General features: G+C 33.2%; 4 protein-coding genes across 5 annotated transcripts in view; 2 read left to right on the top strand and 2 right to left on the bottom strand.

Moving 5' to 3' along the window:
- The window catches only part of LOC130798092 (uncharacterized), a 9,747-nt gene extending 985 nt beyond the window's left edge, over positions 1-8,762 (top strand). The window contains exons 3-11 of the mRNA XM_057660957.1: positions 1-153; positions 566-609; positions 1,343-1,502; positions 1,581-1,642; positions 4,414-4,636; positions 5,932-6,021; positions 6,859-6,998; positions 7,095-7,215; positions 7,617-8,762. The exon at positions 1-153 is cut by the window's left edge and continues 3 nt beyond it. Coding sequence (XP_057516940.1) covers positions 1-153; positions 566-609; positions 1,343-1,502; positions 1,581-1,642; positions 4,414-4,636; positions 5,932-6,021; positions 6,859-6,998; positions 7,095-7,215; positions 7,617-8,609 — 1,986 coding nt within the window. The 3' untranslated portion in view covers positions 8,610-8,762. The remainder of the gene's footprint in view (positions 154-565; positions 610-1,342; positions 1,503-1,580; positions 1,643-4,413; positions 4,637-5,931; positions 6,022-6,858; positions 6,999-7,094; positions 7,216-7,616) is intronic.
- A 6,255-nt stretch (positions 8,763-15,017) lies between these two features.
- On the bottom strand, positions 15,018-23,907 carry LOC130798090 (protein DETOXIFICATION 48-like). Of its 2 annotated transcripts, none has more exons than XM_057660956.1 (2): positions 23,711-23,907; positions 15,018-16,637 (listed from the first exon to the last, which is right to left on the bottom strand). In XM_057660956.1, the coding sequence occupies exon 2, from the start codon at positions 16,623-16,625 to the stop codon at positions 15,066-15,068; it is 1,560 nt and encodes a 519-aa protein (XP_057516939.1). In that variant the 5' UTR covers positions 16,626-16,637; positions 23,711-23,907; the 3' UTR covers positions 15,018-15,065. The 2 variants fall into 2 exon arrangements, with proteins under 2 accessions (XP_057516939.1, XP_057516938.1); XM_057660955.1 differs by lacking the exon at positions 23,711-23,907 and adding an exon at positions 17,396-17,604.
- Positions 23,908-31,682: 7,775 nt separating this feature from the next.
- Positions 31,683-50,732, bottom strand: LOC130798089 (sucrose transport protein SUC4). The gene is made up of 5 exons (XM_057660954.1): positions 49,958-50,732; positions 39,566-40,308; positions 39,056-39,119; positions 38,939-38,982; positions 31,683-31,980 (listed from the first exon to the last, which is right to left on the bottom strand). The coding sequence occupies exons 1-5, from the start codon at positions 50,541-50,543 to the stop codon at positions 31,813-31,815; spliced, it is 1,605 nt and encodes a 534-aa protein (XP_057516937.1). The 5' UTR covers positions 50,544-50,732; the 3' UTR covers positions 31,683-31,812.
- Positions 50,733-51,932: 1,200 nt separating this feature from the next.
- On the top strand, positions 51,933-52,637 carry LOC130798832 (uncharacterized). The gene has a single exon (XM_057661927.1). The coding sequence runs from the start codon at positions 51,933-51,935 to the stop codon at positions 52,635-52,637; it is 705 nt and encodes a 234-aa protein (XP_057517910.1).
- The last annotated feature ends 709 nt before the right edge of the window (positions 52,638-53,346 follow it).

Genomic DNA, 53,346 nt, shown 5'->3' with positions numbered 1-53,346 from the left:
TTTGAGAAGGTGGAGGTAACTAAACCTGTTGCCAGTCGATCAACATCTGCCGAAATTTATGTCATTGGTTTTAGGTATAAGGCCCCAGCAAAGATCGACCCTCGCCTTCTGGATATCAAGCATCTGTTTCAGGGTGCTGTTGATCCTCCTAAGGTATCTTGATCAAGACATAATGTAAAAACCACTTCTAATTTTCTTTTTTCTACCATACATGGTTTTCTTGTAGTCAACGCTGTTGGAATCTGAGGCTCTACTTTGAATTTGATGGGAAATTTGAATACTAGAACAGTAAGATTTTACGACCATGCATAATCAAGATTTTAAAGCCATTTATGAGTTGAAGTGCTAATTATTTTGATAATTGGCAATACATTTATTGGAAGCTTAGCTCGCCTTATTAAATTTGATTTAACTTTTTAATTTTTTGCTAGTGTAGGATAAAGTCTAGAATTGCATATTAGAATCATAAAGTCATATAAATTTTTCTTCGAAGTATAATTTGACAACCATGCTCGTAGTTCACCTAAGTTTGTGTTTGATTCAGATTCTTTTCTTGCTAATGTAGGTGCATAATGTTATCGATGGCAAACAAAAGAAAAATCGTGAGGGGTGAGTTTGTTAGTGTTTTTTTAATAATTTAAAGATCTTTTTGATAATATTTAACTATCTTGAACACACACAACCCCTGCATTATCTCAAATTCAAGCATTTCTGGTTAGAGCTTGCCGCGCACCCAGGAGGTTTGCCAAAAGAGAAGCTAGTACCGACACAGCTAGACTTCAATGGCACTTAACAATATTCCAACCCTCTCTAACTTTGACTGTGCCTATGCTTTCTATGTTCTTTTCTTCTTCTGTATATTTCCGTGATTATGAAGAGTATTGCTCTGAATTTCTGTTTGATAGATAAAATACTTATGTTATGATTGTAATCTCTTGAAAAACCCAATCATGTGCCAATGTTCGGTTTTGACCATCTGGGTATGCTAGTGATTCCTTCCATGCTCAGCTTTCAACTTGTAAAAATCTGTGTTTCTGTCAACATTTTTTTGTCTTCTCTGCAATCCTCTCTGAATAAATTTGCTCCATCTATGATATCAACATTTCCTTTATAATCCCCTTGAATCACTCGCCTATTAGTGTAGCTTACCTTAGTTCAAGAATACAATGTAAATTTTTGTCCCTTTTCTTTGATTATTAACTCAATAATTCTTATAGACAAGTATGTGACTTGTAGGGATGATATTTGGTGCACATTTTCTGCAAGAAAATGCCAATTTACTCATGCTTATTTAAGGTAGTTATTTGATAGGTTGTTTGTGATTGATAACTTGTACTCTCAGGTATGATGAAGGACAAACCTTAGTGAGAGAAATCTGTCCTGCTGCCAAATTTGTGTGGTCGTCTGAGCCACCTGACGAGTTTCTTTGCAAAGTAACCTCCCTTAGCTTTGATGATTCAGACAGTTTGCCTTTGAAGGATCATCCTTTGACTACTAATGAGGTATGTTGTGCTTGAGATTTTATTTCACATTCGTTCTGCTGCAGTTCACCAATTTCCATGAGTTATATGCTTTTTCAGATTATAATTCTATGTGAAGACTTGCGTGTACTGGGAAAGCAAGACTTCAAGCAGCTTTTGAAGTAAGCAGACTCTTTTTAAGCCATTTTCTGCACCTTCATTTTTTTGTTTCCACTTGGCAGGGTTTTTCTTGTGGAAATGTGTGATTTATCAAGGCTTGTTCGTGCATTGAAGTTCATTAGTTTTCATTTTTGTAAGTTATAGAACTTGTTTTATGAGGCACACATTAGTTTGAATTGTGTGATTGTGCCCCTTCTAAAAACATGCTCTCAACTCTAAAGATATAAGTTGTACCATACTACCAGATGTGCCTTGTCTTAAATGGGCTAGGGTAATCAAGCCCGGCCTGACCAGCCCATTTTCATCAACACACCATGTGTTTAGTACCAAAAAAAGCAAAGGAAACCCATAACAGTAGCATCAAGTCTAACAAACAAGATGTCTAACTAATGTAGGTTTTTGTTATAAAATTCAGCACCTCTTCAAAATTATTGTATTACAATAATAATAGAAAATTCTAGTTACTGATTTAAAAAACATCAACAAAACTCATTCACCACTTCTCGTTCAAGTTTGTTTTCTTTTTTGACCCATGCTTTGTTGTACAGTTAATTTATTACTTATAGTAACATTAGTCTTCAAATTTGTTATGCGCCTTCAAATAGAGCCTAACACAAATTAAAGATTCTTGCAGTTAAGAACCTAAAATTTCAACTATTTCATTTATATAAACATTAAAAATCGAGTGACCAAGAAGTGAAAATAATGAGAATGAGAGTAACTTAGGGATTTTACTTCTTTTCTTTTTTCTTTTTTTTTTTTTTTTTTTTTTTTTTTTTTTTCAATTTTAAGGATCTTACCTTGAAAGAATTGAAAGTTGTTCAAGAAAACCCTTAAAGAAGATTCTTTGCTTGGTAAACATTTCTAGTAGCAATGTATAAACAATGTTCGATGCTTTGAAAAATTTTTCTCAAGGTTCTTAGAATATTAGAGCTAGAGTATAGAGAGTGTATTGAGCAAATTTAGAATCATATGTTTCAATAAAAAGGAGAGAACAAAATGCTCTAGATATTCCATAGAGTAATTGAGCCCTTATACAACCCTTTATAAACGCTTATCCAACCCATTTATTTTTAGTTTTGGAGAGCCCTTTTACAACCTGGATCATTTATAGCCTAACCATTTTAACCCTTAAAATAGGCCCCATCCCATTGCAAAGGTTAGAGAGGTAGAAAGGAGATTTATTTGCTAATTTCTTATGTGTATTATTTTTTTTGCCTTGTACATTTTTCCCACTCCTTACAATTATATCCTTTTAAGTTGAAGTTGCAACCACTTTAAAAGCACGAGTATTGTCTGAACATTTTCTCTCATAGTTCATTAATTTGCATGCCACAACCATATGTTGCACTTCAAAAATAAAACAATATTTGTTTCACTTTTCTTGTAGTTCATTTTTATTTGCGTTAGTTTATAGAAATTGTTCTATGAAGTACACATTTATGGTGAGGGGCACAATTTTGAATTGTGGGCTTTATTTACCTTTTGTGCCCTATGTCTACACATATGCTCAAGAGATGTAAGATGTACAACATGTTTCTTGTGCCCAGGCTGAGCGTAAGAAACAAGATAATATTTCTACTTTTTTTGCGTTATCTCTATGCCACTATAAGTGGCTTCCATCAAGGCAGGGTAGGGTGGTCGGTATGCAACTTTACCTGGCCTATGTTAGAGATGTTTCTTAATATCCCTTGATTGCGAACACATGTGCATCGTTATAGTTATTAGAGGATACACCCATGCATTACCTCGTGTAAGGAGATACTTTTTCTATACTTGTACACATGGAATAATAATTCCACTTGTTTGAGAGTTGCCGCAACATTGAATCTCATTATATAACAATGGATGATTTTTTACGATTAAAACACCGCGTTGACCATTATGTAATGGTTATTTCACCGTTTCAACGATATGTTACCGTTACAACCAATGTTGTTAAAATCGTGATCTGAATTGCAGAATCATATGCTTCTACGGTTCTAATTGCACCTATCAAGTTGAATCGAGGTTAAAATCGTTCCTGGGTAAAATCTCTAGTAAAATTGTTAGAATCGGTTAAAATTGGTAAAATCGTAGAATCGTATAATCTTACCTATTTTACAAAAATGGGCATTTCAAGCGACAATTCTTAAATATTATAGGCCATGCGACAACTCTTGACGTATTTGATATTATTTAATTTGAAGAAACATCTTTTCACATCTTCTTTTCACCTTTCTTTGTCATTTTCTACAATTATTCTCATCAATTTTTTCTTCTTCAGCTCTACTAGAGCTTTAGAGTCATTCATCCCCAACCTTACTTGTAAGTGATTTTTGTAATTAGAAACTTGATCTGATTAGGAGGGAGTATATTCTATGGCACTAGATATTTATGTACTTTGCCTTGATGTTTAGAGTTTGTAATTTTCTCTTTATACTTATTTAAGTGCAATATAATCCATTTTTTGCAATATTTTTACAAGTACATAATTATATCTTATGATTGATGCCTTTTTGTTGCCTTTTACAATTTTTACCACTACTTACCAACTATCTCTTGATAATTGCAACATTTATATTCTATATTGATGTTGGAAAAATTCACTCTCTCATAGTCTATTATTTTGTGTGGCACAATCAATTTTTATTAAAAATAGAATGAAGTCTTTATTTCACTAGTCTCCACTGTTTTATTTAATATCTTTATTTTGGCCCAACAAAATTGGTTTTATGTGGTGGTATTTTCTCCATTTATACTCTTAACCGCTTGTGTACCATGTGTAACACAGGTGGAGGATAAATATAAAGAAGGCTCTTTCTCAAGTTGAGAAAACTACATCTGATTGCTTAAACAATAATCAGGAGAATGAAAAGGAAGACAAAGAAGATGGGGATGGGGATGACGATGAGGATGATGGTGAGAAACTCCTTGATGAAATGGAGGACCTGAAGCGTGATGTGGAGAGAAAGAAGAAACGTGAAAAGAAAGTTCTTGCAAAGAGATTGGCTAAGGTATAATTTTTTTGAATTTTCTTCCAAATACAAATGTTATTACTTCTTGGCTTCCACTTAGTAGCATTATTAGTTTTGGACCTCACGATTGATGAAAATTACGTTTATGTGACCGTGGTTCAAATAGAGACCACTATTGGTAAAGACCTTTAGTGAAGGATTTTTGGTTTGCATGTTCAATAGGTTGTGGGACAGGGTTTTTGTATTTTTTGTAGTGTGGTGTTTGTGTGCAATTGATATTTCAATTAAACAAAGTTCTAGTATGTCACACTACGGGATCATCTAAGGGACACACTCTCTGTAGACCTAGGTCCAAGGCCTTTAGTAACTTAAGAGAAGAGGTAAACAGCCACTGTAATGGGAAAGGAACAACCCAGCTTTAACACAGCAGCCTAATGTGTTTGATGTTTTTTTAGCTCACATGCTGTATTAAGGGTATTTTTGTAAATAGCTCATCTAGGAAAATTGTCTTTATATATTCATGTACAGTACTGTTGGGGCATTAAATGAAATAGAAGAGAGGAGCAGGCAGTAGCGCGAAACTGCATTCCCATTTTCCTCCTAAATCTTGTATCTTTATTACAGACAAACTAATAGGTTCATAACATAGTATTAAGCGCTCTTCGGTGAAACAATGATTTTGAGTAGTTTGCGTTGTAGACTGTTTTATTAATTCTATTGTTCTATAGTAAGTAACAAATCTTATTTCTTCAAATAGAATTATTTGTAGCTTAAGTTCCCAAGATTCAATCACTTGAATTGAAATATGGTCATAAGTGCAGTGAAGGTTTATGTTTCCAAGGGTTTCATAGTTATGCTAGTACTCCTTCCATATTCCTAATCGTAGTTTTTATTTTCTTTGTAACAATTTTATAATTGGTATGTTCCCCACTAGTTCACCTTGATCCACCTTCTGCCTTTACCCATGACAAAATTGCTTCCCACATCAATTAAAGTCATCACGAGAATATCCATTTACAACCAAGTTTGCAGCCATCACATTGTTGAACTGAAGGTTTATGAAAGATCCATTTGACATTTAAATCTTATTATGTACCGATTAGAACTATTAAATCCTAATGAGTACCAACTCATAATGGATCTTGCAAAGCGCAAGTTGAATGCCGCGTTATTAACAGCCATTACTTAATATAATGGCGTAATGACATCATTCTAATTCCGTTTGCTCTGTATAACCTTGTCATATAGAAACCTCCACTATAGGTTTTTTTTTGTAATGATCTTTTATTACATGGTATGATCTTGTCTAATGGTCTGGTTGTTGCTTTGTCCAGGATAAAGCACGGAAGGCTACAGGAATGCAAATAGATGCTATGCAGGATGGTTATGTTGACAATGAATTGTTTTCTCTTGCTTCTATTAAGGTTTGTTATCATAAGTTGCTATTCTGGGAAGTTAAAGTGTCATTGTGACATTTTTTTTGTGAATTCTTTGCTAATTTTCTATCAAGGGTTTTCTCACTTACTTTGCACCCTTTCCTCTATTAGTAATGGTCTCTACAATTCTATCTTAATCACATCCACAAATTCAAGTTTCTTAATCTCTTCCACTCATTTCCTTACCCTACTTGTTATGTCTTATTTACCATATAGTAATTAATTCTTACACCTCTATAAAAGAGGTGCAAATCAAATGGGATGGAAGAAGTTTAGTTTTGTACCTGCGTGATTTCTTGAATCTTTAGTCTTCTTTGTGCTCTTGACTCTCTCTCTCTCCGTGTTTTTTTCTTATGCCTGGCGTGTTGAGGTCATTATTGGATTGGTTTAAGGGGTAAGCAGTAAGATGTTATGACAGGCAGTTGACTATGGAATTTTGGGCATTTCATTGGGTTATTGGAGAAACCTATCGATTAATTTCGTTTATTAAAATCTTGTGCATTTCATTATTCCATTCTTTATTATCCTTCTTTTCCTTTAGAGCTTTTGAAGTTTTTGCCGACCTAATTGTGGGGTTAATGGGAAGCCTAAACTTTATTTTTAAGACAGCAGCAATGAACAATGAGTTGTATGCTCATCTACAACAATAAAAGATGTCATTACATCCAATGCCATGAAGTGGCTCCCATCTAGGATGAGGTTTGAGAGGGTTGGATGTATTTGATCTTATCCTTGTTAGTGATGACCTATCAAATAGATTGTTTCCGATTGACCCTTGTATGCTCATCTATTACTATAAATTTGAATTGAGTTTAATATTTCCAGGGAAAGGGGGACCTAGCAACAGTTGATGCCACAGAAGATGTTGAGGGTGGCGAATTGATTGGTAGTGATGATGATGCAGACAATGAAGCGGACAATGACAGTGATGAAGATGATTTGGATTCTGATGAAGAGCGTACAAGGTTTTTTTCTCCTGTTAAACTTTTTCTGAATGAATCTATATATCATTAAATCTATTTATGTTTTCTGGATAGTATTCAAGCTTTATGTTTTTCCAGGTATGATGAACAGGTTGAGAAGACCATTGATGAAACTTATGAACGTTATGTTGCCAAGACAAGTGGAAGTACAAAGCAGAGGAAACGTGCTAAGGAAGTCTATTCTGACGTGCTCTTGGAAGTAAGAACCAAGAATGCTTGCTTGTTTGTGTCATTGCTTAACTTGTAATTTGTAAAGTTATGGATATGGGCACCTTGATAGGAAGCTGCAGTGGCATTGCAATTATAAAGTAGGATGTGCTAACTGAGCCTCTGTTGTGTTTTTTGTTCGTGCTTTGGTTATTTTCCTCATTTATGGATGAGGGGAGTATTTATCAAGTAAAGAGTGAATAGGCAAATGAGAAAACATTAGTTCGTAACTCCTGGGAGAGAAAAAGCCTCCCAAAGCTTGTTGCTATTTACAGTTCCCATCTTCCTGCTCTACAATCTTTTCTTCACCGTATAGTCACCAAAAAGATGGTGATCCTGGTTCATCACATTGACTATCCTGATGTAACAATTTGTATGCTCTTGTTTGTGCAGGGTAATGGCGAGGATGATATTGACATGAATGAACCGGAAGATGATTCTGACAGAGACCAGGGTGATGAGGAAGCTAATCCTCTTGTTGTTCCGATAGACAAGGATAGAGAACTTACCCAAGAAGAAATCAAGCAGATGTGGTTCAGCCATGATATTTTCAACGAAGATATAGACAAGGGAGACAAGGGACAAAATAGTGATGATGATGAAATGCAGATTGATGTACACCAGCAGAAACTCTCCCTCCCAAAGTCGATCAAAGCTAAAGAAGTCTCAAATTCACACGCTTTGGGCTCACAAACTACTCAAAACAGGTCGGATAAGATTAAAGATGATTTGGAGGTTGTGCCTGCTCCTGTTACAGATTCAAGTGAGAGCTCTTCTGATGACGATTCTGAGGGATATGATACTGACACCAAGTGTGAAGTATTGGCTCTTGCAAAGAAAATGCTCAAGAAGAGAAAAAGAGAAGAGTTGTTAGATGACGGTTACAACAAACGTACATTTGATGATCAGCACTTGTTACCTATGTGGTTTGTTGAAGACGAGAGAAGACATAACCACCCATTAAAACCCGTCACAAAAGAAGAGATAGCGGCAGAAAGAGCCCGATTCAAAGAGATCAATGCACGCCCTGCCAAGAAGGTTGCGGAAGCTAAAGCCAGAAAGAAGAGGGTCGCAATGAGGAACCTGGAGAAGATAAGAAAGAAGGCTAACACAATTGTCGAGCAGAATGATATCAATGATCGTTCTAAGAGACGTATGATTGATCAACTGTACAAGAAAGCAGCAACACCCAGGAAACCTAAGAAGGAATTAGTTGTTGCTAAAAAAGGAGTACACGTTAAGGCAGGGAAAGGTAAAGTACTTGTTGATAGGAGAATGAAGAAGGATGCAAGGCAGCAAGGGATGAAAAAAAAGCAAGGTAAGAAAGGCAGAGGAAAGGATTCTGCAAAACGGTCTGGTAAGAAGGGAAATAAGGTTAAAGTATGAGCTAAGAGGCTTTTTGCTTAAAAAATGTTTTTTAGCTTTTATCAGTTTTGAGTTACCTAAATTATTTAATGTAAAATTTAGATATTACTTCAAATTTTGCTTATTCGTTTCCGCAGTTCTAAGCTTGAATATTAAATATTCGTAAGAGCTGTATTTGGATGTTTTTACTTATTCGTTTCTCTTGTTCTATTTTGCTCCACTCAATTAAGCACAAATACGTCTATGGCATAAGGATTTAGTGTTGATGGAGATTACTAGTGCAGACTTGTAGTTACAATCTAACTTGCGTAAATTTGCGTTGACGGTTTCTCTAGAGATCACCTTCGGTGCCCAAGTGGTTGTGTAGATTATCGAACTTCAAGTCCACATTCCTAAGAGTGATCAATTTTGACATTAAAGTGATTAATTTTGACTTACAATTTTATAACTTAAATGAATCAATTATTTTAAAGTCTTCAGTTTTGGCGTTACTGTGATCAATTTAAACCTTAAAATGATCAATTGTATACATAGATAAGTTATAACTTAAAAGAATTCGATAAAAAAAATTTCAATTCTAACTTAAAAGTATTCAATTTTTACATTAATGTAATCAGTTTTTACTTACAAGTTTATAACTTTAATTGAATCAACTATTTTAAAGTCTTCAATTTTAACGAAACTGTTATTATCAATTCAAACATTAAAGTGATCAATTACATATATAATGATCAATAAAATGATCAATAATAACTTATAAAGAAATCAATTTTGGCCTTAATGGTATCTAATATTATTTATAACCTTAAATTGATTAACTATTGATTGTGTATTGAAAAAAAAAAAATTAGACCAATTATACCATTGATGTCAATATGAGACAATCGCTCCCAAAACCTTCTGTTTTACGTACCTCATAAATGGAAAATACGGGTTGTCTTTACAGTAAAAGGCTTGTTAATGGAATGAGAGCTTAGAATTGAAAAAAGTATCATTTGCCCTCTATGATAGCCGTTGGATTGATAGAAATTTTGAAATACTTAAGGCTAAAAAAAAAATAATTAAATAAACTGAAAATCAAACTATTTCTAAAACTAAACGTAAAAATCTCAAATCTATGGTTTGGAGCTGTTCGCAGTTACTAATTGCGAACAGCCATGAAAGACAAAATAGTTGTTCGCAGTTACTAACTACGAACAGTTAGTTTGTCTTAATTGCTGTTTGCAGTTAGCAATTGCAAACAGCTAGTTAATATTTTTTTTTCCTTTGTTTTTGAGTTGTTGTTTGTTGCACTAGAGATATTAGAATAGGTAATTACAAGTCGATGTATCTTTAAGGCGGCATGATTCATCGCCACTCTGATCATTCATAAGTCAAAGTTTGGAGGCTATGATAAAGTAATTAAACATATATATACAATAAAATATATACACATGTTTGAAATATACAACTCAAGTAAAATATATATATGTACATAGTCGATTCAAATACACAAAAGATAAACGTTAACGCTCATGAACCCTCATCTACTCTATCCAACTGAGTTGGTCTCCTTCGCCTCCTACGATAGTAAGAGGCGTTCGGGTGTCGCTTTGGCAGTGGAGGGGACTGGTACTGTGATGGTTGTGATGGCCCAGCCTGCGAGGTCCCCGCAACGTCAACGGGGTATGAGTGATCCATCTCCTCCAAATGGTAGTCATAAGCAGGAGATGAGACGTGCGTATGGGCTGTAGTCGTTGAGGACTCTATAGCGACTTCCGGTATGAAGTGCATGAACTGCGAGCCGACGAGCATGCCATGCGCAATCTCCCTCACGAGCTCCTCGTGGCTATACCACATCACGTCTGCCGCACCTTGTGCCTGGAATTAATATTTAGTTAATGTAACATTATATTATTTAATTGGCAACTTAATCATATAAATGCAAATGCAGACTTACAAATTGGTCATCGTAGGCGTAGCAGGTGCGTCATGTGCTGCTGCGAAGATGACACGTGGTATCATCCATCGGCGCGTGATGGAGAGGAACCACGGCATGTAGTCTGGTGTAGTAGGTGCGCCATGAACATCGATTAGCACACCTTGTGCCAGCAGCTCAAGTCTTCGATCCTAACGAGCGATGTGACGCCAGTTGATCTCCATCCAGTTCGCCCCAGCCTGATTTTTCCGCGAAATTAGGTGCAGCTGGGGTTCTGTGTCACAAGGTGGTGGAATGCTCTGTACCAACCCATATTAGCGCATTACGTGCTCTGGTAGATGTACTTCAACAATGTCGAAGCATATGAGTGGCACAGAAGCCCTCCACACCCCTGAATGAATCCCCGAGTGTTCGGATACAGCTGCGTAGGCTTCCGCAGGTTATCGGTCCCACAAAAACTAAAATACATGTTATGAAAATGTAAGTAATATGTTAATTAAATTGTACCAATCTTAATGAGTGCTGAAATGTTTACCTGGTTGGGTCGTAGTAGGTCTAATTGATCTCGGTAGAATCCTAGACCGCTGCCGGTGTGCTTGCGCGTCTGGCGTGCAAAATTCCACCTCGAACCGTATGCAACATCTAGTTTGGGTTGCGGTGGAGGAGCAGTATCACCACGACCAACGGTTCTGTACGGTTGGCCGATAAGAATATGCTTCCACGCCCATAGCTGAACATTTGAAATGTAATTAGTATATAATTCAACTACACTGGATTAGAGTTAAATGTTAATTTTTTTACCTGTAATATTACTATTGGCCCCGCAATCTCCTTGACGTTCTTTTGGGCAGCACCACATAGTCTCCTATATAGGTATCCAAGGGCTGCTGATCCCCAGCTATATTCGCCGATGCGCTCCAACGCTCTCTTATAATTCACATCCACACTAAAACGATCTTTAACCATCTGCCGTACAACAGACACCTTAATGGATGGGTTTTTAGCAACACAATTTCTAATAACATTGTTAATAACAGAAGATGTCAGGTGAATGTGTCCAGCCGAAACACTGTCACTACCCAATACACAAGAACCGTGCTTACCCTTATAGGTAACAATACGCCATGAAGATAAATAAGAGTCAAACGTAGCCCTAAGTTTCCACGAACAACCCCGCTTACACTTCAAGGAAAGGACAGTTTGGTTCGAGGTCTCCGTTCTGTACTCGACATTTCTCCTAATATGATACACTTTGATAGCTTCCAACAACGATTCCTTGCTATCAAACATCATACCCTTCTCAAACTCTCCCTGTTCGGTGTATGTGGTATCAATAGCCCAAGTCCTCTATTAGTTGTCCTTCGCATACCCGTCTAAAGGTGGACAGAGGGCATAAGGTGTAGGAGGAATGATTGTAGGAATGTTGCCTAGGGTCATGTCATTTGCTAGCGCATCCTCATCGACATCCACATCATCCTCAGAAGGATCGTCAACGAGCTCGTTACTCTCATTTCCATCATCCCAAGGTCCCATCTTAGCAATTTGTCCTAAGTTAACCATTGATTCAATTAGAACTTCATTCGTAGGGGGTTGAGAAAAAACAAAAGATGCGGAAGAAACAACGGGATTTACAGTTTCCTGGAGTAAATCTAGGCATAGGGGTAGGAGTAGGATTAGAAGCAACTACATTCCCTAATGGTACTTCTTCTACGTATAACTCCAAAGAGGGAATTTGGGTGGACTTTGAATGCTCCCACATCGCATCTATAGCCTCATCATCCTCAACAGGAAAGGCAATAAATTCTCCACTCATGGCATATTTAAAGCTTATATTTACGTTACTTCTAGTAGGGTCCAATCCAATCTTAGAACATATAAAACGTTTAAAGTGGTTCAAATCCATGTTCGAATTGCAAGCAAACAACTTACATCTTCCCCCAACATAATGAACTTTGCCACTATTTTCTTGAATACAACCATTCCAAAAATATACTATAGTCACGCGAAATGATGCCATTTTCTACATTAATACAAAGAAAATCAACATCAACATCAACATCAACTCATGCCCGTACAAGTACATTATATTCATTTGATTATAATCTTTTTTGGTCTAAAAATTATTCAAATTCATAATGTAGCTAAATTCATACATATATAATACACATAAAATCCAAATAATAAATCAATTCATAAGTTCACAAATAATATTTCTAATACCAACATCAACATCAACATTTCTAATAATATTCAACTAATTCAACAACATTACTTCAAAATCCAACATAAAGCTATAAAAACAATTAAAAATTACCTACAATGCTTATGGATGATTAAGAATAGTCTTGATTTAACAACTAGAAACCTACATTTGAAAGAATAAACAAATTTGGTTAAAACCCTAAAAACAAAAATATACACAAAAAACACAAAAAAATTTACCTTTGAACAAGCTAGAGAATCCCACACTAATTTTGAAGTGCCAAATTGAAAGAGGAATGCAAGATTTGAAGGAATGAATCAATGATTTTAGAGGGAGAATGTCGAATGAATATAGGGTTTGCGAAATGGGAAATTTGAGAAAAACAGAAACTGATTTCTATTTTTGTAGAGCAGGTCTGTTCGCAGTTAGTAACTATAAGTTGTTCGCAGTTACTAACTGCGAATAGCTAGTTAGTAACTGCGAACAACTAGTTTGTCTTACTTGCTGTTCGCAGTTACTAACTGCGTACAGACCCAAACCTATGGTTTGGGATTTTCACGCTTACTTTTGGAATTTTTTTAAAAGTTAGTTTATTTAATAAATTTTTTTTTTTGCTTAACAATTTCAAATCTCCGGATTGATAAGATTTACTACTTTTTCATTTCTATTTATTTGCTTGCATAAGTCAAACAACAACTCTTGTGAGAAATTATCTCTTTGAGAGACATCTCATATAAATCCAGCTCATTTAAACATAAAAAAAGAAAAAACAAAATGAATTCCTGCTGCACACTAAATAACAATTTCTCCATTTATTGTGAAATAACTTCCTCTAATATCTCTAAATTCAAAAACTACAAAAAAATGAAAGATTTGATTCTTGTATTTGCTAATTTTAAATTATCTCATTGTTAAAGATGCTAATAATACAATTGGCTTAATATCTTACTTTAGATAACCAAAAACCCTATTGGATAGACCCCTAGCTACTACGTACCATAAGACTCTACTGCACATACCAAAAACCTCCTACTATATATCCTGAAAACCTATTTCGAAATTTTCAAACACCCTTCTCATACCATAAACATCTACTTCAGATACTAAAACTCCTACTTCACATATTAAAAATATATACTTCACAAATTCTAAACACCTACTTCTCATATCAGAAACACCTACTTCTTATACCATAAACGCATACTTTAAATATTAAAAATTCCTACTTCACATATCAAAAGTTTCTACTTCACAAATCCTAAACAGCTACTTCATATAGCAAAAACATACATTTTATAATTACATACTAAAAACTCCTACTTCACATATTAAAGAGACCTACTACACATACGAAAAAACTGTACTTTATGTATCAAGTGCATATTAAGTATTTTATCAGTGAAAGTAGGTATTTTAATAAGTAATAGTAAAATATTTTTACCAGTAGAAGTGAACCATATGTTTTCTATGTTAAGTAAATTTTAACAAATACATAATTCATGTTATTTACAGTATTTGTGAAACCAAATCAATAATATATCTAATATAGTTTAATCTAAGCTAGAATCATCCAATTTATTATATTTTTAAAAATGAAAAATTAATAAATTCAATTCATAGTCCGTATACATTATAATAAGATCACATCACGTCATTAATAAATAAATAATTCTTACATTAATATTTAACCACTGCGTAATCATTATAATTAAACATACATTTACTTTTGCATTGATGATAAAATACTATCATTGTTATTCATAATAAATAATATTACAATATTTGTACGCTATATTTCAATCCTCTTTACTAGTCATTTAACTTTAATTCAAGATATTTTCTCTATTGCATAATAAAAAATATTCATTAGATCAAAATATATCAAAACAAATACAATATTATCTTATGCATGGTAAAGAGGTTAGGAAACAAATTTGATATATAGATAGAATAATGTTGAATATACATATGTGGGTTAAGGTTTAAATGTAACATACTACCTAAATAACTAAACATAATTATTATAAAAATATCAATCATATAATAATAACAAATATTATTAATACTATTTATTATATAGAAAAATTGTCAAAAATAAATCAATTTTTCCTTAATTTGTTGAAAATAAATTCATTTATTTTTCATTTTTATTAAACCCACCTATTGATATAATTACTAAAAATAAACTAACTTATTGTTCATTCCTTATTGCTGAACTTACATAAGAATCTATAAAGATGGTTATAAATTATATGTGAGTTTATTTTAGCAAATATACCTAATATGTGGATTTATTTAAAAATAATCATTTTCAATCGATAAAAAAGTATTGATTTATTATTGACAATTTCTTTTATTATACATGATTGTTTAATTTATAAGAGTTGATTATGAGAGCAACTGTTTCCGTTAAAACATCATCTTGATCTTCTGCTGCTGCTTCTGATGACAAGCCCAATTGTATCTCTTTATTAATGTAAACAGTTTGATTATTATTAATGGGTATTTTGATCTTGTTGAATTTATCAACTGAAGATGCTGAAACTGGTAACAATGGATGATTATTCTGTGCACAAAAAGATGGTGAGGATCTTGTCAAATTTACTGCTCTTTCTGCTTCACTAATCCAGTCTGTTGTACATAAAACATAAATCATTAGCACTGCACAACACCATTGAGCAGCCAGTAACCCCACCCACAGCCCAACAAAACCCATCTTCAATACGAACCCGAAAAAGATTGCAACCGGCATTCCAACCAAATAAAATGACCCCAAATTGATGTTTGCTCCGATTGTAGGCCGTGCGCTCCCTCGAAGAACGCCGCAACCTGTTGTTTGCGGACAGTTCCCAAGCTCGCATAGGCCTACAATCGGCAATGCTAGTGAAGTAAGATGAAGGATTTCCTTATCATTAGTGAAATATCTACCCCATTGATCTCTCATTAAAGTGGTTAAAATCGTAGCACTAACACCAAGCATAGCTGATATGCCTAATGATATGATCATTGCCACACGGGCCTTTCTAGGCCCGTGTGCACCAAGCTTGTTCCCTACACGGGTCGAGACTCCAAGGCTTAACGCCGAGGGGAATACATAAATTAATGAAGTTGCTTGGATGAGTATGCCCATTGACGCGATTGTGGCTTTCGGGTTGGGTAATAGCCCACAAAGCATGATCATAAACTCGTACCACCACCATTCGAGGCAGACAGAAACACAAGTTGGCACGGCTAGTGCAAGAAGTGAAGACCATCCTTTAAGACAATCCATACTTGGGATTACCCATGAATCTTTATACACTTGAGAAATGTATATAAAAGAAGAAAGTAAGATACAAAGATTTAGATTAGTCCAAATCATGGCTATTGCAATCCCTGAAATACCCATTTTAAGATGAACAACTAGAAGAAAATTTAAAGGAATATGAATAAGAACAGAGATTAATGTACAATATGTTAAGGGTAATGTGACATTTTGTGTCCTTAAATAGATTCTTAAAGGGTGAAGAAGAGAAAGAAAGAAAAGATCAGGAATTGAGAAAAGAATGAATGTATGAGCAATTGAAGAAATTTGTTGATCTTGACCACACCATAAGAGAATTTTTTTCATATTAACCCACATAAATGAGATGGGTATTGAAGTAGATATAAGGAGGAGGATTGTTTTTTGTAAAGTTAAACCAAGAAGTTTCATTTCTTTTGCTCCATAAGCTTGGCCACAAATGGGTTCCATTCCCATGGCTAGTCCTGATAGGATTGAGTAGCCGGTTATGTTGGCAAACCCAATAGAGAGCGAACCTCCGGCTAACTCGAGCTGGCCGAGGTAGCCGAGGAAGAGCATAGAGATCATGGCTCTTGAATAGAGAAATAGTCCTGTTAGTGTTGTTGGCCCTGATATCTTCCCTATAGCTATCATCTCTTGAATGGCCTAACAAAACATATTCAATTGAAATATGTTAGAAAATTAAAAATGTTTTGTTATAAGGCTAATTCAATCATCATTTAAAGGCCTCATAATTGAGTTAGTTCTTAATAGAGTATAAAATATAGCATGAGTGTTCAATTATCCAGCATCAGTTCAATCTTTTGGTTGAATTAGACTCTCATCTACCCCTGCTCATTCCAAAGTGGAATAGCGCACGATAATTAGTACTAATTGGTGAGAATATATATATAAATAATTTGTAGTTTAAATTTTTATAATATGTATTATGCTATTCCTATGGTAATGAAAATTTGGTCATAAAAAGATTTTTTTTATTCACAATTTTTCATTATCACCTAATATCACATTTTCAAATGCATTTTGTGAAGTAAATGGATTGTAATGGATTGGAATGAATTAGAATGAATTTTGTGAAGTAAATAGATTATTGAAAGAGAATAAACATGACCATTAAACTTGTCCGGCAATATTCCTACTAAAATTACACTGACTTCAAACCCAAAGACTCACATATAAGCAGACATGATTAGTACCGATAATCAAACGGCCATTAGCAGTATGTATAAAGAGATGATATATTATGTCTACACTTTAAATCCAAAGACTCTCATATAAGCAGACAAAATAGAATATATAACATATGTCGAGGCATCAACAATCAGTATAAATTTTTGGTTGAGACTCAATTATCTACATTACATACTCTATTATTTTAGTAATTTAGAAAGTATTTTGCCTACCTCGGAAAAAGTCGGCCATTTATAAAGTTCTCGATGATCATCAATAGAGTTTAGATGTGTTTTAGTGGGAGAAAAAAGAGTAATGGAAGGGGATGATGACTTAGGAGGATTGGGCATGTTATAATATTTAGGAAGAGAAGGTAGGAATAAGTTGTTACCAAACTTGGGAGAGTTTTTTGTCTTTCTGTTAGGAAGCAATTAAATTGGTTAAGGACATGGTAGTATGGTGTGTGTATATATATACGTGTGACATACATTATACTCTTGTTGTGAAGGCCTATAATTTTAATTCTCTTTCGTCTACGTATCACTTGCTGATAAATTGAAGGAAAGTCCTCCAATTGAAGGCCCAATTATTTCATATAAAAAAAGTCTAAAATAAACTTAATTTGCATAATTTACTGTGGATCTTTCGTGTGTTATTTTTCTTTTAAGCGTGTCGCGTGAATCTTGTCAAATATTCCAGATTCTCCTATTCATCATTCTTAAGATTTTACTTGTGTTTTCTTCATTTTTCTTCTCTATCTTCCTTCTTCTTCATCTTCAACCCTCCTTATTTCATCTTTCCCAACCATATATCAATTCTAAATCTCAATCGGTGATATGATAACTATAAATTATCAAGTTCTATTTGTCGATTTATAGTAATCATAATTCAAAATTTAGGACAACTATATCTTTCTTCTTATTACTATAAAACTATTTTCTTCATCATTATCATACTCAGTATATATCACTCATGAGATATAAAAAATATCTTCATTTTCAATAACATACTTCTCTACAAATAAAGATGTATAGTATATATATATATATATATATATATATATATATATATATATATATATATATATATATATATATATATATATATATATATATATATATATATATATATATATATGTTTTACACAAAAAAAAAGTAAAAAAATAAAAAATAAAAAAAACTCATTTAGTGAGATGAGGTATAGTGAAAAGGAAAAATGAAAAGTGGAATTGATAATATAAGAAAAATGAAGAGTGTGAAAATAAAAAAATATTAATTGTTTCCCAATCTAGCCAAAACTCCATATTTTTCTATCTTGTGGAAGATAAAAAAATTAAAATTTGCTGATGAGATAAAAAGAGACATTATACTTTGTTTAGAGACCTATCTTGAAGGAGATAGATTTGAATGGAGTATAATGAAGTTCAAGAGATCAAATGGGTGTTTAGTATGTGGAGTAAAAGTATAAAACGAAAAACGAGCTATTAAAAAGGGTATGATTAATATTAAGGGTTATTCTTATAAATTGCTTGGTATAATTAATTAGTCTAGAGGTTTGATTTCCCTTGATTTTGGGCTTGATTTCCACTTTGTGCAGAACAAGTGGCCTTTTGGCTACGAGCTTTTGAATGGATGTTAGTCATTTTGGTGAAAATTATTTAAGAGAAGTTTTGAAAGAATAAAAGACCTTCTTCTAGCGCTAAATTGTTGCTCTCAAAGACTGGAAACAATTAATTAGCACTAAGTCTGTTGTTAGTTTTAGAGTTTGTCTCAAGAAAGATTGCTAATTGAGAGACTTGTTTTTGCTATGTAACCCATCTTGCAATAAGACCATCTTGCAATAAGTAACAAAGGTTAGGAGGGTCCAAAGATATTCTTCAAAGGCCTTCTCGAACGCCAAAGTCAGTAATAACAAGAGATGAGTACTTAGCAATCTGTATTACAAATGCACAATGGCTCTTAGCTTAGAAGAACTCTACTAGGGTTAGTTTATGGTGTGAGGCTTAAGTAATTCCTCTTGTCTTAGAAGATTTAACAAAATGAATCAGTACAAAGATGATTCAATGCAATAAGTATTGTTTATTCTTAGTAAATGTAATTCAAAGAGAAGCTTATTTCAATAGTAGAACTAGTTAGAATTTCAATCCTTGTTAGTGGTGAATGAGTGGGTATCTATATCTCATCATTTAAGTTGAAGTCCAAAGGTATACCTCAAGATATATTGAGCTATTACCATTATCTATTCCAAGGCATGTTCCTTATATAGAGTCGGCTATAACCTTTTACATGGTTGTCTCTCGTTGGCTGTGCAGAGGAGCATGAAATATAAAGAATAAAATTTCTCGTTTTATGAGAGATGTTTCCGTACTTTTAGCAAAAAGTGTTTCTTAGTCCAATCATTGAGGTGGATGAGGTATTATATCTGCAATGTTTCCCTGTAGCTTACAAGTGAGAGATATAGATCCTGTTTTAAAAATTAGATCTAAACCCTTACACTTGTGTAAGCAATTTACTTAACCCTGATTTAAATCAAGTAATAAGTAATGTATTGGGTTAATCAAAATCGTTACTCAATCCCTAAAATCCATAAGAAACACCCCTTATATGTCCCATCAATTTCATAATGACAAATTGTAACTAAAAATCTCACTCCTAAATGGTCAACTTTTAAAAATCTCATTTCGAGTTTTTTTTTTTTTTTCTTTTTTTTAAATTCCAACATTTTAACTATATTTGCTTTTAAAGGTAAACCTTGACAATTTTGAACAATATATTTGTATTTTTGAAATTAAAATATGTAAATCAAATTAAAGTATTAATAAAATTTAAAGTAACTATAAAACTTAACCCAAGGTAAATTTGCGTATAACTAAAAATTATGAAATTGATATAATTAATTTTGCATTAAAAAGAGTCAAACAAAATTTCACCTGAATTATGTTTTAATTTATAAATTAAAAATAAAATACAAATTAAAAATAATAAGTGAATAATAATCAAATTTGAACTGCCAGACAAAATAAAAAGTAGTAATAAAAAGTAGTAATTTATGTACATGATTTATTTAGCCTACAAATTATTGAAGTCTATGCTTAAGGCATAATACTGGCTAGCATCACTATTCACCGCCAAAGAGCCAACATAAAAAAAGTGCTAAATATGAAATATATTCTATATACATTTGTTAATACTTAATACGGAAATTTTGTTGACGTATTGATTTTGCTTCAAGTTCAAATGAGAATCACTTTGTTTATTCGTTGATTCGTTATGTTCCGACTTGTAATGCACAGAAAAACAAGGAACGTAGGTTTCGTAGTGGCGAGTATATTCTCCAACACCACTAAACATGAAGTGTATCAAAATATTTACAACTTTTCAAAAACATCAAAAAGTGTGCCCATGGCCTTATTCTCATACTTCTCTCTAATTTATATTCTTAATCAATTCATAATTGATATCCTATTTTATTTAGGAAAAATTATTGTGAATAATTTTATTTTCAATTACCTATCAATAATTTTATATTTTGAAATTTTTTTAATAATTCAATCTTTGCTCTCGGTTCGTTACCAATAGACCCTTTAGAAATTGACCTGCTATATCAGGTTATCTCATATTCTCCTTCTTCATAATAATCCAACTTATTTCTCATTATGTGCCAATAATTTCACCTTTTAAATTTTTTTTTTAATAATAATTTAACCTTTGTTTTCATTTTGTTGCCAATGTACCCTTCAAAAAACTAAATACTCAATTTCTCTTTGCCACTAGTTTATAATAATTCAAAATATCTCATCCATACATATTAAATCTCTTTTCATTTTTAACACATTTTCTCTTCAATTATTATCAAAAAATCTACATTTTTTAAAATACTCAATTTTTCTTTGCCACTGATTAAAAAGGGTATTTTACTTTGAAGGGATGTGAAAAGCTTACGACTATTATTAATTTTTTATAATTATATTGATTATAATATTTTAACCTGTAAAATTTCAACTTCATAAAGATAATATATAACGGGTTGGCGGGTACTCGACTCAATGTATTTTATAGCTCATGACCCAACCCGGTTAAGGCGGGTCGGCTACCCGACCCAAATTATATTATTTTTGAAAACCCGGTTTAGGATTTGGGTCAGCGGGTCGGTAAGTCGGGTCAAGCGGGTCGGATTTTTGAACACCCTTAGTTGATGGGATATGTATGTAAAGACAATTACTATTTATGCAATGATCAACTTCATAAGCATGGGAAATAATAACAATTTCATTTAGCTTTTTGAAGGGTCTATTGTCAACAAACAAAAAGTAAAGGTTGGATTACTGAACAAAATTTTAAAGGTGGGATTATTGACAGGCAATGAAAAATAGATTGGATTATTATAAAGAAGAAAAAAGATGAGAGGTAACCTGATATAACATGTCATTTCTTTGAAGGGTCCATTGACAACAAATTGAAAGCAAATGTTGGATTATTAAAAAACTTCAAAAGGTGGGATTATTGACAGGTAATTGAAAATTGGTTGGATTATTAACAACATTTTTTTCCTTTTATTTATGTATAGTTGTAGAAATATTTAAGTAACAAATTTTTGTAATAGATTGTCTTTGAGAGACAATCTCTAATTGAGTCAGTTCATAAGTAGTCATTAAGTAGGCATTTAAGATATAGCAAGTTGTGCACGCTTACTCGGGGGCATTAAAGATATTGTAAGTAGGTATTAAGGATTCGATATGTAGGCATTTAGGATACTGTAAGTAGGCGTTAAAGATATTGTAAGTAGGCATTAAGGATACGAAGAGTAGGCATTAAGGATGATGAAAGTAGGCATTAAGGAAGACGTATGTAGGCATTAAGGATAGTAAGTACTCATTACGCTTTAAGTAATTAAAAGTACTTAATTCTGAATTAGTCTAACGGTTGAAGCCTTTTCTTTTCATCTTTATTACACTAGTTTGTTTCTCATCACCAACACTTGGGATTACAAATTCTTTTTCCCTTATTTATAGAGATTGTCTAGCATACTTCTGAATTGAAAAAATATTAAAAATAAATATTTTTCATTTCTAAAAGGTAAATAGAATTATAAGAATCAATTTTTATTTCAGTTGGAAAAAATATCATTTTTTCAAGTAAGCTTCTAAGTTCATTTTCACCTAGCTTTTTTCTTCTCCCACTGTAGCATGTGGTTTTATAATTTTTGTTTCAAAAATATTATACTTCAATGGCATGATGATTAAGTATGGACTATGATCATTACTCATGGTCCAGTAGCTAGCTGGACCGCGCCAAACTTGACATCTTAAATTCGACCTTTAATATAAAAGTTTAATTTTGTGAATCCAATGAATTAGGATCGGGTCTTGATCCAATAGAAAATAATTATATTTAGTGGTATTTGGTAATATATATGAAAACATAATGGAAACAGAATTTGTTAATAGGAGTAAAAGGGTATTATCAAGTGTTATTAAATATTGTTAGTTATAAAGAGGTAAGAGAATGGATATAAAAAAAAAAAGCAACTAATGCATCAGCCGTGTCCTTTTCCCAAAACCAGACTTTCTGCGACCACAAACATAAAGTTGTCGCACCACCACATAAACCATCCAAAATCCACCATCAAAGATTATACTTCAATCTTATTAAACCTAAATGTACCATTTACTTTATACACTTTATTCAATATATTTATTTAATTTTTAACATTTTTAATTGTGTATAATTAAAAATTATAGAAAATCAATATGAATAATCCTTGCATTAAGACGAATCAAACAAAATCCTATTTGACTATATTTTAACTTATAGATTAATGATAAAATAAAAATTAAGAGTAAGAGATGAATAATGTCCAAAAATAAATATAGGACACTTATGGTGGATATGAGGGAGTATCAAATACCTTTTTTTTTCTTTTTACAATTGTAAAACAACTTTTTCTTTTCTTTTTCCTCATTTTTTACTTTGATATATCAACAATAAATCAAAGAGGAACTTTGAACCATGTACAGAAAAATTCAAGTAAAAAAAAAAACCTAATTTGCTTTAAGGCGAAAAGAACTTAATTTTGTAAATGGGTAATTGAACAGTATGAAAGTTTAGGAATACTTTAATTTTTTTAAATCAAAGTAATTTTTAGGTGTTTTTTAATTGATTTGAGATGTTAATAGGGATTTGTGATTCAAAAACAAACACAAATTCTTAAATATTAAGACGATCGCACCTTGTTAAATAAGACAACTACATCTCTATAGGGCTCCATGTACATTTAATGTATTAAAGTTATTACTTATAATTTTAAATTGATTAATTTGAGAAATGGGCTTATTATATGGATCCGTCTGATAATTTCATACATGACATTTAGTATGTTAAAGTGATTACTTAAAATTTCAAATTGATTAATTTGAAAAATAAGCTAATTATATGAATCCGTGTGATAATCTCATATAAGATGAGCTGATTAACAAATTGACAACCATATGAGAAAAACAATGAAAAAAAACATAAATTTCATGAAAAGAGAGAGAAAAACATCATACTTTGCATTTTGCAACCACCTTAAATCTACCATTGAAGTGCTGGAGAGGAGAAGGAAGCTAATAATTTGAAGCTTTTGTTAACAAAGAAATTTGTTACTAGTCACAATCTACTGGAAACAATGTATACCCTTTAGTAATGTAATGGTTTACCCAGGGCCCTCTCTTAAATTTTGAGGACACTGTGTCAATTTTTATCTTAAAACCCTCATAATTTAAGAAAAGAAAAAGAATACTAATATATGATAAAATTTCTCAATTTTTGAAATATTAAAATTTGACTTTTTATTACTTGATTACTGTCGTGTAAAATATTATACATATATTTGTAGTAATTGAAATGATAAATAAATCAAATATGTATAAAAATAAATTTTTGGGACCCTTCTGATAACGGGGTCCTGTGCTGTAGACCACTTTGCACATGCTAATCGACGGCCATGAGTTTACCTATACTTTAAAAAGCTCGTATCAAACACCCCTTTAGCTCTAATTAATATTTTTACCCTAAACTTGACCAATAAAACTTGACTAAACTCATAATCAATTTATGGACTCAAACTGTTTATAGATCCAACTACACCCGACTCTTTAATCATTTTAGATTCTAAGTGTTTAGATCTTTTTTTTAATACTCAATAGCTCAGGATGATCTGTTCTTGGTCTATAAAAACTAATTGGTAAGGGTTATTATATTTAAATCATAACCGATCTTAAACCTGATCCATTCGAGATTTAATCCTTTTAACTCGTACGACCTATGACTAATTTTCAAGTTTTGGAGAAAAAAAAATGGAAACAAAATAAGTTTCGTGTTTTTAGAAAATGAAAAACTAGAAACAAGAATTTGTGAACTAAAAATAGAAATATACGAAACATATCCTTAGTTTTTCTCCATTAAATTAAAAGTGATAATGTGATCATGACAATAACAGATCCCCGGCATTATAATTGTTTGTAACCGCTCACGGCCCCGTTTAGTTAGTGGTACTAAATAGTGGTTGTGAATGATTTATAGTGTAAAATTTCATCAAAAGTGTCATATCATTCCCATGGTAATGAAACTTTGATCATAAAACAAATTTTTTGTTTATAAAGTTCCACTATCATCTAATGCCAACTTTCTCAATGGTAATGCATTGGAATGAATTTTATGAAGTATAGTAGTTTGTTTGTACATAAATTTTATAGGAATTTTAAATTTTAAAATTAGTGATCGAACACAAGTTATAGAAATTTAAAAGTTTCATGAATTTTATGGAGTGTTACGAGGTTTGGTGTTCGGCTTCAATGGAAGGAAGTTCTATCTTTTCGTGGGAAATTTAACTTATGATCATTCAATCTTGTTAGAAGATGATTTGTGTCGTTAGATGCGGGTTTGTGGATTAAGTTTTGTTCAGCTCGTTTTGCTGTAGGAACCTTTTATTTTTGAGGATTTTTGATGATTTTTCTCGATTCGAGTTGAGGGTTTTTTAACCGCATTATGATGATGTACCGGGTAAGATGATGATGATTATTATTATAAATAAACCTCATTAGCTTCAAATCAATTATCTAAAAAAGCTCTAAGCCTAAATACATTAGTATAGGGACCTTTTCCTTTTTTATTGTAATTTTCTCCAAAGATCTTTTAACTTTGTTTATTCATCACTTAATGAATAAACCTACAATTTAGGAGGTTGCAGCCCATATTAGGTACACCGGTTAGTTATATGTGTGATTTTATTCTAAATTTTATTAGAGATAATAATGAAAAACAATACAAATTATAGGTTTTATTTGTATTCGCGTTTATGGACGATAATGGACTCCTTGCTTTGTTGATCACCAAATGAACAAAACTTTAAAATTTGGTTTGCAACACTAAAATCGCTAGAAAACTTAATAACTAATTATAAGCCTATAAATATTTTCCTTTTGGGTTATTTCTCTCAGAACGGTACGTATATCAAGTGAAGTTCAAAATTAGATTCAAACAATCACATTACATACTCTGTACAAACTACAAAGTATGCAATAATAAATAATTATGTATATAAAAAGGTAATAAAATGAGAAACATAATAAAGAGTTTGCAAGACACTTTATTTGTTCATATGTAAAGAGAAAATATAAAACAAGAATTCAAAAAATCTAGAGAATAAATGTAGAAAATTCTATCTCACTTTTTTTCTTATAATCTTGATGTAATCTCCACTATTTATATAAGTTTGTATGCTTTCATCCCATTGATTTATTATCGTAACTGATATAACTATCAATATTTAATAAATAAACATAATGATACGTAACCAACATAACTGAAATAACTATTAGATTTCACGAATATACGACTATACAAAGGTATTCAAACGAGTACACACAAATTCTCAAAATAGCTTCATGTTTCTGAAATTAAATTATTTGTATCCAAAGAAGTTTAATAGATATATGACTTACTAGATTTGGTTTTGGTGATTACATATATGATAATAAAGGAGTGACGATAAGTTTTGTTGTTTTATATTTTTGTTATAAGTCGTACTTTTTTAATTTACTTTATTCTTCTTATTTCGATACATAATTGTTAGATTGAGATTAATAAATTGCAATTTGGTACAATTTTAATTTATGTGTAAGTTATTATTAGTTTTTCATATTATACCTTTTTCGGTGTAGGAATTGGAATGCAATCAAATACATCTAAAACAATTTAATTTTATGAAATTGCATTTTTAATAATGAAATTTTTTATAAAATTAAATTAAATAATATAAAACACATACTTATTGGTTTGTTTTAATATTCTATCATGATTCCATGATTTATTCTTGATTATTTGGTGCTATATCATGGTTCTTTTATTGTCAAAAAAGATAATTATATTGTTCCTAAGTTATTGCTAATATTTGCATGTCATTTGATTCTTAGTTTCAATTAGATCTTCATCGTAGAAGAGGTTTATAATCAAGAAAACTAAGTGATAAGATTCATGAATTATATATTGATTTTTTGAGTATAATAATTGAATAATAATTATTTTTATGTGTAATAATTAAATAATAAATTAAGTTTTTTGCATAAATGCGTTATTGTTTAATCATGTTGATTACTTAAACCTTTTTTTTTAATTTAACAACATTGGTTTAAAATAGTTTATAAATCGGTAATTACAAAATCTTTTGAATACCGTGCATAGCACGGGTAAGTACCTAGTTTATATAGTTCATGAAAAATATCCTATCTTTGCTTTAAATGTGTAATAAATTCTACTTTTTTGAACCACTAATTTGTCACCCCATATATATGGTACTTAAATATATAACACCTAATCTTCAAAAGATGGTGGCTCACGGACCACGGTGGATGGAATTTTGGCTAGCTGCGTGGGGCTGCTAGCAGCTTGCAGCTGGCAGATGGGCAACCGGTGGTTGTTGCGGTTGGGCTGGAAGGGTTGGCTGCAACTGACATACATATATATTCATCAAATTAACTTTGGAATTTAAAAGTCTTTTTCCTCCTTTATTTTAGATACATACACATATTTAATTGATTTGAACTAGAGTTTTATTTTAGTTTCTTTGAGATTAAGAGATTTCAAGCTCCATAATTGCTTATATTTAATAATTAATTAAACATAGTTAAAATCACGCATAATGATACAAACTTTATATAAATTAATAAGCGATTCAAACATATTAAACTTAAATTTTAATATGATTTATATACATAAACCTATATATCTAAATGACATGTGCATCTTACCCTTTAAATAAAGTAAATATAACTAGATTAACTTGAATAAATACATACTTTCGTCGTCCCATTAAATTTGCAGTATTTGTCATTTTAGTTCGTCCCACTAAATTTACATTATTTTTATTTTTGGACAATGGCGTATTATTTCCTTTTAATTCCATTTATACATTTTAACTCTCTTTTAATTTCAATTATTTCTCTTCATTTATTACCATTATCTATTTTTTTTTAATAAACATCACTTTTCTTTTTAATTCAAACCATATAGGATAGATGAGTAACACATTTGAGATTGATAATTTGAACCCCTACCGCTTTTGTGGATATCAAGAATTTAATTGGGTATGAACACCATGTCTCAAATGAAATGTTCTTACGGTGAGATCATCGTCTTTATTAATCTTGCCCAATGTATACAATGTCTTAAAATAATTATTTGTAATCTTAAAGTGATTATTTATAATATTAAAGTGACTAATTATAGTCTTAAGATGATAATATTTTATAATCCTATTAAAGTGATCATCGTAAACTTAAGATAATCACTTACAATCTTAAAGTGATCATGTATAATTTTAAAATGATCAATTATAACTTTTAAAGTGATCACCTACGTTTTTAAAGTGATTACTTTTTATAGTCTCACCCATACCCTACTTTCAGGCGGGATATTGAATATGATAATGATGATGACTTTTTATAGTTTTAAGTAATAGCTTACAAACTTAAAATGAGCCCTTATAATTTTAAAAGTGATCGATCAAAATAATGCATTGATTGTATGAATCTATCTCGAATGAAACGGTCTCATACAAGACTTACATGGGGCTTATAATATAAGATAAGGCAGATGGAACAAAAGGAAACACTGAAAAAGGCCAATAAAGAGCGTGTTTAGATAACAACCATGGAAATTGTATCCCTCTTCCTACAGCAATAGATTAGGGTGTCTCTTCAATGGGTGCATTGCTCCCAGTTTCTCAAACACTATCCAAAACTTCATAAAATTATAAAATATAAAATTATATAATTATAAAAAAATAAAAAAATAAAAAAATTCAGACCTCTTCTGCCCTCCTCTGCTTCTGCATGCTCACAGTTTTTTCTGTATACACAGACAAACACACACTCCATTAATTTTTCTCTTGTTTGGCAGTCTGTAAACTTTCCCTCTAAAGTTAAGTTTTCTTGTATTTTTGTCTGTCATTCACACTTATTTCCCTTGGAAACCAAACTCTCCCCACACAGAGCCCCCCACCATTCCAAAAATTTATAAAATTACCAGAAAAAACAGTCAGATGATTTTATATCTAGAACTCCATTAATATGTACAATACTACAATAGTCAGTAATTACAAACATCAAAATATGTTTTTGGGGTGGAAATCAACTATGAATAATCTTAGCTGAGAAAGTGGGGTTAGATATTACAATCCACAAGTCATACAAACTGACAAGCTCTTAGATCAACTTGGGGTGATTTCAACTCACATGTAGTGCAGTACAGAGATTGCATCGTACGAGGTGAATCGTAAAGGTTTTGATACTACTCGCGTCACAAAGGTGTAAAAACACTGCGTTGTGAAGGTATGACAACTACATCAACCCAGCTACCGCATCACTGTGCAGTCGCAACCGAAACTGCCACGAATACATGACTTTTGATTCTGCTAAGCTTACAGTACTGATAATCTGATCCTGACTAATTACAATTATGTTTGACTAATCACAGGTTAATAATAACAGATCACATGACATGATTCTGCAAGAAGAGACAGTGAGGCCATTACAAATAAGAACTTTAAAAGGAATTTATTCCATCATTCAGGAACAAAAAAGAAAAGGAAAGAAAAGAAGACAATAAAAACAACAGTTCTCATTAGAATATCAAATAGGTCTTTCAAAAGGCCAAAACCAGAACAAGAGCATGGAACAAGTGTCTCTGAAGGTTTCAGCTTTCAATATGTGTAGAATTTTAACATTTCAAGGGATCCTACTACTTGGGTATATATTCAACTTACATTCATGCATCAAATCAAATTTAGGCACATAACACTGCTAAAGATTCCAGCTCGAAGAGGGAATAATGCAAAGGATATCAAAAATGTAGTGTAAAATGGTAGTTTCTCAAAAAGAATAAATCCTAAACAAACAACAGCATAACTTAGTTGGCAAAGAGGTTGGCATGGAGAGAAAACCTTCCTTATATCTAGCAGCATATGCTGCTACTGCTTTTCTGACAGTGATTACACATCAGGAGACACAAACTAAAAGACACGACTCGTTCTTTTTGCCAAAGTGATTATTCTCTATTAGGTTCCGGGAAACTTCATCCTTACAACTTCATAGAACTTTCATACATAGAGAAGACGCATTATCTGTTTGGACCATAAGTGAGAACCTAAGATCGTGGAACGACTCACTCTTCGTAGCACCTCTCCTGGTGCTGCCATTACCTCTTTTTACTACAACCGTATCTCTATTATTTTGGTTTTATCCCATGCTAGGTTTACAGTGCCTGACATTTGCAAGTCATAGAATTAATCTTCAAAGCAAAAATTTTCAAAAAGATCCGACGGTTTTGCTATCTAATTCTTACAGTTTGAGCATGAATTCTTTCTCCAATGCTGTCAGTATCCTAAGCGCTATGGTTAGAGGTGTTCATTTGGGTCATCGGATAAGTTTCGAATTAGATGTTTCGGGTCGGTTTGAAATTGGATTTTGTATCTACATTGTTTTTAATATAATTGCAAATCATTTTTGAAGTTGGGTCAAATCGGATTCGGTTACAAGGTCAGGTAAACTTCGGGTCATCGGGTCTGTTTTGAACACCTCTAAGTCTATGGTTCAAAGCAAAGAGAGGTTGATGATTGTGGAATCTTTTATCCATAAACTACTGAAAAGATGTGTAGGGCTGATGGGCAGAAAAGTTATAGTGGATGCCTTAGTGATGTTTTTCTTGTCACTGCATACTTCTGTACTATGCCATCACTAGTAACTCTTTCTGGCGCATGCATTTATCCATTTTATCATACCAAAAAAGAAGGAAAGCTACAACTATATATAATAGCTTACCTCTATGAATGGCTCCCTCTAATACTGCTCATAGGTTCATCAGGATTGATTCCATTTTTCTAAATAACATTGAACTTTATAGGCTTTGTAAAAGGTTTTCTTTTTTGATGATTATACTCTTAGTAAATGAGGTTGTTCCATCATTCCTACTCGTCTCACTATCGTGTAGAGTATTTGACTGTACAAAAGCATGTTTCGACCTATATTTTATCCGATAACATCTTACAGTACAACTTCATGAAATTCAACTATAAAGCAAGGAGAAGACACTGATCTCTTCCTCAATGCATCTAATCTTAACAACACTTCAAATCACATGTACGGTATCAATTCCTTCAAAAATAATTCCGTTACACAAAAATTTAAGAAAACGCATTGGGATTTACGCCCCAAGGCCCAAACAAATATGCAACTTCTGTTAACTTATTTTTCGTATTAAAATATATAATCTTGGAAATTTTCTCACAAAATTCAGAAAATCAAATACATCCTCAAATAAAAACACAGAGAAGTTGTGAATAAGTGATACTGAAAAGTCAGTGGACTGTCCCAACTTCTACTGAAAAAGAAAAATGCAGATCAGTGTATTGATTATTGATTCTAACTCTTATGAGAGAAACAAAACATCACTCGTCCTAGCTTTACCATGCTTAATGAATTAGATCAATTCCTATACTAATTATATAGTAATGTAATACTAAAAAATGTTATTTATCAAAATGTACTTCTATAAATTCTGCATGCAAATATGTGTAACAGAAAGAGCTAGCCATTTATGTGTAAATGAAAGAACAAAACTGACAATTAAGTAGTCTAATACTAATATTAATGGCAGAATGTAATAGAACTACAAGCATTCAAGAGGCTTGCAACTGAAACAATTTTCTGATGCTTTCCTCATTTCCTTCTTATTTATAGAATTTTCTTCTTCTCTGAATTTATCTTCTTCTTGAATAAACTCCCTAACTAACTATTACTAAAATGCCCAAGGCAGCCCCATATTTCATATCTAATCATATGCATATTTTCAAAACATGATTGGATTGCATATTAAAATTTTTGTTTTGCGAGTTTCACCGAGCCATACAAGAAATTCTTATATTTGAATTACCAACATTGGATAAATGCAAAAATGCATGCTGCAAAAAGTATAGCTGAACAATTTGAAAGTGAAACATATTTATTTATAATAAATAGAATTATCTTTATGTACAAATTCTCTTGTTTGAAAAGATGCCATTCATGCTCTCATATTCATGAATAGTTATACAAAAATCGGACATTTAATTACCTCATACATGCATCACCTGAACTCTGGTTTTATCACTTCTAGATCGAGGCATAGCCAAAATGGCCATGAGTCCACTAGCAAATGAGGCAACTCCTGCCACAGCTATAGATGGTGAGTTCCCCCCTCCAAAGAGTTGATCCCAAGGCCCACTTCCCAAGGATACAATCACCTACACATTCACCAGAGCATTCATTGAGCCACAAAGTACGTGCATTCTTGATCAAGGAGCTTAATTAATCACAAAACACCTAAGATGTTTTCCTAATTATTATTATAAAGCTAGAAACATTTTTTGATGGTAGCGGAATTTCAGATGCAGCCGCAGTCACAGTAATGGTCACAAAACCTTAAAAAGCTTGAGGTTGCAGTAACCTCAAAAAGCTTTACAATGTGATCGAATTGCGGTAATATTTTGCACTTAGCAATGAAATACACAACTTGAATGTCAGCAGCAGCAATAAAATAGGCCATAGCATCAAAAAGACAAAATTCTAATCCAAATATAAGGAGTAATAACTACATAGCTCCAATACAACATCTCAGAGATCCTACATAGCATATTCACTAAAACAAATAGGAGGGAATTATCCAAGAGAAAATTGTGCAGGTAGACATCATACATTTGGAAAAAACGCAACCGGATCACTGTGGTTGTTCATAAGGTGCTAGAGGATGCGATGACAAGAGCAAATGACAGTAACTTCCAAGGTAATTTCAAAAAGGTTCAACTTGGAGTGAAACGAGATCATTTATATGATAGTCTAACACAGAAAGCTCATCAGACTTAAAACATATTTTTCACCTTAAATTTTCTTCATTGCAAATCAACAGCCAGAGGTTGATTCTGTGGTCCTAGAGGTGGCTCACAAGAGTAGTCCTCTTTTACCAATGTCAAACGCCTTTTAATATGGGTGGGTAAGTAACGTTGTTTGCTGGATGTTACTTCACCATTAATAGTGCTCTTGGCATGAGAAATAGAATAGGGAGATGGAAAGGAATCCAGATGTTTCAGTTGTGGACATTACGCATTTTATCAATCAATTGTATCGCAATCTTCATCATGGCATCTGCTCCTTTGTAGGCAGTTGGATGTAGTTGAACTACGCTGGATTTTTGTAGGCAGTTGGATGTAGTTGAGAGATCTCAAGTGCATCTTTAATTTTGATGAGATGAAATCTCAAGCAAGATAATAAAATTGTTGTATTAAATACTAGTAACATGACTGATGTCAAAGCTAGGTTATTGTTTCCAGTAAGTTTGGGATTGATAGTTCAACAAGTTAGGTTATTGTTAAACCCCACACCTCATTTGTTGCAAATATTAGGTACCCAGAGAAGAAACTCACATGCTCACCCGAGCATAAAAATTGCCTTACAGAATAACCACCTCATTGTTGCTCTCAAGTATAGTGGCAGAAACCCCCTCTTTCAGCCTCCTTTGTCTTGGGATTTGGCACTTTCTGCGAAAATATCTCAGTAACATTCGCAATAATGGTTGCAAACCAAATCTTGTCTTCTTATTTCAAGTGGTTCTTTCTAATTCTCCTCTTTTCTCTTGCAATTTTACTCTTGTTCAATATTCCTATCTTCTCTCTTCTAAATTAATATTCTTTTCTCTTTCTTTTAATTGTAGTTCTTAAATCACAGTAAAACAAACTACATTTACATATCAACATACACTGCCCTCTTCATACAATTTCTCTTTAATTAGCTAGTAATCTGCCTATGCTCTAATATCCTATTATAATGGAGTTTTCGGTCTATTACAACTAGTATAAGAGCAAATTAGTTCTTGATGACAGTTCTTTTCTAATTGATACCTTCGGTTTTGACAGAAATTAAAGGATGATGAAAGTTGCAACGTGTCAACAATGGCAGACACCATAAGAAACCAGAAATACAAATGATACAAGCGAAGAGTTCTATAAATTATTCAAGCAACACAACAACCACAACCATGCAATCAAGTTACACGCTCTAATGAAGAAGACATTCAGTCAAATCAAAGTTGAACTACAAGAATTTACAAAGGAGATTAAAAATGTTAATAGATTCAAGATTTTGTAAGAATTCTTTCAAGGAGAAGAAAGAGAACAATGAGACTAATTAAAATAAAAGGAAAGGATAGGACAATGGTGACTAACATTAAGGATGAAAAGGAGAGGCTGAGTAAGACGAGGAGTAGTAATATATAAAAGTTGTGGTGGTGATGAAGAAGAGCAAAGAATTCCAAAAAATCCAAATGATAAAAAAGTTTTCGCAAAAACAAATAACTCTAACAAAGAATGTCGCTAAAGATTTGTAAGAGGTAGCAAGTGATTTTGATGATGAGTCCAAGAAAAGAACGGATGGATATTGTTTGGCCGGAGAAGTTAAGGAAAATAAGTAAGAAAATATTTATAAGAAGCGGATGAACTCCGGTGAAAAGGTTGCAAAGGAGAGGAGATGGAGCTACGGTTAGTCGAGGATAAAGAAGAAGAAGATATCTTTCGTGATCGTAGGATGAACTGTCAGTAGTTGTGGAAGATATAAGTTGGGAAAACCGCTAAAAAAATAAAGTGAGAAAAGTCGGAAGTTTGGGGATTTTCCTAAATCTACGAAGAAACCAAGATGGATGCAAAGGAATTGAAGGTGACCATGGAAAATTTTCCAACAAGTTGGTTGATGAGAATGAGAATGAAGATGGCAACATCATCAAACAAAGGCGAGGAGGTGATGAAAGGAAAAGTTGATAATCTCCATTCATAAATTGAGTTATGTTGGGTTAATACAAAGAGAGATGAGTTATCTAAGTGGTTGATACTCCCTCAACTATAAGCTATGTTACTAGGAACGTGGAAGGTAGGGCCGCTATCCGATCGAGAAAGTTTGATCCAGATTGCGTGACGACATCGTATCAGATCGACATACAATACATCCCAAATTGTCAAACGCGTGACTCTTCACCACCATTGCTCAGATGTACGTGTGACAATAGGTGGTTTTGCAATGTTAAGTTTCTTAAGATAATGATAAAAGCCAAGGAGTTGCTATTGTAGGTTTTTTATGACTTTAAGTTGTTGTGAGACTACTTATTTGATTAGGGTCTTGGCCCATTAATTCCTTATTAGAAATTCGTATCATTATCTTGATTGTCAACTTTGCACGTGTTTTAGTTTTACCCTTTTGTTTTTTTTCTTTTCTTCCTTTTCTTACTTTTTCTTGCTTCCTCATTCCAAGTATTGTACAATAACAATTCTTGCTTTTTATATATTTCTATTTTTAATCTTTTTTTCATTTCTTTTAACACCATTTAATTTAAGTTATAAATTTAAAATATCAAAATCGTACCCATCGTTTCGAAGTCACCAAAGACGACGTCTTGTGTTCCTGTTTTCGTTCCGCGTTCCTGATCGTATTGCTTTCTAGGTAATAATGCCTATAAGAATTGCTAAATTTATATTTTTAGTCATGAACCACTAAGTGGATTATTCAAATACCTTGAGTCTATGTTTCAAAGTAGTGGAGACATGTAACAAAATGTAACCCATAAAATTAAGTTTAGGGGGAAAAATGAAGAGTGGAAACTGGAATTATATAATCGAGGTGTGCCCTTAAAGTTAAAAAGCAAGTTTTATCAAACGACCGTTAGGCTAGCGCAACTATACATAGATCAAAATGTTGTGCTTTTAGAAAGGATCACAGTAGAATAAGAATGATAAGAGTAGCGGAACTGCAAATGCTTCGGTGGATGTATGGACATACCTTGAATGATAGATATCGAAACGAATATGTAAGAAAGGGTTTAGAAGTTGCAAATATTGACGAAAAGATGAAATAGAATCATTTAATATGATTTGGGCATGTGTAATGACGAAGTATTAGCAAACCAGTAAGGAAGACAAAAAGTTGAAGCTGGAAAGATTTAAAAAGAGGGTAAGGAAGACCGAAGTTGACTTGGAAGACATGAATGGAAAAGGAACAAAGGGTCTAAACTTACAAATTGAAAATTGAAATGGTAGAAATCGAAATAAATGGAGAAGAAAAATCCTATTGAACAACCATTGGAACTAATACATTGTTCTAAGTAGTCGACCATAATCTTTTAGGGTTAAGGCTCTGACATTGTTGTTTTTGTATCTCATTCACACATTTATCGCACTTCCCCATAAATTACACCTTTTTACCAATTTTCTTGGAAAATATCAATTATGTAATTGTAGCTAACTACAAGGGATAAAGAGAGTCAATTAGGGCATAATATTGAGTTGTATAAAATTATCATGGGAAGGAATAGATGATGAGGGAAAAGATCCTCACGTGTGCTATACTTTTCCAAACTTTTTTATGAGGTGTCACTGTCACTTTAGAAGAAACAAAAATTGCATTTTATGAGGATAGCGCGCATTAGGACAGCTGCAAAAGGGCATCCTAACTAAAGGGACTTGGTTAACTTTAAATTACCAACCTAAATTTTTTCATTCCACCATTTAATTCATTTAGGGCCAACACAAATGCCACCATTTAGTTCTTTTTTTTTCCAAGACTAGTTTGGACTTGGATATATTTTCCCTTTCGCATCCAATTTGTTTAGCCTTTTTCATTCAAACCCAAAACTTTTTACAAACAATCATACGTACTCATGGTTACAACCCTAGCCATTTTCTATCCACCTTGAGGGCAAGGTAGAATTTCAATGGTCAGTATTGTCATATATGGAGGTATGACAATTGCATCACCCCTACATCCACGTAACCGCTACTATAATCGCAATCAAAAAGGCTTTTTATTGCACTATGGTGATTCCTCAAAACGAATCCATAGTTTATTCCTTTTCACATTATCCTCTTAGTTTGAAGCTCAATTTTTGCATGTTAAATGGTGGCAAACTGTGATATAGTGAACATAGGGGTATCTAGGGTATTTCAATATGAGTAAGTTAGATAGTAATTTTAGAATAAGTGAACTTAGAGAAAGGAAAAATTAATATGAACAAGGAAGGGGGATAGAGAAAGATATTAGAACTATAGTAAACATTGTACGTTAGTCTTTTGCTCAATTTGAGAGTAATACAAAACCCTCTAATGCTTGTATCTATCCACTATTGTAGTTCTTTAATTATAGTAATACAAACTACATTTACATATCAATATACACTACGCTTATCATACAATTTCTCCATAATTAGCTATCACTCTGCCTATTCTCTATTATCCTACGACAATTGGTTTCTAGTCTATTACATAGACCTACTTGTCAATATATTTAGAGAGCTTCTTTTTTTCAAAATAAAGGTCATTATTATGAATTTGCAAGGTTAAAGACCTTATTTATAGGTTGTCATGTATTACGTTGGAATTTTCTTATAGCATTAGGTAGTAAGGAGTCACTTAGCATTAGAGCATATAGTATAATTATAATAGCTAAGGGCATATTTACGTTATAATAGTAGTTCCAAAAATGCAATTATAAGCATATGCTCCCCTTATGTGATCTTTATTCAAAAATTCACCTAGTGTTGATTGCAATTAGTGTTGTTACTTATTGTTATAGTCGCTTTCCTACGACAATGCGATCGTTTCTCCGAATGCATTCGCAACAACCACTTTTTTATGCTAGTTACATGATGGCATTGTTGTATTAGGTGATGAGGAGCATAAAAATTGATTTAATTAAGAGCACACGTGAAAAGAAAAAAAACTAATTGAAATTTAAACTGTATAAATTAATAATTCGTTGAAACGGTTAAATTTGGCTTAGTTGGATGTTTTAAACTTAGAAGTATTTGGTACATCGAACGTTGATCATTTATTCAAGATTTAGTTCATTGTGACAATTTTTAATACTTCTTTGAGCTAATTTGGTTATATGGTTTTTATTTGCTATTCTGAAATGAAAATCGAATTTGTTTTGTTTGGCTTAGTAAAATTTGGTTTGCATTTAAATTAAAAATAAAAATCAAATTTAGTTTTAGTTTGATTTACTTTGGTATCAAAAAAAAACCCAAAATCGAATTTACACCCCTACTCTCGATGACATTGCCATATTGTTGTTTTGAATTGTTTTTAAGGGAAATTTGGAGAGTTCTTATGTTTTGTGTAATGAAGAGAATTCAAATTGTGTGCAGTGAGATTAAAAGAAAGTGGTAGGGTCTATTTCCGAATAAGGATGAAACACAAAGACAGCCCAATATAGGAAAAGAGACAAATTCATAAGGACGGAGGGAGTATATTTACATATTCATAAAAAGGATTAAAATTTCTCGGTATGTGATTGTTCATGTCCAACTGCACATTTTGGATTTGTGATGGGTATTAAGAAAAACGCAAGAAATATGAATAGATAACAATAAATATCACACACTGATTTAATGTGATTCACTAACAATGTGATAACTAGTTCCATAAGCAAAGATAGAATCATGGAACAAAATTTATTACTACTTGAGAGAGTTAAATACAAAATACAAATCATTAGGGTAAGAGGGGTCTATACTTTATATAGAAAACCTAATCAGGATAAGACTCTAGAAACCTAATTAGATTAGGACTAATTCTGGGCCCTTGAGAAAATACGTCAAACCTATATGGAAACCCAAAATGTACCAAAGTTTTGGGGCGAGACTCGGCCTTTGGACATCTATGAGAGAGTACATGAAGATATAACTCATATCGGCACAATGGGCTTTAGGCTTCTGACTCTATAAATTACATCAAACTTTGCTATCCTTACTCACCTAGTTACTTCCTAGCGAGTAGAAGGACGACAATGGCAAAAGATATAAGATCTACCCCTCTCAAATTTCGTTCGATGAATCCAGACATTTGCTTTGAAATATTAAGAATTTGGGTTCTTAACTCAAGGCATGAAAATCATTTTTTATTACAGTCCTTTAATTAATCAATTTCTCAGTATCCATGTTTATTAGACCCATAATTGAGTTACAATCAAATCAGATAGTAGGGTATTTCATGGCCATGGCGCTTCATATACTTATGTAGTCACATATCTAGATATGCACCACAAAAAGAGGTGTGAACAACTAACTCAGTTGGAGTTAGAATTTAGGGAGATAAGTCGATGATCTCTCCATGATTCATTTCAGAAAAAAACTATGACAATTAAAAGGAAGGGATTTTGAAACTTGACCTGAGGAACCACAATTGCAAGATTTAACACACCCATCGATAAACCTGCAATATGGAAGTTATTACTCAATACAACTACAATTCATACTTTGAAGTCTGAAAAAGATATTGATTTTACCTTGTCCAAGCCCCAAAGACTCGATCCTAGAGGAAATGAGTGCATAGGGGATGCTATAAGTGACCTGCAATCAAAAAGAACAAACTCATAGGAGTTACTACGTCATAGACATGAAATCTCATTGAGAATCCAATTTTATGGGAGTTCGACTCAAATGCTAATCTTTCATGAAAATCCCCCATGTTCTCACTTTACATGTCTTCTTTGATCCCAGACAATTCGTTGACAACCCTATTTAATACAACATATGTTCAACAAAATTCAAAGCTTCTCACATTATTTTAAGAGACTTATCAGCTAATGACTTCTACTCAGTTCTTAGATAGAGAGTTTACAAATCCAAAATAATTGATTTGTTTAGGTGTATAGAGCCTCTTTATGTAACCTTTTTTTTCTAACTCAAAGTACATAAAAATCACAGATTAGATTATTGTACTTATAAGCCAAAAATGCGTTAGTAGTTTCGTGTAAATTTTATTTGTTTTATTAAAACTAAATGAAGTTACTTACCGCTAGTGGCATACCCAGAATCGTAAAAATAATCATTGCAGCAATGATGGCACCACTTGGAGGCCTATCAGAACCAAAGGAATCCAGTTTGCTATTTACAAAAGCTATGGCAAGCATTGCTACAAAACACAATGACATTATAATGTTAGAGATGCCCCATAAAAGTCCAGAACCTAACTTCTTGCATAGCTTTTCCATCAATACTGAAGTTAAACCCAGAACAACTGACTGCAACATCAGGCCAAGAGCACCGGTGCTAACTCCTCTGTGGTAAAGTTGACCTTCATCTGGATTACCACCATAAACCTCCCGACCCATCCAGTCAGTGTCAAAAAGAAGAAAAGGAAACCACCCAACCCATGTTAGTGCAGTAACTGAAAGAATAATCCAAACTGATCCAGGGAGATATTTAAAAGTTCCAAACAGTTCCCAAAAGAAGGCCTCTTGATCATGGCTAGATTGTCGAGACCCATTCGATATACCAGTGGCTCCATCTATTACACTCAATGGAACTTCGTGGGCAGCCGTGATACTTATAATAGTCGTGATTACTATGAAGATAATGTCTATAAGGAAAGCTGACTTGAGATTGGCACAACTTTCACTACAAGCATGAGTGAGCGTGAATGGAAGAACAGTGTACCAGCTAGAGTATGAGCCTGTGGCAAACCCAAGAATATTTCCAATGGCCATAAACAAGGAGTAGTAAGCATTTGCTACTCGGTTTCTTCTATGATCCTTTCCTAAAAAAAATATTACAAGAAAATCAATAATCAGCTAAATATATTCATAATGAATTCATAACAACTAATCTTATTCTATTGTACAGCTCTCTCTCCCCCTCTCCAAAAAGTTAAACAATCTCATAATAGGCTGCCACATACAATATTAGGCAGTAACAAAAAGCTATGCATTAACCCACAACAATGCCAAAATCTTAATCCCAAAATAACAAACCTATGTTAGGACATGAGGAGAAGCAACGAAAGATTTCTCTATCGGACTCATCTACATCAAGATTTTGCTTTAAATATTAACCTCAAAAGGGAAACTTTCGAAGTGAACGTTGTAGTTTTCATTACCTTCGACAATAACCACTAATTTTAGCAACAAGTTTTGCTCGCAGTCAGCAAGATCATTTGTTTCCATGTTCCTTTCTATATCCTGATAGTTTTTCTCAACATGTGGAACAAACCAAGTCAAGAACATGGACTACTCATCTTCATAAAATGTGGGCTCAGAGTTCTAGTTACTACCAGTAAGTAGATGATATGCTGATTAGAACAAGTGCAAGTATATAGTTAATTGACATGTACACGTCGTTTTAAAAGACCTACCAATTGCTCTTTTTTTCAATTGTGGACAAATGTTAATCTGCAATTTTGGCCGAAAACAATTATTGGGAATTACCTAATTTTAAGCCAGCTCTCCCTTTTCCAAACAAAACACCAACTAGTAAAGACGCTAATGGAAGCAAAAGCATCCCAAAGGGAGGATCATCACGAAAAACAATAATACTCATATAGCTTCCATCATAAAACTAATTAATGTAGGTGGAGTAGCTCACTAAATTTGATGCGAGTGTCATCTCCTTAACAACATAACAACAAAAATTCGATAAACAATTTTCAAAATAAGATAATCAAACCTCTAGATAAATATTCTTCTATGAAATTTTTCATTCTTATAAACTAAGGTTCTATTAAATGCATGTCATACAGTAAAAATAGATTTAGTAATAATACATTCAATTAACTCAAAATAGATTCCTTTTTTGTTCACCTAATTTTGCCTCACCTTATTTGGTTATTTTGACTCAAAATGAACTTTATGTCTTTTATACTACTTAAAAATAAAACTAATTTTAGATGATCAAATTGGTTTTTAGAACAAAACGTTTTTTCGATATGTAGTACAAAACTTTAATAGTACAAAAAACTTATGTTTTACTAATTTAAATCGATTTTCATTGAATTAAACTTATTACCAACTAATATATTTTATCTTATGAATAAATATTTAAAGGTGAAACATGCATGAACAAAATATGGTAAAAATAACAAGCTTAAGTTGATTCAACAAAATTTATTTTGATTACATAAAAATCATTATTATTTATGAAAAAATACAACACAAAGCACAAAACATTGTTCTTTTATGTAAAAATAAGGTAAATTAAGCAAAAAAAAAAAAAAAAAAAAAAAAAAAAAAAAAAAGAGAGAGAGAGAAAAGAAGAGGGTATTGTTGTGTTGGAACTAATATGAACATATTATCCCAAATGTCGGACAATTGCTAATTGAAATAGTGTAGAAAGATAACCAGAAATAGACAGGCTGGAAAGGAAAGAAAAAAGAACTCATTTGCTTAATGACGATCATTTGAGTTCTTCATTGATATTTCGATCCAACATGCCTTCAATGAAGTTGGATATTGAAAAGTTTGATAGAATTCAAAATTTTGATTTGTGGCAAGTCAAAATGAAGGCTCTTGGTACTCAATATGGTGTGCAAAAAGGCTTCAGAAGGTCAAAGATGTCTGTTGGAATGACCGTTAAAAAGTGGTTCAAAAGCTCTAAAAGCCATACAATTGTGTCTCTCAACTGAGATGCTTAGAGAAGTTGCGAAGGAGACAATTACATGGGTATATGAGATAGACTTGAATCCCTATGCATGGTCAAAAATGTGACCAATAGGTTGCTTTTGAAGAGTAGATTGTATGATCTTAGATTGAAAGAAGGTAACTCTCTCAAGACTCATTTGGATGAATTTTTTTCTATTGTAATGGACTTATATAAAATTAATGTAAAACTTGATAATGAGGATTTAGCTATTTTGTTGCCATGTTCTTTACCAACCTCTTACAAGAATTCACGTGAAACTTTGTTGGGAGAATCTTTAATTTAATGATGTAAAGAATGCTTTGATTCAAAGAGACCTGATAGAGAAGCAATTGACTCAAAAGTCTAAAGGGTCATATGAAGGATTGTATGTAAAGGGTGGAATAATGATAGCAATTCTAGTGGTGGTTCCAAGAATAGGAGTAGGTCTAAGTCTAAATCTTTAATAAGGGGAAAACATGTCATTAGTGTAAGTTGAAAGGACATATTAAGAAAGATTGTAAGAAGTAGAAGAAGATGCATAAGAGAATGGGTTTAATGATTATACATTTGGTAAGGCAAGCTATGTCAATGATAGTGATGATGATGGTGCTTTAGTGGCAACACATGGGTACAAAGATGTTGATGATGAGTGAATTATTGATTTCGATCAATCCTTTCACATGACTTCTTATAAAGATTTCCTTTCAACTGTGGAAATATAACCTAAGGAAATGATGAATATTTGCAAAGTTATGGGCGTTAGTAATGTCCTTATCAAGAAGCATGATAGGATAGTTATGACTTTGTGTGATGTAAGGCATGTTCTGGGGTTTAAAAAGGACATCATATCCTTGGGTACATTAGATGCTATTGCGTGTGGATGTATTTGTGAAGGTGGTGTCATGAAGATCGCAAAAGGCTCATTGATTTTGATGAGAGGTATCATGAATGATAGATTATATGTGATAAGGTTCCATGGTTACTAGATCGACTAATGTTTCCACCTCTACAATGTCAGACTATGATACCAAACTTTAGCATTTGAGACTTAGTCATATAAGTGAGCATGGATGAACAAGTTGAGTAAACAAGGAACTCTCAGGTGGGAAGAGGCTTGGTACACTCTCATTTTGTGAACAATGTGTACACGAAAAGCATAGGAGAGTTAGTTTAAAATGTGTTGTGCATATCAGTAAGAGTATGCTCTAAGGACTGCTTGAGCCTGTTTTCAAAAGTTTGAAAACGTGTTCAAGAAATTTAGATTTTTCAATATGACTCAAACAAAGTAAATATCCATTTGGATATTAGGAGTCCAGCTAGATGACTTTTCTTGGAGTGACTTCATCAACACAAAGGATGAAGTAAGGGTGTCTTGAAGAATTGGAAAACCATAATAGAAAAGATGGAAAGGAGCATCAAGACATTGAGGACCGACATTGGACCTGAGTTTGTTGAGAAGAAGTTACTCATGTATGATCTAAGGAAGGGATTGCGAGACAACATACATGCGTAGCTAGGCCACAACAAAGTGAGGCGGTCGAGAGGATGAAAAAGACTTTGATGGAGAGAGCTAGATGCATGTATAATCAAGCAAAGCTTGAAAAGGAGTTTTGAGCCAAAGCAGTATCTAGGCATGTTACTTGATCAACCGCCCACCTTATACCGTCCTTGACTTCAAGTGTCCCCAAGAGGTATTCTATTCTTCACGGGTAGATTATTCAAATCGGAAATGTTTTTATTGTCCGACATATATACATGTAAATGAAGGTACACTTGAACCTTGAGCTAGAAAACTGATTTTCATGGGCAACGGTGTTGATGTCAAGGGGTATAGAGTGGTGCAGTAAAATTAGAAGGATAATTACTTCTAGAGATGTTGTCTTTAATGAGTTATCTACGTTTGTTCCTTCTAACAACGTAGGTTCAACATCATGTTTGAGCTTCAGAAGCTCTTAGGGTTGAGAATGAAAAGTACCAATCAATTAAATCATTATCTACTAATGTGCAGCGGCCTAAAAGGCAAACAAAGTCTACAAACACAAACATAGAGGAGTGTGATTATATGGCGTATGCTATCAAAGTTGCAAGTGAGGTAGAAGATGGTGATGGCTTTAATAGATGCGAGCAAGTAGCTTGTAGCCATGAGACAAGAGATGGAATTTCTTAATATGAATCATATTTGATGCTTCAAGAGAGAGATGCAATGTTGGAAAAATAATAACTAAATATTAATAAAGCGCAGCAACGAATGAAGTTATATGCTAGCAAACACAAAAAAAATGTCTTCTTTGAGAAAAGGGAAATTATCTACTTAAAATTACAACCATAGCGTTCTCTAGCTACCAAGATAAATGAAAAGCTGGCATTGAGATAATATGGGTCGTATAAAGTTCTACAACAAGTGGGAAAAGTAGCCTATAAACTTGAACTTCTTGACTCCACCTCCATTCATCTAGTGCTTCATGTGTCGCAGCTAACTCTTCGGTATTGGCCCCTCCAATATCAGCTGACATGGAACTAATGGTGTAAACCAGCGAAATATTACAAGTTCTTGTAGTAGATTCAGCTCATTTAGAAATTTGGTTCAATGGGAGGGAATGCTAAATTCTAAGGCTACTTGGAAGGACTTCGCCATAATGCTGGTTACCTTTCCAAATGTTCACCTTGAGAAGAGAGTACAAATAACTAATTTGGTTATACAATTCTATTTTCTAGGAGATTCTCTTAAAGTTTGTTTAAAGAGTAGTTAGTCTTGTTTGAATATAGATATATTGGATGTAATATTTGGGCTATGAAAAAGAATAAGAAGTAATTACGGAGTATTGTTGGACTCGAACTATGCTAATCTCTATTCTCTTTCACTTTCTTTGAGATTTCCTTTCATAAATTATGTAGGAGTAATAGGTTTAGTCTATCACATATTTATCTTAATGGGTCAAACCCACAATAATATCGATCTTGATATATGAGTCGTCGAGCATCAACTTGAATTTATCGGTTGTCATAAATTTGTAACATGGGTCACCAAGGTGCAAGAGACGTAAAGAAAGGGAAGAGTCAATTGGCTATGTACTTGAGAAGGCCCATTAAGATAGGGTAATGTAGTCTTGTTACAGGCTAAAATGACTAAACTACAGGGAATTAGTCATAAGGCTTGAAGGAGGTTGGTTATAGATAAGTTATATCAAGGAAAAGAAACCATGCACTAGAAAGGATTTGCTGAAAATGAATGCGCGCAACGAAATGCCAAAGACGCGCAAGTGTCAACTCAAGACACCAAGTAGGAACTATGCCTCGAGCACACACCTTCAAAAAAATAGTTGTTTCTTGCACACATTATGTGGAATGTGGAGCAAGACAAAACCAAGCAACGAGTCTACGGCAATGACTATCTACATGAGTAGCGATTATGCATATGAACTACAGTAATATTGGGATTTTATTATTATTCGGATAAGAAAAGTATATTGTTAGGGTTAGGAGTTATTAAATTTATATACAATTTCAGGTCCATAGAGTTATGATTAAGATGGGATTTTTATGGTCATTAGAGTTAGGCATTGCTAAGGCAGTGGAATGAGACCAATTGTCTAGAATTATTTCGGCCTTGGATACTGAATCACAAATAATCAAAGTCGAGTTGTTAAATAGGAGAGAAATTTTGGTTTTATACTACTAAAATTTGTTTCTTTCAAGTTTGCTAGTAAGACTTTAATAAGAAGATTTAGGGGCAGGGTTAGGTGAAAAAAGCTAAAGTGGTGACAACTGAGAACCAGTTTCAGGATGTACATATTAAGTTAAGGGTGTACATATTCGGATATAAAGGGTGGCATTTTTCTTAACTACAACATTTTCAAAAATTTTATTTCATAAAAGAATTACTATAGCCTAGAAAAATGCAATACTTTTTTACTAAATATGTACACTATTTAAGTGAATACATATACCTTGAAATTGATTTTCAGTTTTCACCACTTTAAGTGGTTTTCACGCAATCCAAAACTGAGACATTTATAGTTGTTTCAGTTTAACTTTGTTCGCTTAACCAGAAAATGTCATGCATTTTGATGCATTTGGTATCGTAGATATCATATTCTCTTGAGTCTTGGGTTTGCATGTAAAAACAGACTTGGTGCACTTCAACACGGAAGGAAATCACTTTCTGAGTATTTTTCTTGCACCATGATTTTATCTTTGGAGTGAAAATTGGTTGGTAAACGTTAAATATGATCCCCGTTTTTTTATTGGTTGATCTTCGTGTGATGAATTGGGTCAAAGGGTCCAAGGGCATACATTTTATTGTTAGTTAGTATTTCTATTTTTGTTAGTTAGATTTTTTGTATTTCAGTTGTCTTTTAAAGCTTAGGCTATGTATCGAGTCACCCTTGTAATAATGAATCACTTTTGGGATAATAAGAATTAAGGAAAAGTCCTTTTGGAGTCAAGAGCAGACTCGAATTGCACATATCTTATGTTCACTAACCATTTTTGGTTATGGGTCTTGGCCGGCGTATTACAAATGGTATCAGAGCAATACGATTCCAGTGATCGGAGACTCGCCGGTGACGGCATAATATGGGAGACTTGAAGTTGCTAAAACAATATAACCAGTTGACTATAGCATTACGCAAACAATTAAAGGAAGACTTTGAAGATATGAATGAAAATGTCAAGAATATGTTTGAAGACTACAAAGAACTTATTCCCTGTATTGAAGAAAACATTGGTAAAGATTTAGGGTCTAAGAGGAGACTAAGGATAAAAGTGTGGAAATCCTCAACAGAAGTGGCCAAGTATTAACTGAAAAAATCAAAAAAGGGGAAGAAATTAGGGGTTAAAAGAACAGAAGAAATTCACGAAAAGAAAAATCAAAAAAGAAATAGGGAAAAAAGAAAGAAGGAACCAAAAAGAAGAAGAAACAAGGCACAAACGAGAGCGTGTCGAGGCTTGTCAGATGGTGCGTGGAGAAGGCCGATGAGAAGTACGAATATATGTATACCTAAGAAGAGACGCAGGAAGAGTAAGAAATCGTTGGAAGTTCAAATGGAAGATGGTATGTCACCGGAGTTTGAGTTTGACGGCGATATGGCATATATGTAGGGGAAGTGGGGGTGAAGATAGCCGGGCCAGGTGGAGGTTTTGGGGAGATTGCGGCAGCCGCATTGAATGTGCCGGTGGGGTGCGAGGAATTGGAGAGCAGAGTAATAAAAAAATTAGGGCTTGTTGGGAGAAAAGAATTAAGAGAGGAGAATAATGGAGGCGGCTTCTAGTACCCGGTTTAATGTGTGTACTTGAGTAAGATAATGAAAAGGCCTTTCTGTTTTGTTTTCTTTATACCTCGTATGAGGAGAATAATGGAGGCGACTTCTGGTACCCGGTTTAATGTCTGTACTTGAGTAAGATAATGAAAAGGCCTTTGTGTTTTGTTTTCTTTATACCTCGCATCATCTTCTTTTTCTACATAAAATCTCTTCATCATTTCTTAGCTTCTTATCTTCAAGCAGAAGCAATTTGGATTCTCATCTTCCATCAACAACCATAAAGGAATGAATTCTATATTTCTTGTTTTGTGTTTTTGATTCTTCCAATTAACTTTTTCATTTTTTGCTCATTTGATGCGTGAATATCAAAAGCTTTAAGGTTTTGTTATTTTGACTTTGATACAGAAGATGTGGGTCTGCACTCTGCACCATGAACAAGATGTGGACATCTACAATTTAGTTGACCTTGGATATTTCTTTTCGTGCCCTTAAATCCATCACATTCAGCCTTTCAGCGACTGAGCTCAAGGCTTCATAGGAGTAATTGAATTATGTTGGCAATTGGATTTTGTTGGTCATTGGCATATGCTGAACTGGGTCAGTCAACAGGGTTTTAACCCTTAAAAAATCACGCCCCTATAATAATGGGTCAACGGGTACCCGTTAAAAATAATTTGCGGCCCACGACCCGACCCGTAACTTATAACTTCTTTTAAAAAATGACCGGGTTGATGGGTCGGCGGATCGGGTCAAGCGGGATGGGTTTTTCTGAATAGGCCTAATGGGTAATATATACTTTAATTTTTATCTAAATAGATATTATATACTCCTAATCCTATGTAATATGATTATTTTAAGCAGAACTCGTTTCCTGCTGAGTTTATTTATTAATCACTAAACAAAATTAACTAAAGCTAAAAAGAAGCTACAAGAAAAGCATGTCTTTTGCGTCATATTAGGGATGACAAGGGTTAAATCAATCAATGATAACAAAATAAACATATAATTAACGTGTCTACATCAACTAGTAACAAACAGATCCCAAATATAGCATTCAAGGGGTAAAATCGTCTTTCCAACAAGAAATTAGCGAATCCTTTTGAGGGTGATATCATTGTTATTCATTACTCAGTTTCTTCCACCATCCCATTAAAGAAAGAAATAAATAAATAATTCAAAACAAACATCATCATAATATATTATAAGTTGAAGATATATATATATAATGTATACATAAACATATCTACCCATCCAAAAGTTTCATAACACAATCATTATTTTGAATTTGTTGCATATTGTAAAGCAAACACAAATTTTTAAATGAAAAAGTCCCGGTGAGCATTTGTATTTGGCTGGCTCATGTACACTTCGTGTTAAAGTGATGAATTATAATTTTAGATTGATCAATTATAGATTTTGGCTAACTATATTGATATATCTCATATAAGACGAACTATGATGCAAAATGATTTGACACATTTTCTTCACGAAAATATTTTCATTATTTTTTTATTAAGACATTTCTTCTCTTTTAATATGATTATCAACGTAGTTCGAATTATTTTTTTATGATCCTAACAATCCAACTATTTCTTAAACAAAACTGTCAAAATAGCATACTCAAATAAACTAAAGAGTACAATATTTATATTAAGATTTCTTTCTCAAAAATAACATATACTCCCTCCGTTCCTATTTGTTCTTCCTATTTGGGTATTTCACAAAGATTAAGAAAAAGAGAATCGTTGGTGGTAGTGGGTATTATTTTAATTATATAATAGTGAAAAGTAATGATTGTATTGGAAGTATGAGGTTGTAGTGGGTATTATTTTAATTAAATAGTAGTGTGAAGTAATGATTGTATTGGAAGTATGAGAGAGAAAATAATTATAAATAAAAGAAAATGGGTACATTAAAAGAAAAGGGGGATTTTAAGGGGTAAAAGTGAGATAAAAACTTTCTAAAAATAGAAAGTATTCTAAAGTGGAAGAACTTTTGAAACTACCCGTTATAGTAATGTGAAAGATCAAAAAGGAACGGAGGGAGTACTAATAAGTATTCGATGATAAAGTTAATATTAAAATTAAAAAATTTAAAGTTTAAATCGTTATTATCATCCTAACATTATTTTATCATCTTAATGTGATTAATTATAAGTCCCACCTAAAAAATATCAAACCATGTAAACTTACTTTGGTTACTAATAAAAAAATTGTTCCCAATCCTGGCTTAGCCTTCCCTAACTAACATTTTTACTCCCTTCATTTATATTTAAAAATAAATGAATAAAATAAAATGCCAAAAGCGAAAAGCAACATTCCCCGCCACCTTTCACCTCCTCTCAAAATATAACACTCAAACCGGCATATACCCACCCAAGTTTCTCTAATTCAAACACTCCACTCAATTTTTCATTATTTTAAAGATAAAAATAAAATCACTCAACTCTAAAAAAAAATCAGTCAAATCAGCAAAACAATAATAATCAAATTAATTAAAAATCAAACAAAAAAATGGGAAAAAAAAATATACCAGTAAGATCAGCAAGAAGAGCTCTACAAGGACCTTGAATAGTATTATTAGCAACATCAAGCAACCAAAATCCGATCACAAACGCTACAATTGCCATAGGCCTTGTTCTCTCTCCACCATCAACTTTATCGCCCATTAAATACCCAATATCAGCTGAAAATCCGACAATTAATACAGCGACGATAATAAGCGTCGCACCGATTATAATAAACGGTCTACGACGACCGAACCGGTTTGTGGACCGGTCACTAAGATGACCCACTAACGGTTGAACAATAAACCCGGAAACTGGCCCGCATAACCATATGATACTAGCAAAAGCGTGAGGAATACCGAGTTCTTGAACATAAGGGGTTAAAAGAGAGAGCTGTAAAGCCCACCCGAATTGGATTCCACCGGCGACGGATGTTACTTTTAGGAGTTTTGAGAGAGAGATTCGGGTTGTGGGTCGGGTTGGAGGTGGTTGTCTTGGATGGGGAGGTTGTCGGGAAGTTGTGGGTCGATGTTGACGGCCCGGAGTAGGGTGGGGTGGCCGGGTTTTTATGTCTCGCATGATCTCGGGTTTACTGGATTCATGGGTTGCCATTGACAAACAGTAGGAAGTTTGCAAGAGGAAAAAATGGGAAAGAATATTGGGAAGCGTAGCGTGATGTATTTTTTTAAAAAAATATGTGGGGATATCATGCAAGGGTGCGGTTTGGCTGGAAAGAGGAAGTGGCCAACTCTTGGCTCTTGAGTAAATTAAGCAAGTACTTCTATGATTTATTTATTTTTAAAAAATTTTATACTAAGTATAGAAGTGTAAATTAAGAATACTACTATATTTAACTCTTGCTCTTGAATATTACACCAAGGGGGGCAATGCAAGCTCGATGAGTAACATCATCAACTATAGATTTCAAGAATTGGGTAGCCGTTTGTGGAATGTTTGATTCGGTACCATCAAAGACCTTATTTTGACAAAATCAAATGGCCCAAAAGGACGCGGACATTGGTTCTAAAACATCTTTAGTAGCATGATTAAAAAGTCAACGCAAAAATCTAGGAAAGAGACACAGGGAGCATCATTGACGAGCTTATTCTTTCCTGGATGAGTCGGCCATAAGTTACCATTTGCAGGACAATCTATCAAGGCATGAATAATGGATTGGGACGCTCCTTTACATCGAGAACAACGAGTCGAATTGCTATAATACATGTTATAGGTAAACAGGTTCACAACCAGAGACCCTTTAAAGCCGGCCAAAGAATATGTCTCAATTTAGTGGACCTTTATAGTTCCATAATCTATTCCACACATCGTTTCCATGTGGGTGAGAAACTAAGTTGTTGAACCAAATCGATTCCATAATGCCAAGTCTGTATCCCAAACAAATAAAGTATGCCCCATCACGATTAGGCAACCAATATAGCATATCAATATCACTTGGAATTAAGAGAGGAATAGCACATATAGCATCCCTCATATAGCGATCAAACATAGAATCCAACATAGAATCCAACGTAGAATCATTCCACTCTCCTTGTCTCAACATCAATAAGCTCATTGATTGTAATGCTCAAATCAATATATGACGTGGTATTAGGAATAGATAATATTCCATCCCCAAGGGAACCCACATATTGTTAGAATTATCTTTTGATTGCTAGAATATTTTGTATAATCAATATGATTGTGTAGAATATTAGGTAAATAGTTAGTTTCCTAAAGTATAGCTTGTAATATTGTATATATTGACATTACTCCTAATGAGAATGATCCATTCAAGCCATATAACTCTTTCATGGTATCATTTGCCTAGGTTTCTTGCTTCCCTCTTTTCTTACCTCTTATCTCTTCCTTGCTCTCCAAGTGTGCCGCCCATACCACCCTTTCCGCCACCAATCTCAATCGCCACCTCTCCTTATTGCCCTCTCCGTGGCCTCTCCCACAAAAATTCATCCCGCCACTTTGGTTACTAACATTAAAACAAGCATGCCTATCCAACTTGATGAAGATGGTTCCAACTTTCATACTTGGGTCACTTTATTCAAGCTTCATTGTCAAGCTCACCTTGTGGATTCTCACATTCTTCCCGATGACTCCTCTAAAACTTCAGTTTCTAAAGATTCCGAATGGCAACGTCGTGATGACATTGTTCGCACATGGATTTATGGCTCTATTAGTCCATCCCTCCCTCAATCTATAGTTCGTCCCGATGATTGTGCCTTTGATGCTTGGAATCGTCTTGAGAACAATTTCCAAAATAATAAGACATCTCGAATTCTTCATCTTGAGTCTCAATTTAATGACATTTCTCTATCTAATTTTCCCAATGTGAAATCTTATTGCAATGAACTTGAAACTATTGCTACTTCTCTTACTAATCTTGGCACTTCCATCACCGATAATCGATTGGTTCTCCAAGTTCTTCATGGCTTGATTTTGGAATACAAAACTTTTAGGTCTTTGGTTCAACATATGAATCCCATTCCCTCCTTTGATACTCTTCGTTCTATGTTAGAATTGGAAGAGCGCTCCAACCATAAACACAATTCTCTCGCTCAAGATTCGGCCCTTATTACCACAAACAAAGCTTCTTTTTCCGAAAGTTCCGCTCATTTTAACAACCGCGGCCCTCCCCACCACTGTGGTGCCCACCGTCACAAAGTTATCACGCCGGGACTAGTGCTTCTATGAATTATATTCCTACGGACATCGATTATGCCATGAACACTCTCTCTTTGTCTACTCCGGATGAGCAATTTTATATAGATACCGGTGCCACATCCCACATGACTTGATCTCAAGGTACTTTACTTTCTTATTTTCTTTTGAAGCATCAATTCTAATGCTATTTTTTTCGGTAATGGTAATCTAATTCCAGTTCTTGGTCACGGGCATATTTCTTTTCCTTCCTCCTAAAAATCCCTTACCTTAAAAAATTTCTTACATGCACCTAAACTTATTAAAAACTTATTAAAAATCTTAAAGATCCTTTTGGGTTTTATGTGAAGGATTTGGCCACGGGGAGCATCTTTCTGAGATCTAATAGCACGGGTGATCTTTATACTTTCCCATCTACACATGGAGTTTCTCCTGCGTCCTCCACATCATCGACCTTTTCCGTTTTTTTCCTCTAGTATTTGGCATTCCCGTTTAGGACATCCGGGCAATGCGGTTTTAAATTCCTTGTATTCTTCTCGTTTAATTCAATTTAATAAAGATCCTCATTTTGTATGTCATTCTTGTCCTTTAGGGAAACACATTCAGTTACCTTTTGTTAATTCTATGTCTATGAGTTCTAAGCCTTTTGATATGGTTTATAGTGATTTGTGGACATCTTCTATTTCTAGTTCATCGGGATATAAATATTACGTCCTTTTTCTTGATAATTGTACTAATTTTT

The sequence above is a fragment of the Amaranthus tricolor genome, chromosome 13 (genome assembly GCF_026212465.1).
Source record: "Amaranthus tricolor cultivar Red isolate AtriRed21 chromosome 13, ASM2621246v1, whole genome shotgun sequence".
NCBI lineage: Eukaryota > Viridiplantae > Streptophyta > Magnoliopsida > Caryophyllales > Amaranthaceae > Amaranthus > Amaranthus tricolor.
Note: the sequence above shows the minus strand (reverse complement) of the source record. Positions and strands in the feature narration are given on the sequence as shown.

Coding starts and splice junctions, on each gene's coding strand:
- LOC130798090 (XM_057660955.1), bottom strand. CDS start 17,512: ATGCCCAATCCTCCTAAGTCATCATCCCCTTCCATTACTCTTTTTTCT. Junction 16,638..17,395: donor AATGGCCGACTTTTTCCGAG/GTAGGCAAAATA, acceptor ATGTTTTGTTAG/GCCATTCAAGAGATGATAGC.
- LOC130798089 (XM_057660954.1), bottom strand. CDS start 50,543: ATGGCAACCCATGAATCCAGTAAACCCGAGATCATGCGAGACATAAAA. Junction 38,983..39,055: donor GTCTTTGGGGCTTGGACAAG/GTAAAATCAATA, acceptor TCCATATTGCAG/GTTTATCGATGGGTGTGTTA. Junction 31,981..38,938: donor TTGCAATTGTGGTTCCTCAG/GTCAAGTTTCAA, acceptor GTGAATGTGTAG/GTGATTGTATCCTTGGGAAG.
- LOC130798832 (XM_057661927.1), top strand. CDS start 51,933: ATGCCTATCCAACTTGATGAAGATGGTTCCAACTTTCATACTTGGGTC.